Raw genomic sequence first — 72,089 nt, 5'->3', positions numbered from 1 at the left:
TCTACGTAAAAGCTGTAGTTGCTGAAATACTGGGTTTACGAAATAGCAAATTTCTCAACAATCCTGATAGTTTCCTCTCAAATAAACTGCTTCTAGGTAATGAAAAGGACAGAATAACAAAAAAAAAAAAAAAAAACTTTCCTAGCGTAATTAGAGTTGCTCAAACTAATGGTCCAAGGAATTCCCAAATACTCAGATGCCCTCTTAATTGCAGCTGAGCAGCTATAACGGTAAAAAGCAGTTCCAGCTAACTAAAGGCTGGAGGGTAGACAAGCTGTAAGATTCATTCTTGCTGGAAAACCTGCCAAGGCCAAGCACTGAGCACATGACAGCTGCATTCAGCACCATCTCCCCATTCTGCAATGAAGTTGACAAATTAAATGACATTTAAAACAAGAAATCTTGCTTGAATATTTGTGTAAAAATATGCCACAATTTACTTCTGGAAGGGAATATCCTGTTAAGACTGAGGAAATGGCTATATCAAGGGACAAAAGCCCAAATATTTTAAAAGCAAAGGGCTGTCTTCTCTGTACATGTCCCTATTCTCATTAAATATGAAGGATGAAGACCAGTTCTTCCCAGAGTACAAACGCATTCCTGACTTTAAGTAGATGGCTTCAGTAGGACACCTTCTACATTAGGCATATGTTTAAGCACCTCAGTAAGCCCAAGGCTGATTTTTCAAACAATTTGATCACACAAGCAAACAGCAATAAAAGGGATTGGGGAAATAAATGTTCAAAGAAAGCCCTCATTAGTTTCTGGTTCTAAAACCCAGATTGTATCTCAATATGGGGTGTGAAAGAGGACTAGTTTTTCAAAAAGGCTTAGAAGCCAGCTCCTTATTGCAACACTGAAACCATTACCACAGGCAGTTCTGAAAAGGTGGCCACATGGACGCCAAACTGGTTTGAAAACACGCCACATCCATGCACACTTCTTCACTATTACTTTTAGGTGACCAGTTATTCTTTCCATAATATTCACACGTTCTTATGTCTAAACTATATTCACAAATATGGTCGGTGACCATTTTTCAGCTGGTAAATAAGTGCTAAAAATTGCACCTGTCAAGGTAGACAGGTCAAACTACTGTAGATTGGTACTCGGTAAATTTGACATGAAACACCTATTTCAGCTTACCCTGAGGCTTTCATGCCCAGTGGGGCGGTGGGGAGGGCTGTGGTTTGGGTGGAAGAAACAGCCTGACATCATGGATCAAGTCCAATGGAGGGCCACCCCAATGGTCAGGGGGACACAGCACACGAATTTGAGGGGAGAGCTGGGGCTGCTCAGCCTGGGAAGGGAAGGCTCAAAGGGGACGTACTCGTTGTTCCATGAGAGTGGTCAGACACTGGAACCAGTGCCCAGAAAGCTCATGGGATCTCTAGCCTTGGAGATACTCAAAACTCATCTGGACATGGCCATGAGCAACCTAGCCTTAACTTTGAATTTGGCCCTCATTGAGGAGGGGGGGTGATATCAGACAATCTCCAAAAGTCCCTTTCAGCCTATATAACTCTATGATTGCATGATACAAGGATTTAAATGCACATAAATTTTTGGCAGACTTTTTGTCAAGGCATTTTCTGGTGACATATGTATATGGATGTTCTCATTTGCATATATAGAAATTCCTGGATCCTAAGCAGTATGCAGGTTCTAAAATTTCTTTTTTTCTTTTTTAACTGTGTTCTCTATCACCAAAATGAGAAATAATAGCAGGCAAACCATTTGCTTTTATTGATACTGAGATACAGAATGGTATTTTCTTTCAGAATATCTTTTCCTCCAAAACCACTAAGTCTGAATATATGTTCATACATGACTATACCTCTAAAATTATGGAAGAGAAAAATATAAGCAAGCATTATGCTGGTCGATTCAAGAATGTAATTAAAAATAAATCTTTTTGTTTCCACAGCCGGATTATAATAAACCCGTAACTCAGTTTCATGTATCTTGACCTAAGGATGCATTAACTTGTTCAGAACAGTGGTAATTTTCTAAGTATCACAGGTTCAATATAACTCATTTCTCTTTTTCTCTAAACACATATCGTGGTTTGGGCTGGACTGACCACTCTCTCACTTCTCTCCCTTCAGACAGCACACATGAAGAAAACCCACTAAATGTTTTGGATTTACCCAACACATTTGGAGATTTTTTTCTGTTTCCTATGAACTCTTTGTCCAAACTGAGAAGTATTTCTCAGTGGCTCAGACAGTAAACTCTGTAAAGAGATTTTTGAAAGCCTAATAAAGTAAGAATACAGCAGTCCTGTCTCTGACAGACGGTCCGGTGATGCTAAGATCCTGCCTTCAACAGCAGCCAGAAGCAGGCATCTAAAGTGGAGTGTAACCAGGAGGTATATAAGCTACTTATCCTGAATGCTCCTCCAGCCTCCACCAATTTGCAGCTCAGGGACTTTTTGAGCCTGAGGTGCTTTCTGTGTAGTCAGTAACCTCCATAGGTTGGTGAGTGCTAAAGGCCAGCTCAGACCATCATTCTTATGTATGAAGTCAGGACTGTTGATTTCCGATATGCACCGGTTTAGAGTAAATTTCCTTATTTTCTATTTTACTGCCCAGTTCCTCAGCCATGCAATATCTTCCTGCAGTTCTGCACAATCAGCTTTCATCTTTACTACTCTGAAGAATTTAGTATCATCAGTACAAGTTTGTCAATAGTCTATATTCACCCAATTTTACAGAGAATTTTTCATAAATGAATCCTAACTTCGTGGGTTGAATTGCACAGGTCTCAGGACAAACCATTCTGGAGCTTTATTAGTAACTTCTCTCCCCTGGGAGAACTGACGATTTTTACCCTGTTACCTATCTTTTAAAAAACTACTTAGCTTTATGAGGGTCTTCCCTCTTATCCTTGGCTGCCTAGTTACCTAAAGGGATCTTTTTAGGAGGAACTCAACAACAGGAGGTGCTGATCTCTTCTCCCTGGTATCCAGTGACAGGATGCGTGGAAATGGTTCAAAGCTGCATCAATGGAGATTCAGACTTGGACAGTAGGAAGCATTTCCTTATCAAGAAGGTGTTCAAACACTGCAACAGGCTTCCTAGAGAGGTGGTCGGTGCCCCATGCCTGTCGGTGTTTAAGAGGCATTTGGACAATGCCCTTAATAACATGCTTTAACTTTTGGTCAGCCTTGAAATGGTCTGGCAGTTGGACTAGATGATCATTGTAGGTCCCTTCCAACTCAACTATTCTATTCTAAGTTCTATTCTATTCTATTCTAAACTTTGTCAAAAGACTTGAAAACTTATGTGGGTGGTATCACCCAGGTCTGCTGCAGCTACATGAAAAGAAGACCAACAGGAGGCACACCTTCCCATTACAGAAGACATAGTGACTCTTCCTCCAAACATCATACTCATCCTTCTTTCCACAGATTCTGCTCCATTACTGCTTCAACAGTTCTTCTCAGTACAGATGTCTGTTTCTCATCAGATTTTCTGTAGTCCCCTTAAAAATCAGCATCCTATTTACTTCCTTACAAACCACAGAAAACAAGGAGTCCTGCAAGAGAAGCTTTACATCACAGCTCAGCTGCTTTATCCCTGTGTTTCTCTGGGATGCTGAGGTGAACACCATCTCATCCCAGTGACTTGCTGATGTTCATTTTGTCTCTTTGTTCCAAAATGATGACCAATACTGATCTAAATTCCACTTGCATTGAAGTCAGTGTGGCTTATAATACTGATGCCAAAAAGACTAGCATTAGATCAATATTTTTTCTGTACAGAATTATGCATATTTTCCTTATTTTGTTCTAATCCATTTTGTCAAAATCAGTCACACACTTTTGGTGACTCAAAAGTTCAAAGTTGAGCTAGCTGCAAAGCATATTACAGTCACAGAATCATAGAATCATAGAATGGTTTAGGTTGGAAAGGACCTTGAAGATCATTGAGTTCCAACCCCCCTGCCATCACTACACCATGTTGCCCAAGGCCACGTCCAGCCTGGCCTTAAACACCTCCAGGGATGGGGCCTCAACAACCTCTCTGGGCAACCTGTTCCAGTGCCTTACCGCCCTCAAAGTGAAAAACTTCTTCCTAATGTTCAATCTGAACCTGCCCTCTTCCAGTTTAAAGCCATTCCCCCTCGTCCTATCGCTACATGCCCTAGTAAAAAGTCCTTCCCCAGCTCTCCTGTAGGGCCCCTTTAGGTACTGGAAGGCTGCAATAAGATCTCCCCGGAGCCTTCCCTTCTCCAGGCTGAACAGGCCCAACTCTTTCAGCCTCTCCTCATAGGAGAGGCGCTCCAGCCCTCGGATCATCCTTGTAGCCCTCCTCTGGACATGCTCTAGCAGGTCGATGTCCTTCTTATGTTGGGGACTCCAGAGCTGGATGCAGTACTCCAGGTGGGGTTTCACGAGAGTGGAGTAGAGGGGCAGAATCACCTCCTTTGACCTGCTGGCTACATTTCTTTTGATGCAGCCCAGGATACAGTTGGCCTTCTGGGCTGCAATTGCACATTGCTGGCTCGTGCTGAGCTTCTCGTCAATCAGCACACCCAGGTCCTTCTCCTCAGGGCTGCGAGGCAGCCCTAAAGCTGTTTAAATGTCTCACTCCTATTTGTAAGACAGAGAAGAATTATGAATATGATGTCTTTAGATGAGCTACATAATTTCCATAGGCAAAAATATTTTCTAAATTAAAGTATCCTTTCCAGCAGACCTGTTGCTATCCACACACTCTATACTTAAACAGTGATGAAGTCCCAGCTGCATAGTTCTGCCCGTGTCTTAAGGCACCCAATTATCTGCAGCCCTATGTACATTTAGGATTGTTCAGTCAATGCAATATAATCGAATGCCCCAACACAGCAGAAATGCTGGTGCGGGTGAACACCAATGAATTAAAGTTCACACAGTACTGTCATTCTCTCTAAGTTTTTAGCACAAAAGCACATGAAAGAAAAAAAATTTGAAAAAATAGAACATTTCATCCATTGGTGCAATCCTCTCACAGCACATTTCAGCTGGCACGCAGTAACTTAGAGTGTCATGGTAACATGTTCATGGATTCACTTTCTTTAGCAAGAGCTCAGCTGCAGACCATGGAACACTTACCAATTAGACCAGTATAATCCTGATCTATATTTTTCCACGGTGGGAAAAAGAAATGGGTTTGCCGTTTCAAAAAGGAAAGGTTTTGTGCAGCAATATGAAAGTTTAAGTAGATCCATTATACATCCCTATGGATTTAGAGAGGATGCACTTCCTTGCCTCTGGAATAATTATTGGACTCAAAAAATGTCTCTCCCTCTAATCTGTCTTTCTGGCAACAAGGCCAGCCCTTTATCATTGCCCTAATGTTGTCAATTACTTTCAGTTAATGCCAGATCCTTCTCATTAATGTCAAGAAAACATAAGCTCCTCTTTTTTCCTGAATTCCCCTTACAGAGGCAGGTTTTGCCTGTAGTGGAATGTATGCCCAAATGCAGTCTGTGGGAATTGCTGTGTGAGGCTGTAACCGCACTGGCTGCCTGATGCTGCTTAACACCTGAGTGGATGAAGAAAAGAAGTTTCATCACTGTTTGCCCTTTTTTCCTAGCTCAGGGTAGGGATTGGGAATCGTGAACTTTTTTTTTTTCCGTTGTAAACTAAGAGGCATTGTAATCCTATCAGCATTCTTATTTTTGCACTGGGAAGTGCCTTCATTGAGCACTACCTCAGTCAATACCCCAGCATCCAGCCAGCGCAGCACATGTGCCTGCACAGGGACCCGCCACCGCCTCCCCCGAGCCACAGCGGTCCCTGCAGAGCCCCCCTGGCAGCCCATCACGTCACCCAAACCCGCTCCCTCGCCTCACACCGCCTCCGACATCTCTCCCAGCTGCAAATCCTTCCCACCGCTCACCAGCAAGCCTCGCGCCGGATTTGTCAGAAGCTTTTCTGCATAAATCTGTGACAGAGGAGCCCCTGATGTCGGGAGGGTGGGCACAGCATATTTACTGCTTTTGCAGGGCAAAGGGGAAACTCAGATTATTAAAGCTGGGTTCTCACCGTTGATCGGGAGGAGGAAAAAATAGGGCTAAGAAAGACGGCTTTACAAAGCGTTTAAGCTGCCCACCCACGGCATGTGTATTCAGGTCAGCATACTATTTCCTTATGAGTCACGTTCAGCTGTGCCTTAGCTCCGTATTTTAGTCAGAGTGATCTTAGCTGAAGCCTGTGCTGTGAGGAGGCTGGTGGTGTCCAAATTTGTTCTCGTATCCTGGAATTTGCTCCTTTGAGTGTTGTGACTCAGTACAATCCTACAGAATTAAACTGTTTCTGTGTACCATTCCCACTGAGCTAATGAAATAGTTAAAATCCCCATCCGTGGTACAGAATAGCAACACAATTGTTATATAATTAATAATACAATATCGAGGTGGGCGACACAGCTCAGATTCAGCTACACCAGCATTAACTCGCTGAGCATTTTGCTGAGGGAAAAAGCCAAGGCTTCTTTCCCTAATGCAGTTTTCTTGCCTGCTTCAAGTTCCTTCTTATGCTTATCTCAGCTAGCAGCATAACTGTCATTTTTGACTATTTACAAATGTGGGACAGCTGCCTGACTGGGGAAATAGTCACAGAGCCGCTCACAGGAGAGACCGCTCTACCCACAGAGGAGTGACTGCTTGCCCACACTTGCTCCAACGCCACCAGCATCTCTCAACCTCCGATGGGTCACTGAGGGCCATGGCTTGGGTGACACCTGTGACCCCCCCAGTCTCCCTCAGCAGGGTAACTAACACCTATGTTCTTGTGCCTCCAACAGAAACAGAGGCTCCAACTCCAAAACCACCCAGTGAAATCCCCGTGTTGTCATCTCCCTCTCTAACCTCGCTTGTCCTGGTCCCATGAGCACTACGGAGCACGCTTTGCTGAAAATTAGCTGAGTTTTCTGGGTATTTAAGGCTTGTCCGGCCCTTTGAAAACCCATGCCTAAGGGCTGTGGTATTCCCGGTGTTGCAGCAGCACGTTGCATTAACGCTTGCTTGTCACAGTTAAGTGGCGTCTTTTTGTCTTACAGTTCATAAGTACAGTCTGCAATGCGTGTCAGGGTGATGGGTGCCACAGCTCCAGGGGATCAGGAAGCTCCAAATTTTCTTCCCCAATAAGTGGTGGAGGGGAAGAGCCAGGAACAGCAGAGCAGAAGGGAAGACCAAGCAGTTTACAAGACAAAAGGTTTTTTTTTGCTTGTGACCAGAGAGCTTACACCAGCCACTGCAGGACCGAGTCCCTTAACCAGCCTTCACGGCACACACGGAGAGGAGCAGCAGAACAACTCCCCCCACCCAACAACCTGTTCACCAGAGGCAGAACACTTCACTGACTGTATTAAATGGGTAGGCTCATCACTTGGGATTACAATTAACACTGGAAGGAGATCCAAGGAGTTGTAAAAGTTTAAAGGGATGCCTGTCATGTAATATTCTCTTCAACTTAAATTATATCAAAAATCTGGAGCGTATGCTTAATAAGTAAGAGCAGAATTAATCCCCTAGCTGTCAGCACAACTGCTCTGAAATGGTGACTTACATCTAATTACATTTCTTTTTAAAGCCTGGTTGCAATCAGTTAGCTTCTGCCCTGGCTCACACGGAGAGGAACCACAGCTGTGATGTGAGATTACATATACACCACTACAGGGGTATTTACATTAACTAATTCAGCTACCTAAAACAGGCAGCTGGTCTCCTCATATTGTCCATGGAGACATGTAAGCCTCCCCAGAGGGTAATTCAGACTTCAATTTGGGCATGCTGGGTTGCCCACCGAAAGAGCCTCTCCTCAGTAGGGAGTCTGACCCCCATCACTTGTGTTGAAATAGTTAAAGCTGGATGGAGTTAATACCTCCAAACTCACGGACAGTAGTGCAAAAGGAGATCACGCACCACACACCCACCAGCCCTTTGTGCCTGAGAACGGGCATAGAGAAGTTTCTCTCTTTAATGCAATCCCATTCCCAACAGCGCGGTTCAGGTCCATTTCCTTTTGATCCTCGCTCCCAGCATCCCAGCTACCACCACGAACTGGCCAGCAATGAAAGCTGGGTAAGAGACTTCACAGGCTTGGCTTGGGGGTTTTCAGGGAACCTCTAATACCTCCTGATAAGGGAGGTTATGCTAGGAGGAGCTACAAGAGAGTATAAGCTGATGCCTTTGTAAAGTATTTTTCATAATGTTATGTTTCCTAAGACATTATAAGACTGAAGCAATCTAACCATCTAAGAAAAGCCTCTCTGATTTTTCTTGCCTTTTTCTTCTAGATGAAAGGAATTTATTTTTCTTCTTGTGCATTTCCATACGGAGGCCTGTGGGATATAAGTGCATGAGTTTTATTAGCTCTGTTTCCTCAAATGCAGGTCAGTAGCAAAAGACCATATCCCCTCAAGCTATTTGCTTGAGTTAATATTGCAATAAAGTAAGAGAATTTTAACCCAGGAAATACTTCATACATCAAGGTAGTCTAACGTTTCAGGCTTACAATTCCAGACTAGTTAGTACCAATCCTCAAAATGGAACCGAGGGAAAAAAGAACAGTGTCAGACCAAAAAAAAAGCAGTTATTTAGTCACAATCACTCTTTGAAATAAGGTGTATCAGCTCAGCTTTGTGTTCATTCCTAGTGTGGTAAAACCACATCTCGTGGCTGACCTTGCCCCCTCTGTTCCTCCCCCCCAGGTCGCACCAGACTACACTAGATACAATGCCCACATGGGGGTGCCGCTCAAGTGATTCACACTGAAAAATCTGTCTCATGATTTTTGTCAAATATGGTTTTTATTAAACCCCCTCTAGACGCAGCTGATTGGTACTTTTAATAACGTATTCCAGTTTTCTCCCATCAATCATTGACCGAATTACTCTTTTTTTTTTTCCATTATTATTACAGGATCAGCTCCACCATGCAGCACTAATTAAGGAGGAGGATTGATTGAAAAGGCGGCATTTCATTGAACAATCAAGGTTCCCACTTTTTGCCAGGTTAAGGCAGGCTTCTGCCATTATTTTTACATAACCCAGCCCTTAGAGATAGAAGCAACATCCTGCAGAGAACAGAAACGACTTGCTTAGGAATACATCTATAAACCTGACAAGAATCAGCACCCAGAGACTGCTCCAGCTCCTGTCCGCAGTCTTTAAAGTTTTCAGCTGAACTCTAGTGAAAATGAGTTTCTGCAGTGCTGGATCCTAACCAGAGAGAAGAGCGGGTACTGCGGGTTTTCAGTCAGGAATCTTCAACAAAAAGCAACAACAAAACTCCGCCCCTTGCTTCTATTTGGTAAAAGAGCTTATAGCAACTGTCTGTGTAAGGAGGGTAAGAAATGTGTTATTTTTCCTGGCACTGGGAGTGTAAATGAAAGCTTCCAGTGGGCATTTTTGCTAATAGGAACTGATTTCACGTTAGAAGTGGTTTCTGTGCCATCCTGGGAACGCTAGCTGGGGGGGAGTCACCCACTGCAGCCGTCCCCACACCTAACCCAAAGGTGCAAAAGGATAAGCTAAGGGGCTCAGACTAGGCACGGATGGATACCCAGCGCCTTCCCTCTCCCTCAAAAGGGAGAAAGCTGAAGCCGAAAGCTGGACATCCGGCCAGAAATCACACAGCAGCAGTATCTTTGTAGCAGATTGAAGTAACCCTGGAAGAGATGAGCCCGCTCCTTGGTGTGTGCCATTCTGCTTATACAATATGGGTTAGAAATGGGTCCAAGATACAAAATATTGATATTAATTTGGCCTGCACGGTGGGTCAGGACCTAGATGTACTACTAGCTTGAGAAGATGAAGTTAGACAAAATAAATCCCGGGGCAGGATTTGTGCTCCCTTCAAGGCATCTGGACTTGGAGCCGGCTGGGAGGAGGGCCGTGGGGTGAAGGAGTGATTTCCCTATGAAATGGCTCCCACCAAATATAGAGGTGGCCAGAGGAGCTGCACCAGCTACGGGAGCATCCAGCAGGCTCTTCTCAAGTGGAGGTAGACTGAAGGAGGAAGAAAAAATATGGGAAATACGGTGAGTTCATAAGGACATCTTGCATTATTTCATAAAGACCAGAGAGCTGAAGGGTAGCACTTAGACCCATAATTCCTATCAACTGCACTCAGTCCTAACAGCACTCTGAAAAACCCCTCACAGGTCTCCTCCCTTGAGTCAGTGGGTCTTCACAACGAAAGGGAAAAGTCTGGATAGTTCTAGTAGCTTTATTCTGGGGTTTAGCTCAGGCACAACTGCCCTGCGGTTTATTGTTTGTTCAACAGCACAGCAGGAAATTCTCTCTCTCTCAGACAGAAAGCAGGTAGCTGGGACCAAGGAGAGGACCAGAGATATTCTAAAAACGTAGGAAAAGGGTAAATAGAAGGACCAGCAAGTTTGGGCTGAAACTAGCAGTTAAAAGGAGCAGGTATGCTGTCCACTGTGTGTGTCCACTGCTAAAAACAACAGAAGCCAAATTTTGAACAGGATTTGCATAATACTGCCACAGTACTTACCTATTAATAGAAGCAATTTGTATCTGGATTGATGGGAAAATACCACAGCACAGATGATTTCACTGATCTTGAGAAATTAATTTCATAAGGGTCAAGGAAGAGCAGTTTTTCAAGCCTCTCCTCATTTCTCCACTTCCTAAAAGCAGGTCCCCTCCATTGACCCTACCTCCTGTACAAGTTTTCTTCCCATCTCAAATCAAACCAAACCATACCTGGCCCTTGCTGGCTCATGCCACAAGGGGAGAGCAGAGGGATGGAGGCATAAGTGTTCGCACATCCCTTAGGATGAGCTCCAAGTCTGTCTGTAGGTGGTAAGGAGGACAAGAAAGCTTTATTCACTTTTCCACATTTGGAAGAATTTAAAAACCTGCTGAGACCACAATTTGCCATCAGTTGGCGTTTCTGCGACCATCTTCAGTGCACTGTGGTTCAGGCCTCCAGTGATTTACAGATTGCGTGCCATTTCTCTCCAAACCTCAACATGTTTCCCTCGAGGCAGGTAGCGCTCCCCAGGGCTGTTTCTTTCTCTTTCTCAAGGAATCCCAGCACATTAGCTCCACCTCTCTGCAAGGCTCCTGAAGAAAGTTCTTTTGTATAAAACATTGGCCCCGATAAAGACAAATTCACCAGATAAATGAGCTGGATATTATTTTATTGTAATTTAAACAATCATTTTTGAAGTGTGTAAGATTCTATAGAACCTGTAATCAGAGCCAAAAGATGTCACTGAATAATACATGACATGCTATAAATTAAGGAAAGAATGATTGTACGTAATAAAAAGAATAAGAAATTTCTTCTTGCAGGAAGGATAGGAACCACATTATTACTGAGCAGAGAGCGATAAAAATCACCACCTTATGAATAAAGCAATGGAAAAAGGAAATGCCAGAGAGAGTGGAAACGGCCAAGGAAAGCTTGGCTAGGACTTAGTAAGCAAGGCCAGGGGCTTATAACTCTTCCACACAGAGCAGTGCAGTGATGCTCACAAATAATTTATTCAGCAACCAATGCATAAACTACTGATGAATAATTTTGGGTTTTCAAAGGGTTTTTGCTTACTACAACTTCTTGGCTGATAAAAAAAAAAAACTGACATAGCGATGAGCCCAGCCCTGAATAGAAAGTGGAATGTTAGCTAGCAAGAGAGCAACCTCCCCTGTGCTAGTGTTATTAACCCTGCGGAAGGGATCCCGGCACGGTGTGCAAGCCACTTAGCGAGAGCAGGGTGACTCATCGGCCCAGACACTGTGCCCCTGGACACCATTGATCTACCAGCAAAGTTATCTAATTCTGAGTCTGCTAATAGAGGTAAAAGTGCATTCGTTCCGTGGAAGTTCAGGCCTCCGCTATCTCCTGTATTGAACAGCCATATAATAAAAGAAATCGCCTGTGTTCAGCCACTCAAGGTACGCTAATCCCTCAAGATATGATAGTCAGTCATCTAGGTATGATAATACCAGGCATTCTAAGAAGGTGAATGTGGCAGCCCAGTAGCAACAACACTCAGAAGCTTCTAACTTGTAAAGGCAGTCAAATCAGCACCCATCCCTAATAAGCTCACACCCCCAAAGAAAGCATGACAGACTTTCACTTGTACCTCCTAAACCAGATTTAGTGATGGTTGAACAAGAGCTAACGGGCAGAAACATGAACATAGGAAGTTCCATCTCAACATGAGGAGGAACTTCTTTGCTTTGAGGGTGGCAGAGCACAGAACAGGCTGCCCAGAGAGGTTGTGGAGTCTCCGACACTGGAGACATTCAAAACCCGCCTGGACACTGTCCTGTGCAACCTGCTGTAGGTGACCCTGCTCTGGCAGGGGGGTTGGACTGGATGATCTCCAGAGGCCCGTTCCAACCCTGACCATTCTGTGATTCTGTGATCACACAGTTGCACCACTTTTCACCCCGCTTAGAAGAAAAGGATGGAAAACTTATAGATACGCCATACTGAGGACAGAGCGGCAACATTATTGTGCCTCCTGTCCCCCAGTGTGAGCCTCCTCTGCCTTGCAGAATGAAAAACAAGCTCATGCCCATACTCAAGACAGAAATGCTGCCACAAAGGTGTGTGGCAGGGTCAGATTTGGCAGCACAGAGGGGTGCTTTCTGCAAACCCAAGTGACTACTCAGAGCACGAGTCAGTGGAGAATCAGACGTTCATCTCCTGGGCGTGAAAACGTCCACTTGAAATCAGGCAAAATTAAGCTCCTGCTAAATGAATAAACCACGGTGTTTCTAGAACAGATGCAAAGATAAAGATGTGCCTTCAGCTTCAGAATGAGCAAACTGCAAAAATCACTCTCACATCGATTGAATTATCCTCTTACATCTATGCACAGTTATGACCCTCCTATCCCATAATATGCCAGCCCTTCCCAAGGATTTCAGCATAGGTGCAACACTTTCAATTGCTTGCTTTCTTTGCAGCTGGCAGGAGAAAAAAACCTTATTAGTTTGCAGCTCAGGATGGGAGTAGGAGGCAAACGGGCTGCAGTGCTCACTGAAGAAAAGCTAAGTCAGCAGCCTGAGCCTGGCACCAAGCTGGGCTATTCTCCCTGGGTGGACAAGCAAGTTCTCCAAATCCTAGAATATACATTGCAATAAGCAAAATAAGGGATGGTGGTTTTTTTCAGTGTTGTGCCTTCAGAAGAGGGAGAAATGCCCTGTTAATCAGGAAAGAAATGATGCTACCACAGCTATTTAGCAGGCAGGATTGATTTCTAAACGAAATAAAATGCAGTCCTAACATCATGTCTTGAGTCATTTTATGTACAATACACACATGTCCAGACCTTTCTTCATTATAAAATATTAGTTCTTTCAACTTCTATGGCTACCTTCCCTGATGGCCGCATACGTGTTTTCCCTTCCTCGTTATCTGTTTATGAAGTGACGCGTCCAGCAGGCTATCGGCAGAGCACTCTGCTCTTTTCCTCCCCACTAACGCTGGGGTGCTCTTCCAGTAAACAGAAAAATTGGCATTTACACCCGCACCTTGCTTCATACAATCATCACATCTCTAGTTTCTGATCTGCTTTCCCTTGGGACCTGTGAGTTTGGGGTTAGTTTTCCGGCTGCTCTCACTTCCTCAGGTGTAAACCTTGAAGCGGCCATTGCAAAACCCTCCCAGTTTCCACTGGTGTAAGGGGAGTAAAGGGTAGACTCCAGCGGATGAAACTTCAGACAGAGTTTATAGTTTATTATTTTTTACACAGTCATCTAGACAGGAATTTTTCTGACCTAAAATAATCGTCTTCATCAGAAAATTTGATTCTATGAAAGTGATTTCCGAGATCCAAGAAGGAATTTCTGGCAAGAAAAAAAGCTTTTCTGCCTAATTCCAAGTGCAGACTTGCAATCTTAAACCTTACAGTCACAGAAATGCATGAGCTCAGTGAAGTCCCTTGCAAATTCTGCTTCTCTCTGAGGTGACTGAAACTTTCATTTAAATGACAAGAAGAAAACCTGGAAATTGTCTTTTCTGACTAACTTTATTTACAGTTCTTTTTTTAAAAATCTTTCTGCTTTTTTCATGGTTGGCTTGCAAGTTAAAAATGTCAGAATGCCTTGATAAGTAATGAATATTAATGCAAATATTAATTTATTTAAGCTTGTTTGAAAGACTCAGTGTCATATTATGCCTAAAGAGACCCATTAACCACTTCTTGAAATCTTTTACCTTTTTAAATATCCATGATAACCCTCTCCTGGTTTTCTCCATCTCTACCTGCTAAATATTTTGGATCAAATTCTGTTGATAAAACCTAGCAAATCAAAGAAGCCACAAACCAAGTTTAATATGTGAATTATCCTTCTAAATCCTATTTTGCACTTACCTGGTCTCTTTCAGCAGAGATTTCAAAATATTTTATAAGAGTGCATTGCGTGATTGATAAATTAAGCCTAATAAAACCCCGGGAGGTATTAGAGTTAGATAAACAGAAACACAGAAAGGTTAATTGTCCAAGGTTACATAGCAAGTGATTTGCAAAACCAGGGCAAGCACCTAAGGAGTCCTAGCTACAGTTCCTGCAATTTGCTCCGTGAAATATGTCAAGCCTGATTTGCAATTGTCTTCATCTTTGTGTAATTATTTACTGCAGTGCAAGACAAGTGTACAACAGGAGTAAAATTGGTGCCAAATCAAAATAGCACAGGTATGAAAGGATGAACAAGGGAGAAGGCAATGCAGAATCCCTATATTTCTTGTCCATCATGACCAACCTGTCTCTGGTTCATTAACTCTCCTGTTTACCTACCAACTTAAATGATAAATTTAATAGTGGTCTGTTGACAAAAGGGTTGGCTGGTTATCATTTTGCTGATGGATGACTCTGCAGCAAATGAAATCATTATAGGTGTACTCTACGTGTCATATCACTTTTTCCTTCTGTTTTTTCAGCAATGACATGTAGGTAGAATCAGAATTCAGATTTTTTTAATGTGTTGTGTCATATCAAATGGCTAAAATCTGGTTCTTAAATTTAACAGAACTCTCTTAAATATAGGACTGTATCACATACATATGTATCTGAACTCTCACGTCTTGTTGTATAGGCCTAACTTGACAGTTGTATCAGGCCAGTCAACATTAAATCAAACTTAATTTGAACAAATTTTAGGAAGAGTAATATATTAAAATACTTCTCCTGAAATACAAAGTTACTAATTTATCAAAATGCTTCTCATAACATTTTCCTTCCCTGTTATCAGACAGCTAACATTTTAGAACATGCTTAATCTCAGTAGCAACTAACAAGTACCTTCAAGTACGGGACGGGTGAAGAGACAGTCACTACACCCACTGTATTTTGGATTCATCCTACGCAGAATTGGACTAGAAACTTTATGTTGGAAAGATTTTTCAGCAGATAGTTGCATATCCCACATACTGGTGGAGACAAGGATATCTGATGTTACTTTTTGTTTTCACTAACCACAAAAACTTTTCATAGAATCGTAGAATGGTTTAGGTTGGAAGGGACCTTAAAGATCACCTCACTCCAACACCCCTGCCATGGGCAGGGACACCTTCCACTAGACCAGGTTGCTCAAAATATTTTTTTTAAGTATCTTGTTTTAGGTAGTTCTATTCAGATGTAATTATTTTATTTTAACACAAAATGCTTACATTTTGAAGCAGTTCAGCTGGATTTCATTGTGAGGGTACATTTCCCTGCTGTGAGCTACAGGGTCCATGCCCCACCCTTGGTTGGGCCAGTTTTTCTGAGGAGACTCATCTTCCCTGTTGCAAAACAGCCTTCTCCTACATTTGGCTCCAGTTGGGGCAAAATGATGACAGCAACATTTTCAATAGCTTACAAAATTTAGAAAAACTGTAATTCAGAAACCATTTTATATGCCCATTTCATTGTTTCCCTATCAGAATTTAGTCTTTTTTAAATTTTGACATTTTTTTTAAATTTAACATTTTTTTCTTGGCTGGATAAAAGTCAATGATAGAAAAAAATACTCCAATTTTCATCCAGCTCTAACCTTACATCTCCCAAACATGAAATCAAAAAAAAAAAAAAAAAAAAAGCAAATTATTCCTTTTTTTAAAAAAGGAGACAGCAAGCAAAACAAAGCAGGCATTTTTTAAATCACAAAACCAGAAAAGACATTGCAAGCCACTTTAAAATTAACAGCAACACTACCTCATTCTGTGGAACGCGGTATTAAGAATATCTGTTTTAAAACATAAATGGTAAGATACCAGGCTAAGTGTTTTTATGATGATCCTTTGACTAAAGTGCTTTTCATGGTACTGTCCATCCAAAGACCTCACAGCAATTTTCCAGCTCTGACGCGCTGACTCCCATGACATTGACAAATACACTGTTGTTCTGTTTAGCAGTTATGGAAGCTGAGTCACAGAAAATAAAGTCTCTCACAGGAGGCCTTACAAGAAGCCAAAGTTTTCTAAGTATTGGTTCTGCAACTCAGCAAGCAGGCGATTTCCTCCACCCTGCAAGTGCCACACTCAAGCTCCCCAGTTGTACCCTCAGCAACATGGGTCACACATCATCTCCTTGCCACCTCTGTGGTACAGATTTTTTCTGCAGCCCCCACCGTCACTGCTTTGTCAATACCTCCAACTTAAGTATCCTTAATTTTTCTCAATAAAGTGTGCCCGGCCGCAATGCTGGAAAGCTCTGGATTGAAGATTGTATGTGCTTGACTTGAAAGTCATCTTCAGCTGTGGACCTACTCCAGGACATCTGCCTGATTGCATCCCTACACCTGGTGCCTCTTCCCAAGCTCTTGTGTTTTACTCCATATCCTTCTTTATATTCAGTTCGCTCCCAAAGCATCTCCCTCACTTCACTCCAATTCCCACACAAGTTGCCTGGAGAGGGGGCGGGAGGGTAAAGACAGGGAGGAAGAAAAGCTGCAATTAAATGGACCCAGAGATACATTCACGCTACAGTGAGAAATGGTGTCACCCTTGCTTTCCCCACCTCCCTTTCTCTCCTCCCTCGCTTCTGTTTGCCTGCTTATGATTTTTATTTCTCTCACAACGATTAGATAATATTTTCTCCGGGCAAGAAGGGGGACCATATTTGGCAGGCATGAGCAGTGCAGCGGCTCGTGGTCCCCTCCCCAGCCCCGGGCCGTGACTGCTCACCCCGTCCCCGGGCTGGGGCTGCCCCTTTGCTTCTGTACCTCAGGTGCCTTGTGTGTTTGGGAACACATGGAAAAACGCAAAATAAAGAGGAGGTGAGCCCTTCAGCCTAGCCTGGCCAAGGCAGGACTGCTATGACAGAAGCTTGAAAACCTCAAATGCTGTTTTCAATGTTTAACCTTTTAAACTGGCATCAGCATTGCACCACAATTAGTTTTTAATCTATCACTGCCTAAATCCGTGTATCTTTGTCCCAGGCATTATATTTGCTGTAGAAAATGTCTGATGACCGCCTGCTACTACAGCATTACACAACTGAAATACGTTCCAGGATGTCCCCATCTAACATCATAAAATACCAACATGTCAAGCAATTTTCATCTTGCCGTCAACTATGTGTGTACACAAGCTAGGGAGTACATACACCTCGTCTGAGGCAACACCAGTTTGCATAAATCACAATTAGGCAACAAGCACAGTGAATAATAACCAGAGTTCACAGTACAGCGCATTAATCTCAGGGAAGATGAGAGTGACCAAGGTAAGAAAAAGACACTAAGGTCACAAAACCTTTGCTTGTGCTGGCAGCAAAGGCTGCCAGACGAGGAATACAATGAACCCAAAAGGTACAAGCGACTAGACTTACAGCTGGTTCTTGTAAACAGTGTATGGACCCCATCGGAGATGTGTTTGGAGCATGTGGGGAAATGGAGAGAGGGAGAGCCTTACATTGGGTGGATCTTCCTGGGCCATGCCATGTTTTCCACAAAGGCAGCTCAAAGTGTCGAGATGAGCTGTGGAAGGCCAGGTCTTCACACCAGAAAAACATACAGTAAAACATTGTTTCTTCCCTCATTTTTGAAAAACAAAAAAAAATAAAAACAAAGCACAAACCAGGGTTCCTCCTCACGGCTTCCTAGCAGGACGGTGGGAGCTCCTCTGCTCCAGCTTCCTGCTCAGTTTAGCAAAAACATGCAGGAAAGGGAGGTGATAATCCCCTGGCGATATTTCACTTAACACATCTCTGGTAGGCAATAATTCCTGTGTGCCGCAGGAACCGGCGTAATGGAAGCAGGCTCTGTCTCAGAGAAGTGTGTTAATGTATTTGCAGCACACCAAGGCCATTATTATGAGCTTAATCCAAGTTTTGGTGAAAGCAATGTAAAGCTCTTACAAGGCCTTTGCAACATCAGCCACTTTTACTTCCGAGCTGGTGGTGGTTGGCAACCTAAACACTGAGAGACTCCACGTAAAAGGAAAGCCAGGCCTGACCCAGGGACAGGGTCCTATGCAGAAGGATTTCCATAAACACATCCTCCACCCCTTCCATTCCAGGTGGGGACAACAGCTGTGGTCTGAGTAAAGAACCAAACATACGCACGTACACACAAACCCAAAAGTAATAAATGCTCACAGTGGAGCGTTTCTAAATGAGGGCGGAATGATGAGTTTCAGTTGCTAATTCGCAACGGGAGGTTGGGAGCATAAAAACCAGGGAACTGTCCCCCATCCTCTCCTTTTTTGGGCAACTTATTCCCTCCCCAGCCTGTTATTCGCTCAGAAGTTTCCATACTCATTCACCTTGCAGGGCACAGGCTCTCTTGAGCTTCTTTGTGCAGCTAACACCAAGTTTTCTTCCAAGCTGGTTTCGCTTCACAGTCGATAACAGTCGCGCTTACTGCAGCCCACATGCTTACACATTCTTACACATTTCTAAGGGCTGCTGTGGACTAAGACGTGTTTTGTAAAGTGATAGAGAAAAGAAGAAAGAGCAGGAAAATTGGGCTAACCAAGGCTGAAAGTGTTGGAATATTGATACGAAACTGCATCTCTAAATGTTATTTTTAGCTATCATTACAGAAACAGTAATGATGGATACCACCTTCGTACCTCAACTCCTTACCGGCAGCTGCATCCCTTGTCCTTGCGGCTTTACCACTGCTGCACCAGGAGAAGATTCTCTCAAGGAGACAAGGAAAGCAGAGCAGCTCTGCATGGGACCGTGCCCAGTGATTCAGCTGCAGAGCTGCCACTCATTTTGCCGTGTTTCTGTATAGAAGCTAATTAGCCCCATTGAGAGTCAAGCTTTATTAGCCTGAGTGCATGTTTGTTAACCTTGCCTTACCATCCAGGGACACCGCTTGGCCAGCAGGACCAAAGGTTTTTGCACCAGGTGCCTACACATACACATGCCGCATGTTCTGGGTGTGTCCCTGATGCAGCGTGCCACCCCAGTTCCGCCAGTGCAGTGGCCAGCTGGGGGAAGAGGGGACATGATTCACTCTGCTCCCTGTTTCTTTCCCACTACTCTCACCTGCAGGCATGGGAGAGGGCATGCACCAGCTCAGTAGAAACAAGTTCCACCCTACAGCTCCTGCTCCCTGTAAGAGTAACCATATATACTCCTGTTACAATGGTGGTGCTACTTCAAGTTTGGGTCTAAGCATGGGCTTACACCCAGTAAACACTGTCACCACGTATTTTGCACCCACACTCCTGTTACTCCAGCTGCAGTTTAGACCCAAAGTGCCAATGTTACTCACTACAAACCGGACTTAGGATACCCGGTGACGGACCATGTTTTTTTGAGGCACTTTGCCTGGAGCCTGCCTCTCCAAAATGGATGCAGGAGACTACACGCCCGTGGCAAGGCACCAAAGGTGCTCCAGCTTGCTGAATTGCTCAGGGGCTGCAACAGAACTGTTCCGGAGCGCATGTGGAGGTGACTGGACAAGTGTGTGTGTTCGTGTAGACTAGGTTGAATGATGGCCATATGTTCCCACCTACCCTGCAAAGGGGGGAAAGAAAATAATACCCATATTCTGAAGAGAAGAAACTGAGGAAAACAATTTGGTCACGACCACTCAGAAACACTGGGCCAGAGGGGGGAATCAGGGCTGACTCAAGCCCTTGCTTTGCTCTTGTAATACATGCCCAGCCTTCCTGCTCTGCCCAGCATTTTGGTTATTACTGAGAATATGAAATAATGCTCTGCATCATCTTTAACAGAAACAGTGTTAGGCCACGGCTCAGACAACCCAGGGCATCGGGAATGAGTTCCTTCAGCCTTTGGGCTGCACCCCACGAGCTCATTTCCCCTGCTGAGGATTTCTGGAGCCCATTGCCCTTCTGTACCGGAACAGCTACACAGATCAGGACCCGGCCACAAAATCCTCTCTACAGCACCTTAAGCCCACGGGTCTGCTCGTGGTCTGCCTTCCCCAGCCATCCCTGGGTTCCAGCGAGCACATCTCTGCCGTGTCTCTGATAGGCACATGCTGTCTCTATGGCAATGAGGGACAGGAAGCGCCTGAGAAAGATGCTGCAGAAAGGACTGTGTCTGGCACCAGGAGGAGACAGCAGAATGTGCAGAAGCCCAGAGGGAAATGTTCCCTGCAGGCTGAAGAAAGTGCTGTGGCCATAGAATGACATCAGCGACCCAGAGGAGGACAGCAATACGTGTCTGTTTTCCCCAAGTCAGGCTTTTCTTCCAACTCTTGTTTTCATTACTTTTTATTTATAATGGATTAAATTTTAACTATGCGGTACTATAAAAAGTGCTTACTGCACATCAGCTGGCTCAATCTTCATCAGGCTCCTGTAAACTAGGAAAAGCAACCACCTTTCCAGCTTTCTAGTGCAGAATCGCACAGCATGTTATGTACTTGGTTGTAGTGCAGGAAGGGGTGTTACGAAATAACAAGTACTGCATAAGAGTACTTTCAGGTGCCGTCTCTATTTGTGTCAGGCTTTTCCCACTCTGGAAGAACTGCAGTTAAAAGGCATCACATTAGCATAAAAAACATATTTAACTAAAAACACACCTTCTTTTCTGTTTTATAGCTGATGATTCAGAACAGGAAAGGAAAGAAAGTAAAACCTTCTAATTCACTCTTCTCTATTGTTTGTTTCCTTTTTAACGCTTCAGACAAGAACAATGAAATGGCCTTGTCAGGTATAGCCTCTCTTTATGGCTACCTTTCAGTTCTCAGGTACTAGTGCCATCTTGCCTCATGTGCAGGAACAAGGGAAGTATGTTTAAAAATTTACATGTTTTAATTTTGTGGGGATTTGACGCGTCACTAGAGAAAGGGCAATAAAAGTCTCCAGGCTTCTGCTTCTGCTATAGACTAAACTACTGATCGTGATCAAGACAATATGACAGGTGTTATTAATCATATTGTTACAATTCATATTCACAAATTAATTTTAATCCTGCATGTACCTATTTGCTTTCAAAAAACTACCAAGAATGCAAAGGACACTTTTATATTTAAATCTCTAAAAAGAAGCTTTCTACAAAAGCCACTGCAGTTCACCTCTATAATTTCAGGGGGAAATTAAGGAACAGCACAAATTTTTACTTACACCAAACAAAGTAAGAAGCAATGTAGCACATATTTTCAAGCTGATTCACCTGCACTGTATTCCTACTGTGTGCTCTTTCACAGCCACTTATTCTCTACAAGCGGGGAGGAGCAAGGGGGAAAGTGGAAAGGATGATATACTGGGACGAGAAAGAAGTATATAATCCTGAAGTCACTAGCGAAATCAATATATAGGTAATATATTCAAGTTCCATATGTGTGTATAAACAAAAGATCAGGACTTAGATATAAATCTGCATATGGTATATGGAACTTTTTCTGGAATGACTCCCTGAGAACACATACTGCTGCCCTACTGCTGTGGTTTTCAAAACCCACATCTTTTCTAAAAGGGAAAATTTCTGCACCTAGCAGATTCTAACTTTGTGTGGGTGTGTAACTAACTTGGTTACCAAAGAAACTAGTTCATGTTCTACATCACGTAAAACTAATATTACTATTAGAATAAATAATTTGAAGGAGAGAAAAGGAAGGGGAAAAAAAAAAAAAAGGCAACATGACTGCACTGCAGATTTGTAACAACCAATTAATGGCCAGAGAGAGAAATGCCATAGCCTCTGTCACAAAATTTTCAGTCTCCCTACACCGACCAGACAAGCCTTTGCTCTCGATGCAAATATTTCAAAACCCGAGCCTACACTGCTGTGTTCACGCACCACTGCACTGCCTACATGACGCGTTTTCTGCATAAGTGAAGGAAAGTTGCAGACATCTTGTACTGTTGCCAAGACACTCTGACACTTGCTCAGAGACACTCTGCTGCTGCTGCTGCTGCTGCTGCTCAGAAATGCTTCAACTTCCTGCACTTCAGTGCCATACCAGGGCTGTCCCTGCCTGCTTACACCTTTGGTCTTGCTTTTCCATGGCATTGGATTTGCCTTTCTTCTCTGCAGCAGTATCCACCTCTACCTGGAAGGTGAAAAAAACCCAACAAAACAACAATAACAAACAAAACCTATAGAATAGAGCCTGAGCATTTTTTTTAGGGTGGAAATATTGTATGGCTTTGTATTTTATATGCTGGCTGGGTAACACTCACAAAGAATCACAGAATCGTCCATGTTGGAAGGGACCTTTAAGATCATCAAGTCCAACCTACACTCTAACACTGCCAAGTCCACCACTAAACCATGCCCCTCAGCACCACTTCTACCTGTCTTAAATACCGCCAGGGATGGCGACTCCATCACTTCCCCGGGCAGCCTGTTCCAATGCTTAACAGCACTTTTTGTGGAGAAATTTTTCTCAATACCCGTCCTAAACTTTAATGCATCCCTACACCAGCAACACCAGCTGCTTCTTAAGCTCAGCAGCTGAAGCGTCCAGTTCAGAGATTTGACTTGGTTTTCCCAAACTGACACCACTTTGTCATGGCCGCCGCCTGCCGCCCAGGCCACGCTTGGTCCCCTGCCGACCCCGGGCAGCCCTCAGCGGGCAGGGAGGCACCGCCCGCCCACCAGCACTCCTCTGCACTGTCTGCATCGGGAATAACTCCCATGCCCATGAATGCAAAGTGGGAGCCAGGCTGGAGGCGCCCATGGCTGCCCCGAGCCGCCCAGCTGGGCCCACGCCGCAGGGCCGGGACACCACAGGAGACGCCACCCGCCACCCCCCATCCTCTGCCCCCGGCCATGAAATGGCGCCTGGGCCCCGTGAGGCCTCCAGGCGCCGGCCCCTCCGCGGTGCCACCCACCGGCGGGGCAGGGCGGGCAGTCAGGCCCCTCAGGGCCGGCCCCTGCGCCAGACAACACCGCCACCGGCCCGGGCCGCAGCCCCGGCACCCGCCCGACCCCGCGAAGCCCGCGGGAGAGCTGCGCAACACCGCCGCCCCGTGGCCGCCGCCGCCCGGCCGCCCTCCGCGGCCTCCTCGGAGGGGCGGGAGCCGCTGCCGCCTTCCCTCCCCGCCACCCCTTTTTGCTATTTTATCTGCGCCCCCCCCCCGCGAAGGTAAAGGCTCTGCCCTCCCCGCTGTCTGTGGGAAGGCGGCCCCGGCCCTCGGCGGAGGCGGTGGGAGCCAGCGAGGTCCTCCGTGGGCTCTTTCCAAGAACTGGGGGCAAGGGGGAATCTACAATATCGCCATCAGTGTAAATGGAAAGCACTGTCTCCTTCAGGAGAACTAATAGACTTTTTTTTTTTTTTTTTTTTTTTTTGCCAGGTAATCCTCTGTGTTTACAGCCTGGGGCAGCTGATGCAGCGGCGGGTGGGCAGGCGGGCGGCATCCCCCGTCACCGCTGGAAGCAGCAGAGCCTCAGCCATGGCGAACGGGAAGAAATTACGAAGCTTTACCAAGAGACAGCGGAGTTTAGCAATCTCTCTCGACCCTGAACTCCACCTCACTCAAGGTTTCCCTTTCTCGTTACCTTTTTTTGTCACATCTGTGAGCTTGATTGTGCCAAAGCCTGGCCATTCTTCACATCCCGCTCCCTTTCCTCCTCCCTTGAGCTGTGGCCAGTTTCACCTCTGTCCAGGCCATTCCAAGCCACCTGGCCCTCTGGCTACAGATCAGCGACCCAGGGATTAGTGTCACTTATCTTGATTTTCTCTTTCACTCAGAGGATCTCCCGGCCCTGACAAGAAGACAGATAACAAATTTCAGAAGCTAAGGCTGAGTTCACCCACCTTACTGCAGCTCTTCCCCACTCAAGCCCTTTCCTCCCATACCTTTACCCAGACAAAATCGTGCTTCCCAGCTCTCAAGTATCAGAGTCCCCAGGCAGTCAGGCATAGCAGCGAGAAGCAAGGACAAAATCTGGTTTGCAAGAGGGTGTACAGCTGCGTAACTCATGAATCTTTCCTCTTCTTTTCCTCTTTCCTCTTCTTTCCAGTCACAGCTTCCTTCTAGCACCTACGGCAAATGACAGAGGGTCTGGCCTCCAGGGAACAGACTCATTCCATATGCAACTCTGACTCCTTCCCTGATTGATCCTGGACACCTAAAAAGGAAGGGCTTAATCCTAAAAAAAGCTAATGTGTTACCATGTAAGTCAAACGTGTGTGCACACTGAGGCCAAATTAAAGTCATATTGGCATCTCAAATTCGGTGTTTCTGAACATTTCAGCGCTTGACTCTGCAGCCTGAATACTCTTTAAATATATATCTGTATATAAATTCTGGAACAAAAGGGGGGGGGAGGGGGGGAGTGTAATTTTAAAGCAAATGGCTTCCCCTCCCGCACATGAATTTCCTGCATGCAGTGCTGTCTCAGCGGACCCATTGGCAGATCTGAACTCTTAATATACAGACTTTGACCTCAGAAGCCAAGAGGGAAACTTTCCAAGGGAGGATGAAACGCTCCCTTTACTGTGATTGGCACTACTCTTTGGCAACAGAAGACACCCAGGAATACAAAGAGAGGGGTGTATGGTGGTGGTTAAGGACACATCTCCTTGTTGATTTTGCACTCCTGCAAGTAATGTGTTCCTCAAGCCTGGGATTCACTCTCTTACCATTATATCCCACCTGCTGGTCCCAGTTCCCCTCTGCACCATTATTCCCCATCAGCTTCCTAAGATTTCTGTATTTCCATGCACCTCTTGTTCCTCGCCATTCCAGTCAGACTAATTCACCTTCCATGATATCAGAGGAAGACGCATTAAAAAAAAATACAGGAAAACAATCTCCCTGAACTTAGCAGAATTGCCAGGCACCAGAGCAGCCCCTGGCTTCCAAAAAAAGCAATTGCAAAGCCTCAAACTGAGCATGCTAAATACAGTGTGGTTTAAGAGCCATCTCTTAGGAACCATCTGCTAAGCATGTGCAAATAGTGACTTTTGAGATTATTATGATTTAGTGAATTTGGGAAGAATTTTACAGGAACAGCAAGAGGAGGCTCTACTACTGTGACATAAATATTACAGAATAACGAAATACTGTTTTTAGTCTTAGGGATAACATTCCTCTCCCATGAACCAAAACGTAAGTTTGCAGCAGCCTTGAGGAAAAAAAATACTCTTAAAGATTCCCTCAAATGTACCATAAATTTCATTGAAATATAGCACAGTCTTTTGTCGTATGATATTCCCATGCAGTCAAAATAAGTAGGTACAAAGCTAAACTCAATTAGTATTACACACAAACCAGGATATATCCTGAATTCTGATCAGAGGCAAGCTGATGATTCATACTGCCATGGTCTGCACGTTCGTATTTGCTAGGAAAGCCAGTGTACAGCTTGATAAGGGTTTTTGATCCAAAAATAGGCACATATGCGATTTTAAACGTTTGCCTTAGAAAATTAGGTTTTGACACTCTGCTTTAATTGTGTGTCATCTAAAGCTGATGGGCACTTACCCGGGTAGAACACCAGCTCCTCAATTAAAATGTAAAATAACATGTTACATTTACAGTAATGGTATAATTCTATATTCATGAGCAGAAAGCGCTGTTTGGAATGCAGCTTTCATAGAAAGCAATCCCAAAAACCCTATAAAGATCAAATGTACGTTGTACAGTAGGATAATTCCCTGCATCTGCTTTTATCTCAGGAACATCAGGAACAATTGGAAAATCAAGCCACTCCTATGAAAAACACATAAGAGAAAAAGGAAACGTGTTTTCTTACTCTGAATGCACACCTGCTTAAATATCTAATGCTTCTGAACTGAAAATATACACCTTAAGAATAACCGCGCTCTATCAAACGCTGCGTGCATTTCACCTGCTCATAAAATGTACCACCTGTGACTTACTGCAGTGGGTTTCTTCCGGAACTGTACATTCCGTGCTTTGTCATGGGAGATTTTTAGTGTTTAAAAATAAAACCAGGCAGACTGTTACCTTACCCTAAACACAGTCCTCAAAGAAATCTTCAGCTACTGTCCTGCATATTCTTTACGTGGCAACATGGGGTAAGCAAGTAACAGGACATTTTTAAGGGCAATTCAAATATGGTTGCGGTACGTTTTTAGTGATCACCTCTAACATAAGGTGTGTATGAATGGCCAATCCCCTGCTTGAAAATAATGTGGTGGTTTGTTTTGTTTGTTTGCTTTGCTACTTAGAAGTCCTAATTGGTCCTCTTCTACTATTTTCTCATGATTGTAACCAGTCCCTGACTTCATTCATGGGTACTTACAGCAATGCAGGGGAAAGACAGGTTTGTGACAGACAGAAAGAACAGCAGTAGCTCAAGGCACAGCAGAGAAACAGCACGGAGGTATATCCAAACTCGTCAAGCACATATTTGGTGCAATTGCCTGGTGTATGTTGAGAAAGCACTGGGGCGGGGCTGTGACAATGGCTATATGGGATCCATATTTTTGTGGGAAGCTGAAAATAGGCTGTCTAAAGAGCAGTTAAAACTCAGTTCCCCTTTACTTTTTATGGTATTACTTGGCTCATTTCGACATTTAATAACAATTGATAGGCATAACAAAGTGCAACGTTAAGAATGATCTTACAAATAAGGGTTATCTGGTCTGAATACTCTACAACTCCGCATTGGTATATCATATTGTATTTCCTAAGTGCTGTTAAATTGCTGATTGTGCTCATTCCACTCCCTGTGAGAGGGAGACAACTTTCTCATCCCGGTTTTAAAGATGGGGAAACTGAGGCAAGGGGAGATTAACATTGAATTGCCTGTGACATACAGCAGTGGCAGAACCTGATACCTGCAGCTTTCAGTCCTCAGTCCATCGTCTTTGTCGCATCCTGTAAATTATGAAAAACCTCTGTGATATTGTCTAAAATCTAGTCAACCCAATACACACATTCTGAAAGACTGGAGAAAAATTAAGGGTTTTTTTTAAATGTCCTTTACCGAAGGTCTCTTATTTTATAGCCAGCTACACTGTCAATATGACTCAATATGCAATCTAGATGCAGGTGGAAGAACGTGACAGAGCAGTACGAAGACAATTCTGAGTCACAGTGTGCTGTCCCAAAGCTGTGCATCTGTAATTTATATTTATATAATTGTCTTTACTAACAGCTTTAGAGACACAAAGCCTAGCCAAAGGCTATAAAGGGGGCATAAGTCAGAATGTGAAGCAGTAAGGCAGGGGAGAAATAGGCTGATCAGCCCTGTCTGTACAACTTGGCTGCTCTGACAGGGACTACCACCCAACCCATGTGTTCTGTTCTTGTAGGTGAGCTAGGGAGGAGCTGTCCTCTGGGCTCGGTAATTAGCGTCTCTGCATACGTAAATCACAGGCTATTTTTCTTATTCTTCATCAGACGTGTATGTGTAACACCTAACCTATCCTTTGGCTATACCCTAGAGTCACAGGAAATAGCGCTGGCTGACAGAAGCCTCAAGGACACCTAGTCCATTTTCCTACACCAAGGTGGGATTAGCAATACTTAGTCACACCTCACACATTTATCCAGTTTGCTTTTAAGATCCTCCAATACTGGAAAGCCTACACCGTTCCCCGGTGACCATAGTGCGCCACATTAAGATTTGGAAAGATGTTACTGTTAGAAAATTTTGCTAGTATCTGACTTAAATGGCCCTTTCTTTCATTTAAGCCTGTCTGTAAATATATATATAAAAGCATTTACATATGTGCCATATATATATGATGTACATGTGTGTGTGCAGATATGTGTATATATACGCACATATGTATGCATTTATTCCTAAATTTGAAATCAGATGCCAACCTATTTCAATAGCTCTATGTGTTTTCTTCTGCTTTCACTCGCAACTTACTTGTTTTGCCCAGTTTTGTATGAAGACGCATAAACAGGAAAAAAACAGTCACACTATTCTAGGAGTTACACTCTGCCAAAATCCCAATGTCACCAGACATATTTACTAAACTCACAGTTAATGTTTTGTTTTATACTAAAACTTGTTTGTCTCTAAAAGCAGTGCTTTACTCTTAAAGCAAAAAAGCCATACATTTTATAAACTTAACTGAGAGTTAAATTGTAAATTCCTGTTTTTCTAAAATAATTTATCCACAAATGATACCTCTTTATTCTTTTTCTCCCTTGAATCCTTGAATAATATAATTGTTTTTCTAGTATCATCAGGTTTATTCTAATATGAACTTTGTATCCTGTACACAGGATAGCACATCCACAGCTATGCTTCTTCATTGGTTCTCAGACTTTGTTCCCAAAGAATATGTTGTTTAAGTCTGTCCTCTGCTTCTTTGGAGAAATTCATGATCTTGACAAAATTTGTGCGTTTCCTATTTTTTTAGGAAGCTGCATCATCCAGTTATCTGATTCAACTGCGTTCAATTAACATCAACCAGACTGGGACACCAGGCAGATTTATTGTGCTGTCTTGTCTGCTTGTTTTGTTTCTTAAAATGTAGTATGAAAGCTGTAAATTGACTCGTCTGCTTATATTAGCTGTAACATTTCAGTACATCAGGACCATTTAGACTGCATTTCAAAATAAGATCTTAATCCATCTTTCTGCAAGGAAGGACTTTTTTTCTTCAGGCCATTATTGTTTATGGCCAAGGAAAGACCCTTCCCTAAGGCTGACAGAAGTGTCAGCAGTCACTGTTTTAAAATAAACAGGTAAGAGGCCATGATTAATAATCTGGGCAATCACAAATATCAGATGGCCTAGCCAAAAATATAGACAGAGAGTGATGGTTCAAAGGCTTCACCTTAAGAAGTAAATCTAGATCTAACATAATATGGGAGAACCCTAATAAAAGCAGAGCTGTGGTTTTGTGCAGCCTATGCCAATATGCGAGGGAACAGAACCATCCTTCCCCTCTACTGAGTTTTCATACAAGCAGAGAAAAAAAGCACGGGCTCCCTGTCACATTCCAGTTTTGTTTTTTTTTTTCAATCTGTTCATGTTAATGGTACAGTCGGGGATCTCCAATTTTTGTGTCATCACTGCCAGCAGCAGGCTAATGGAGCATCTCAGAGACAGACCACAGAACTGCAGTTCCAGCCACACAAGGCACTTCCCTCTTTTTATTACACTCTATAAAAGATAAGTCACACACGCTTTCTCTTAGCAGTCCTCATGAATCAGCAAAGAGCTGCTGAAGAGTGACCATCAGGGCACTCGGGAAAGAATCGGGTGCCAGCTGTCAAAGTATTTCTTGGTGATTTACATTCTTTTTATACATCTCTGTATCCAGTAGGAGGAACAGGCCAGCAAGGAGCATTTATTTATTTGCATTGTACAGGAAAGGCTGCAAAGAGGAGATGTTGCCATGCAGGAGCAGGAGGGAGGATTTCTTTCCTTGTAGCTGATGGAAAAAGATATTTCAGTTCCTGTGACTTCTCCCAAGATCTGCATCAGCAAGTCCAATTAGAGTATGTATGTCCTGTCACGGGTGGCAGAACGTCAGGGCACTGGGGAGTGCGATGCCAAAGTGCGTGCACAGCCATAGCTTTTCTTCATCTCTCTCTTCCATTCCGTTTGGTGAACACTAGGGGCTTACACATGCTGAAGGAAAAATTTCAACACGATTTTGTTAGTAGCCTGTTTCAGGAGGTGAGAAATCAGCCATCTTGGATTCTGGCAATGAAATCTGTGGATGCAGGTTGCCAAATGCATGGCCAGCCCTCGGCAGGGTATTGCTTCATGGTTTGTACATTGGGTTAAGAAGGCAGCCGTTGTTCAGACAGCCCCATCTTTCATGCCCCAAAGGACTTGTTCTTTGAGAGATCACACATGCTAAAAATTCTGCTTTGATCCTCTATTTCATTTCTGCTTTCTGTGGTTGCAGTTAAAAATGTCACCTTAGTTGTAGGCTTCTCAAACTCCGATCATGCCGTTCATGCTCATGATGCCCCACTCTTTGGTGCCAGCCAAGAGAAGGTGGAACTGAGGAGATGAAAAGAGAAAAGTGAACAGTTTCATTGATTAAATATAAATTATTAACTGCACTGAGACTGGCTGAGAATTTCCCATGGTTGCTTCTAGAAAGCCCTTTTCAGTATAAGCAAATTGCCATCCTTGTGGGAGAAGTGCTGCATGTATCAGTGAAAAGAGTGATACTTTTGGGTAGTCTTCCTACTGTGATGGAACCCAGGCTGGAACTCAGGAGGAGGCCTCCTTCTGCTCTGCTGTTCTGTTAACTGCAAATGGACAAAAGCTACAAGCTGTGAGGTTCCCTTACCATCAGCAATGGGAGATTAACTTTATCGTTAACCTTGTCTGTGCCCTCACCGATTTAATTGGCATTGGCCCAGGTCCCAGACCTACGGACAAGAAATACAGAGCAGAGCTCGGTCGGGTGATGCAATGAGAGCTACTGCTCTCCCCAGCCATCCTGGGCCGGCTACATGCCGTTTTGACCCCTTGGCACAACGCACTATGTCTTTGCATGCCACCAGCTAGACTTTTCGGCCAGTATAAATGAGCGGAGAACTTCAGTGAAAAGGTTTTGCATCCCTTAAGAATCTACCCATAATTATTAAACTCTCCTTGAAATTTTTCTTTTTAGTTCCCTTTAAAAAAAAAAAAAAAGAAAGGTCTTTGTTACCCATCTCCTCGCTGTGGGTAACCTCATTCTTTCCAAGCTCCAGCTGGAACCTGCATCACACATTGCTCAGTGCTCTGTTGCAAAAATCATTCCCCGTTCGCAGCACTAAATCCCTTGCACACACTCCTAAAATATCTTCTCTGGTTCCTCATGCCTAACTAAACAACGCAAAATCCTAATTCTCTGCATACCTCCCACAGCCATCCCAGCTGCTCCTGCCACCTTTCCTTTCCCCTAGGCCCTCTTCACTCATCTGAAGTTACTCATCAGGAATCCTCTCCTCCAGCACTTCCCTCAGCTTTTTCTTTCATTGGACCCCTGTTGGGGAGGTAGGAGGAAGAGGTTATTTTAAAGAAAACCTTGTCCACTTCTTCCCCTCACATTAGTTTTAAAATTGGCCATCATAACAAGATTTGAGCAGATGCATGGAGAGATGCTTGTTCCTGGATGTTCAAAGCATCCTGCTTGTGCTCACAAAAAGGTAAATCCCTGTGGCCTGGGCTGTGGGGTCCTTGACCCGCCCAAGGCCTTGCAGACCCCGGGAACGACAGCATGGCCTCATGCTAAGCCACCAGACCTGTTCAGCCCTGAGAGCTCCTGAGTGTGGGTCGAGGCGGTCTATTTGCACAGGTCTGAGTCAACAAATGTTTCACAGTGCACAGGTCTGCTCTTGAGAGCAGACCTGAACCCTGTGCAGATGCCGTCTTTATGAGTCACGTCTTCCCCATCTCCCTTTTATGCTCTGTCCCCAAAAGTATCTGCCCTGAGGCGCTTGCTTTAAAAAGGACATAATCATATTGTCCTCCCCCTCATTATCGCTCTTCCCAGCATCTGCACCTCATTGTATGATCATCTCTTTCCATCGTTCTCTTCTTAATTTAGTTTGGAAACTCTCTAGAGCAATGAGACATCATTATCTATTTTGTAAAGCGCCATTCAGGGCTGTAGCAGAGTAGCACGTCTATGTGATAGAAATCCTACCCTTCCATTTCCTCCAGAAGATAGGCAGAGCTGGTTAACGCTCAGCGCACTGCCCGGCACGTGTTACCAACAAGAGCTCCAGTTACTGGAGCTTTCCCCTACAACAGAGACCAGAGCTCAGCCATGCTTTGCTCTTCACGGAGTGCTGTGGGAGGCCTCCAGCTGCTCTGCGCCTGACAACCGTGTTACCACAGGACATGTGTTGATGGCAGCCTTCGGACTGCCAGAGCAGTGACGGTCAGTAACAAGGTGATTTCGCTGTCTGCAGAGTCAGAAGCACAGAGAAGGCTTCCCCTCTGGTTTGGTAACATCCACAAGACGCTTGCGGCGGCGTAACATTCTCACGCAGTGTGGTCACAGGACACACAGCTGAGCTGTGTTTCCAGCAGCACGTCTCAAGCTGCCTCACATCCCATCCCTGTATGTCCCTCCCCTATGGGCAACCCCACGGTCAGAGGCAGAACTTTGTGGGGTGAAAGCCCACAACTACCTTTGGAATGACATAATTTCCACCCCAGTTAACAGTGCAGTCTTGTGCTGGTTACAATAGGCAATAAAACAGAGACTGGTCTGGGAAGATAGAAGAGCATCCAGCAGAACTGCTGATACATCGGTTTCCCTCTCTGACCCCGTAGAATGGATATATTCTTCCTGGGGTCACCTGTAGCTGACCCGATGTTCATGTGCTGAGAACGGGCCTGGATGTCACATCCTCAAACTAGTTCTCCTGAGGCACCCTGGAGAACTGCGAAACAGCTACTGGATGGTTACTGAAATAATAATCCCCCTCATTTTTAATAATGATAAAATATTTTTAATGGAGACCAAAAATAAAAAAAAAAAAAAAACAGCACAGGCGATACTGTCAGCAGCAATGACAAAAGCTCGTTGCTTGTTGCTAATGACATGACGCACATCCCAATGTTTCCCCCTAATACACAGTAATGTGACTAAGCCCACGCAGTGATCTGTGTACAGCTGGAAATGGGCAGCAAGGGCAGGCCGCTGGACTGGGAGACCGGACACCGGGGCTCTGCGACCTGACCTGACACCAAACTTCACACACACTTGGGCCCAATCCTCTCCCATGTCTGCGCTTCCGCTTCTATTTCCATCTTTGAAGTTTCCTTCAAATTATACTCAAATTAATTATTTTTTTTTTCTTAAACTGATGTAGGACTGATACAAGCAGTGGGGTCCCACACGTGTGGGAGCAGAACCGAGCAGGGTCACCATTGCATTACAAATCCCAGCATCCCTGGACTGGGCACTCTAGATGCCACCTTGCTGGCCCCCACAGCCACGGCACTGCCTGGAGCATCCCCTGGGCTTGGGCACAAACCCCAGAAGAACCAGGGGGCGTGGGGACCTTACCAGCCATAACTCAAGCACTGCTCAATCAAGCCATTCACTCGCTCGCCACCCGAGAAGCGGTGAAACATGGAAAAAGAGTTTAGCATTCAGGCTGCGTGACCTAGCTGCGAGCGAGGAGACGGGAATGATGTCAAGGAGGTTTTGTGCATGAAGCGTCCGTGACAAAACATTAGCTTAGGTCAGACACTACCGAAATGTAAAAGGAAGGATGACTGTCAGTCTATCAATAACCCAAACAGAGAGCTGTTGCTGTTCCACGCCGCAACAGGTCCAACAGCTGTCAAACAGAAACTTCCTTTCCGCCGATGTGTAAAACCACCGGCCTGGGCAGTCACCGGCCTCCCAACGCCAACACCTTTGGTGCGAGAGACAGCAGCTAAGGCCGCCGACCGCAGCAGCAACCACTGCACCCGAATGTAACACCGCCAATACGAGCGTTTCTCCTCATTTATGTCATTTAATTGTAAATTAGAGAAATTATTTTTAATTTCTCGTTTAAAAACGAGGCCGACCCCCTCTCCCCAACCCCCGGGATGGCACCCCGGGGGGACGGGGCGTTACCTACGTACCGGTGGGCAGCGGGCTCAGCCACACGCTGCCCGACAGCCGCTGCCGGGGGTTTGTGCTACCGCTCCACGACACCGCACGGTCCCGGCAGCAGCGGCGGGGCCGGCCGGGTCTCCCCGCGCTGCCGGGACAACCCGGGGCGGTTCCGGGAATGATGCCGGCCGGCCGGGGACGGCGAAGCGGGCAGGGGCAGCCTCGCCGCCGGCGCCCAGTTTCCCTAATGGGCATGTGCGGCGCCTCTCGCACATGCCCACTCGGGCGGCTCTCCTCTGCTGTGCCGCGCCGTGCCGGCGGCGGCCCCGCGGGAGGCGGGGGGCGCGCCGTCGGGTACCCCGGGACGCGGTTCGCCTCCCCCCTCCCCTCCCCCGGGGGAAGCGCCCGGACGCTTCTGGCGGCGGGTCTGCAAGCCAAAGCTCTCCACGAAACACACCCACCTCCCCCTCCGCGGGGGTCAGCCGTCCCGCACCCCTGCCCGCCCCTTCGGGGGCGCGGGCAGCCTGCGCTACCCGTGCGCCCCGGGGAGCAACGACGACCCGGGCAGGGCGGGGATGTAGCGGCGCGGCGGTGCCGGCGGCGGCGGGCGGAGCCGGCCGGCAACCGGGCGGGGCGGGGCGGGGTGGGGCGGGGCGCGCCGCGGCGTCCCAAGCGCGGCCCGCGGGGCGGCCCCGGCGGGAGGCGCCGCCGCCGCGCTGCGCCCCGCCGGCCCCGGTGCGAGGCGCCGCCCGGCGTGGCCTCCGCGCCCCCCTGGGCGGAGGGCGCCGGCGGCGGGGGCGCCGCGGAGGGCTTTCCGCGTCCGCACCTCCTCGCCTCGCCTGCCGCGGCCGGGGGATTAGTCAGCAGTCTGCGGGCAGCCCCGCTCCCGCGCAAACTCCGCGGCGGGGGCGGGGAGCGGCGAGCGCGGCGCCTGCCCCTTCCCCTTCCCGCGGCGAGGGGCGGCGGGGCCGCGGCGGCGGCGGGGCTGCCGCCCCCCTTCTCCGTCCTCCTCCCCCCCCCCCCCTCCCCCCGCCATCCTCTCCCCCGCGGCGGTCCGCGCCGCCGCTCCGCGGCCGCGGCGAAGGGTGGCGGGTTGGCAAGTCGGGCAAGGAGGCGCCGGGAAACTCCTCTCGGGCACGGCGGCGTTGCAGGAGGACGAGCGCCCGAGCCGCCCCACGCACGCAGGCAGGCGGGCGCGCACACACACACACACACACACACGCACACACCCCCCCGCACACGCACACACACGCGCGGCGGCGGCGGCCCCCGGCCCCCCGCAGCCGCGGCCGGCGGGGAGGCGGCGCCCGGCGGGGGCTGCCCCATGGTCTTGCGGGGGCCGTGGGGGAGCTGCGGGGGCCCCGGCGCGGCGCTCGCCCTCCTGCGCGCCCTCCGCACTAGGATGTTGCGGCAGGTCTTGCACAGGGGGCTGGGGACGTCCTTCTCCCGGCTCGGCCACTTCGTCGCCAGCCACCCGGTGTTCTTCGCCTCGGCGCCCGTGCTCATCTCCATCCTGCTGGGCGCCAGCTTCAGCCGCTACCAGGTGGAGGAGAGCGTGGAGCACCTCCTGGCCCCCACACACAGCCTGGCCAAGATCGAGAGGAACCTGGTGGACAGTCTCTTCCCGGTGAACCGCTCCAAGCACCGGCTCTACTCCGACCTGCAGACGCCGGGGAGGTACGGCAGGGTGATCATCACCTCCTTCCGCAAGGCCAACATGCTGGACCAGCACCACACCGATCTCATCCTCAAGGTAACGGCGGCGGCTCCCCGGTCTCCCCCCCACCCCCAGCCGGGGCACCGCCACCCCGCCCGGCCCGCCGCCCCGCCATCCCGCCCCGCTCCCCGCACCTGCCCGCCGCCGCGGACCCACCCCGCGCATCCCGGCCTCTGCCCGCCCGCCCGCCGCCGGCGCTGCCACCGGCGCTGCCACCGCAGCCACCCGGTCACCTCCCTGCAACAGTTGGGATGCCGAGAGCCGGCACCGCGCTCCCTGCCAGCGCCGCGGGATCCCCTCTCTTCCTCCCCGCCCCCCCTTTTTCTGCCCCCCCCCCCGCCCCCCCCCATTTCTTATTTTTCCCCCTGTTTTGGTTTTATTTGCTTTGGGTGAGCGAGAAGGGCAGGCTGCTCGCTTAAATAATTTTTTCGGTGCTTCTGTACTCGCTCGCCTCGCTAGTCGTGCTTCCCGTGTTGAGGCGACTCGGGCTTTGATAAACTCAAACTTCAAAACCAGTTAGGTGCCAATCTGCCAAGCCGCCGGGAATGCCTCGGGGGGCTGCTGCTGTGTCTGGACTGCACTTCTGCCTGCAGAGGGGTGGCACAAAACCTCCTTCTCACCGCTCAGGAAGGCAAATGGCATTAAGTCCGCTCATTATTTTTAGCGGGTAGTATTCCCCCCACCCCCCTCCCGCCCTCCCTCCGCTCCCAACCCACCATCGCAGCAAACGCTGGTTTCAGAGATGGAAGAAAAATCCAGCTCAGCTGTAGATTGCAGGCATGGTGCGGCCGGCGCTGCCGGTTCAAGTTCGAGCGGGCAGCATCCCTCCCTGTCACTTGAGCGGCACGGAGTGTGCGAGTCACAATCTAACAGGACATCTCACCGTACTGTCTGTCATAACATGTCGGAAATCGGCATTTGTTGAAGCTGGTACTCTAGTTTACACCCCGGTAGTTTCGAACAGTCTTGGAAGGAAAAACAGGGAGGACAGGTGCAAAAACTGTGGGTTAAGAGGGTCAAGTTCCCCCAAGAAAAAGGAAAGGAACGTTTACAAATAACCAGAGGTGTGGCTAGCTCGATCCTGCGTGTTTTTGCTGTTGCCTTGTGGAAACCCCAGAGACTCAGCATCGCTTTTTTTTCCCCTCCCCGAATGTCAAACTGTCAGCCCGTACAAAAGCCAATGTTAATTCTTTTTAATCACTTCAGGGAGCGTCTCTTCTAAAATGAGAAAATAGAGGCAAATACCTATTGTAAGAGACTTTGGGGAGACCTCACTCTTTACTAAACAAGGACATAACTATTACAGTGGATTTATTTATATTTTATTTCCACTGTAGGCACATACTGAACTATAGTACAGAGCCACTCGGTATTTTATGTTTTCCTTTTTTTTGTTGTTGACATATTACCCAACGGTAATCAGCAAAACAGATTTAATGAGCATCGACTCACTAAGTACAATAAGAGGAATGTTACTGGTGAACGAGAAAACTCGAGAGACGATTTTCATTCCTTCATTTTCTTGTCCCGTGAATTGCATTCGCATCCAGTATGTGCACATTTACTCAGTCACAGGATAATAATGATAATGGATTTTTTCTCTGTACTGCTTTCTCTAGAGATCTGTAGTTTTATCAATAGCATAGTGACACACAAATAAATGGCACTCAGAATCTTTCCGCAAGCAAACTTCTGCATAAGATTTATCACATCAGTGAAAGAGCTATAACTTAGAAAGTTCTGTCAGTATTTAACACTGCCTCATTTTTAATAGACAGAATTTGCTAACGACATGATTATTTTTCATTTAATGAGATAATGAACACCATTGCCATTTGACTGTTTACTCTTACTGTTAATCTGACATTGTCAGGCATATTTGATGCGTTATTTCCAACTCTTTACTTATCTAATTAATTCCAGTATGCCTTGTGCAGAATAGATTATGTCCTTTGTCCTAATTATTTTTCTGTTTGTGGGCAGAGCCAGGCTCAGGCAGGTGCCTATCCAGCCCTGTGGACGGCCCTGTGGGTCAAAGAACAGCAAAACAGGAGGGGGGGCTCCCAGCTCCCAATATTGTTATATCCGTGGCAATACAGGGCTACATCATTTTGTGTCAACAGGGCTCGCTCACCGATGGAAGCAGAAAGGGAAAGGTGGCCATCAAGGTTTTCCTCCATGTATGCAGTTGCATGAAGGGGAGGAGGGAGCAAAGGCAGCCCCAGCCCAGAGCCAACCAACTCGGAGGGCTGCGCTTGTAAATAAGTGTCCTAGGTGAAACCACGGAGTAATCCCACCTGCATTCCTGTAAATGCTGCCGTGTAGGCAGAGTCAGGGCAGAGAACTTACACGGCAGCATTTGCTTATCTTTTCTGGAGAAGGATGACCTCCCCAAGGGAGAGAGGTTTTGCTTCAGAAGAGGCGTCAGGTTGGATGTTGGCTCCTCCCGCATGGTTGTTGCTGCATCTCCACCCACTCACAGGAGGATGGGAGACCCAGGAGGATGGTCGCCCCAAGGCAGGCGACAGCTTTTCTTGCGGCACTTCTTCTCGGTTTCCTTACCTGCCGTATCCCGCCTCATCAGCCAAGGAGGGAAGGGAATGAGCCTTGAGCTGCTATGGCTACCCTAGTCACGTGGCGAGGGAAGGAGAAGATTTCTTCTGGTTTTGGCAGAGGAAGAAGTCAGCTTCCATTATTGTTCCTTTACCAAAACGGGTTATGAAGTTTTGGGGTCTCAGCAGCTGAAAGTGAAGCATAGCCGGTACTGTCCAAAGTTAATCACTCTCAACACCCTTAATCAATTAATGAGTTAATGAATAACTTCTTTGGTGGCATCTCTAAAATACTCTGGTTAGCTTAGTGCAGTTCCTTGCCGGCACGTTATCAGCCCCAGAAATTCGCCATTAACCCCTACCGCACCATACCCCGTTGGCTGGCCGGGAGAAGGTGTAGGGAAGGGCTCAGCCGCACGACTCTCTCGGGCCCAGATCTCAAGCGGCGCTGCCGGAGCGGGAGCTGCCGTAGGGCTCCCCACTGACAGCATGTGTCCGCCAGCGCGACACTGGCCACTCACGTGGCAGCGACGGGTCTTGCTGAATATACAAGCTGCTCCACAGAAGGTCTCTCCTGCTCATTAGCAGGGGGGCGTGTGGCTGCCTGATACGATAGTTTTGACTTGGAGATGATGCCATGTACCCTTTTTTTATTGTTGTTGTATAAATCTCCATCCATAATTCTCATAACTCCCCGTAAATGCTTAAACCATTATAGGCCTGCCGTCCCAGTGTTGCGTTTCCAGCCAGCATAGTCCTTTGCAGAAGAAAGGGAGAGAGGCTTAAACATATCCCGAGTCTCTGGCCTTGAATAGACCTCAAAAAAAAAACTCAGTAGAGTCTCAAATGTGCAAGAGGTGTGTCCTGAGACCGAGATACTGTGGGAAGGCAATACTGAAATTTTACTTGCTGCTGTACCTACTCTGTAGCAGAGCACAGGGCACTGGTGTCCCATGGTGTAGGCATGCGGGGCCTTTCTGCCTCAGGATTTAAGTCTTTGGAGAGAGAGAGGTAGGATGTAAAAACAACTAACTGAAGAAAGTGTGTTTTTACCCCTGTACGTCCAAGAAGTGTTTGGAGAACCAAAAATAATTGGGCTCTTTGGTGTGGACCATCGTGCAGAAGCTCAGATGATTACGTAAAGTCTGTACAAATGATCTAAGCCCAGAATCCCACCTAAAAATAGTGTAAGAGCAGCCCCCTTCCATTGCTGGTGGTATTTCCACTCGCAGCTAGAAACTTGGTAGGTTGAAGGCATACAGGCCTAGCCAGACTTTTTGCACCCCAGAAAATATATTCTGATGTAGCCAGAATTTGAGACACCCATCCTTTTGAGCCCGTTCATTCCTCTGTACTTAGAACTATAAAATGGTTTAGGTCCCTTCCAACCCAAACCATTCTACGATTCTAAGTAGTGTACTTACAGAGGAATGAACAAATTCTGGCTAAATCAGAAATACTTAAGAGTTAACTGCGTTATGCTACAAAAGACTTTTTAAAAAAAATTAAACATTTCCTTTTTTTGCAGAAGGATATCCTCTCTTCCACTTACGTTACTGTGTTTGTAACAATAACAAAGTACTAATATTTTTTTGGCAAAAACTCTACTTAAGATGACAAGACACAAAGATGAAAAGGGAATGAAATGTAACATGCCTTACTGAAGGGGACTGCATTTGCAGTTTGCCTCTATGAAAATCTGTAGATGAGAGTTTGGTTTTTTTTTTTAAAGAAACCTCTCCTAACTAGACATTTTCAGACAGTGCTTATACATTGCCCCTCTCGTATAAACTGACCATCAGTAGATCTGGATAACTGATTAAATATCTATTTGAACATGCAAGCAAATAGTAAAATTAGGTATTTCTGTTTAAGGACACCTTTATTTAAGAACTGCATAACCTCTGATTACTGCAGAACAAAACGGTTCAACTTCAAAATTTTGTAGATGTCATACTTGTTGGGGTTTTATTTCCTCTCTCTGCTCCTTAATTATTATGTCCCTGTTCATGCGTGTGTCTGCATACTCTGTCTATGGTCTTCCCAGATTTCCTCACTTATTTCCTATCTGTGAGGAAACTCGTGGAGGAAATAACCATATTTCCAGTGGTATTTCCAATTGCGTTGCTGTACAAACATGGCACACTTAAGCCATTATTTTTAAAGCCCGTGGAAGTGGGTTCTGGTTGTTCAGCAGGGTCTGTTGTGATCCTGGCTAACACAAGGTACCCTTTATTTTAAAACTTCGGCTACTTCTGAACTCCTGGACGGGGGCAGTCAACTGCAGATGTAGCAATGGGTATAGTAGGTCTCAGCCTTCTCTAGGTAGCTCCGGCACTAGAAACACTTCTAGGGAAACAGTCAACACAACAAATAGTGAATTCCGCTATAAAAAAAAAAAAAAATTTAAAGAATGAAGTCATGTCTTTAGAGCTAGGCTGTAAGATGAGGGGAAGAGTCCTAATACAAGAAAAACAAGGGTGTGAAAGCAGCAGAAGTGCAAGCCTGTTGTCATAGCAGCACAATGCTGCAGGGCTAAAATGTATCTTATGCGAAAACAGATGAGAATTAAGATACGCAGGTAAGATCTGGGCACAGCCAGGGAAGAGGGAAGATAAATAGCGTGCTGCAGGGACAGCATGGGAGCGTGAGCAGAAACCCCCCTGAGCTCCCGGTGTCAGCAGCAGCAGCTCCCCGGCGCGGTTCCTGCAGATGAGAGGGTGTCATCTCTCCCACAGGCACCAGCCAACGGCTGGAGCAGAAGTCCTGAAGTTGCCCGTGCCTGGGAGGACAACCGCATCCCGCTGGTCCCCGCCGCCCCTGCTCCAGTAGCGCCGGCCAGGAGGGGACCCCTCTGCTATCCTTCCCACCTCGCTCCATGGGGCAATGCTCCCCTGGGACCCTGCGCCGCTGCCAGACAGGCAGCCCGTGCTGGGAACACCCAGCGCCCCGTGTTACGTCCGCTGTCCCACCTTGGAAGGTCAGGCCTCGCCTCCTGTCTAACGGAGCGCACGGGAGACAGTTTTTCTCAATAAGTGGCTGGATTTGTGCGACGGGGGATGTCATCCCTCCGGGAAGGTGCAGCAAGCGGGCAGGGCAGGCGTCGGAGGCCAGGGACCTCACTTCATGTCCACCGAGGCCAGGCCACCAGTGCCCCAGGCAGTGCTGCAGGGCTTGAGGAGAGCCTCCGGGGCTCCCTGCTGGCCATGTTTGAGCTTCCCAAAAGCTGTGTGGCTGGGCCCTGCCTTTAAGCTGGGGTTTACAGCATGAGAACCCCTTCTCCCCTGTTGGAAGGGAGAACAGGGAGCCGAGTCATTAACTAACATGATGGGTTCTGAACTTGCAGCTACTGATGTTTTCCTGCAGCGAGGAAGGGACCGTTGGTCACACTTCTACTGGAGGAGCCCTTGGCAAGAGCCTGAACCCCATCCCCAACCTCTTGAGAAGCAGTGTAAGGGTGGAGGGGTGTTCATGGAGGGGTCTGGGGCACGTGGAGAAGTCCACCGGTGGTGGAGCTGATGCAAGATCAGCCGCAGGGCGAAGTTTTCATCTTTTTTTCCTCCATCATAAAAAATCGATCTCAGAGCCGCATGCCAGGCTGCATGGAGGGGTTTCTGCTGCCCAGGCGTCCCGTCCTCCGACAGCAGTCAGCCCAAAAAACAGAGTGGGCTTCGTTCGGTGGGAGAAATTCAGGCAGAATTACCAGGGCAATTGTCAGAATTAAGATGGTATTGATTAGAAAAGCTTCTCCACTTCAAATTAGAAAAGAAAAATCATATCTAGCAATTTTCTGTAGCTACCAAGAAGGCAGATGGAAATGTAAATGCACACACATCTGCCACTTCGAGCACTAATAGTTGTCCCTCAGTTGATGACTCGTAGTTTGAACAATTTTTAGATTTTATTCAGCTGAAAATTGTTTGGAGAAAATATAGTTCACTAATTTGGACAGCTGAAAAAAATTAGTTGCTAAAATACATAGCTTGCATAATTGGTAATCTTAGCATCTCTTCAAGAAGCCTGTTTGTAGGACCGCTAGAAAAAGAGCCCAGCTACCCATAGCGATCCTCACTGCATGCTCTCCAGCTTCAACATATAATGTTTATCCGGAGCCCTTAGGATCTGTTGGCTTCCTCCATCGGCTGCCCGCACACTCTCCATCCCTCGGCCAGACCGGCTGGGTCAGGAGGCTGCTGCCCACCTGCCCCCTTCGGACCTCTGTCCTGGAGCCACAGTCTCGGGCTGACAGCAGGGCACAGCCCCGTTCAGGGGTTCCCTCGCCTTCCTGCTCTGCACCTTCTTCTGATGAAAATACGCTCTTAATAGTTTAATTCGGCCCATGTCTGCAGGGCCCACAGTGTTTTCTTTCGTGAATTAAGCTGGGAGCCGTGCGAGTCTTTTCCTTCTCATAACCCTTTTACGTTTTGACTGAGGCCATCTCTTGAAGTGAATAAAAAAGTACTCTGCGAAGATAGGAAATGCCAGAGATTACTGAGATCATAGAAGAAGTGGAGAAATTTATAGCAATCCATTAAAGGCTTTTTCTCCTCTTCATTTTCCTTGGCACAAGTTACCTGTAAAAATTACCAAAAGAGTAAATCAGCTTCACATGAAAATGAAGACTATATGTAAAATCATTGTCTTCGTCCTGCTTTCTAGTTTTTCAGTCTTGAGCCCAAAACAGTGATGACATTTTAAGCAGTAATAGATAATTAGTTCATTCTTCACTTTATTTTTGAGCCTTCTCAGGCTTTCCTCCATAAGCGTGAGATCAGACATTTCTTTTTTTTTTTTTAATGAAAGCTGTGATTTTTAATTTTTTTTTAAAAAATCACAATACTTCAGGCTCCAGGGCTCTGAGAAGAACCAGACTTGGTGAAAATGACAGTAGAAACATTGTAAGAGTTGGCAACACTGACTAGAGTGAAGCTCATTTTTAATTTGAACCATCAGATGTAGACTAAAAGACTAAATAGAGTCAAATAATAGTGCCATCAACAACAGCAACAAAAAAAGTAATAAGGCATTGCAAAGATCTTAGTCCTGTGAGTAAAACATGTCTCTCTATGTGCCAGATCATTCACAGTACAGGAGGACATCTGTATATCTGGCTCATTTTGTCTAGTTGGCCGTTCATCGGCTATACGTCAAGTAACAAAGCATAGTCAAGTCCTTACGATGAGTGATGTCCCCTATAAAACACCGCACGTCACCTCTCAGCAGCAAAACCAGACACATTTTTGCGGTATATATGATAAGCAGAAGGCAATTGTACACATCCTTAATATTAAAAATGGTGGCTGTGACTCTGATGCAACTCCCGCGGGAGTCGGGATGTCTTTCCGTGAGCTGGGAATAGGAGCGGGGCAGGACTAAAGTGTCCCGTGTCATGGCGCTGTCGTGCTCACCGCGGAGTTTCCCTGAGAGCGAAGCGGTGCTGCCAGCGAGGCAAGACCAGCGTGGGACACCGGTGGCCATCACTGGGGTCCTCGTGCCTCATCCCCTTTGCCCGTAGCTTTGCTGGGGGCAGCAGATTATATAATGTGGGCTTGAAAGATTTCTGGGATTGGACCATTTTGCAGATGAATCAGCAGTTTCCAACCCCTCCCTGCTGGGATGGGATCTGTTTGCTTCGCAGGGAGGCTGCAGACTTTCCTGTTACCTGATTAAATTGACAATGTTCTGGGAGTACCTGCTCGCTTTTGAATCCAAGAAGGGGCTTCTCAAGGAAGCGAAGGGGCTTCTCAAGGAAGCGAAGGGGCTAGAGGTTTTCCTCGCCCCTTGCTTGTGGCTCCCTGCATCTTTTGGATGGATGCAAGAAAAAAATCAAGCTTTTTTTTTGTTCTGAATTTACATCTCTAAGTACGACCCTTTTACCTTCACGTTCAGCTTTGCTGCCGCTGCTGAAAGTCGTGCCAAGCTCTGCACAGGGAAGAGCCGTCTGGCAAAGCCCGGTGCGGGGCTTGGCCATCCCAGGACAGCCAAACTGGGCCTACTGGAGGGGCTCTGGTTCCCGGCGCTTGCCTCCCTGTGCCGATGGCAGAGACAGGAGAACCGGCAGCCAAAAACAGCTTGAAGAAATCTTTGCAGCCGCGGCTCTCTGAGGCCCTGGAGCAAAAGGTTTAGCCCAGGAGAAGTGAAGGGATTTCATGTTTCGCCTTCTGGCATCCCCTCCCGGGCCCGCGGGCAAAACCCACCGGAGGGGCAGTGCGATTTGGCCACCTCTCATCTGCCAGCTGTGCCACGGGCTGAAACGCGGCTGGGTGCAGAGACGCGAGATCGGAACAGCCCTCACCTGGAGGTATTTGCAGAAAGGGATTTGTCTCCCGGTTGGAGCCATCTTTCCTCTCTGTCTAAAGTAAATAACCAAGTGAGCATGCGACTTAGGGTAAACAAAGACCAAGACCAAGGTGTTACCGGATGCAAATGGCTGAAGGCCGAAGGAAGGGAAAAGGCTGTTCTGGTACGGGACACACATAAACACCGTTTTCAGAAGGGAGAGGGGAATTGCAAGCGGTGGTCGCTGTTTAAACAACGATGAAAGGGAGAGGTGGAAGTTACTATTTCGTGCCTGAGCACTTCCAGGGACGGTGGGCCACCGTGGCGAGGGAGCTTAGGCGACGCTGCGCAGCTCTCCTGCTGCAATGCTCCGGCATCTCGGCAGTAAACTGCATTTTGGTTCCTTGCACTGTTAGCTAGCTGGAAAAGCTGTGAGCAATGAGCAAGCAGTGCATGTTTCCCTGCAAGAAAAGCCATTCATTCAGCTTTTGCTATTTCTTTAAATCTCCCTTTCTCCTAATAGGGTTGGTAAGGGTGAGAAAACAGCTGGATAAATGAGAACCTGGTGGTCAATCGTTTGTTCCAGTACTAGGTGCCAGGTTTTTTCAGAATATGGTTGCTTGCTATCAAAATCTGCTGCACTGAGGAGCGCAATATGCATTATGCATTAGCACATTGCTAATGTTGTCCCCATCACACAACAGCCTTTACCATCTCCTGTTAGGACACTGAAGTTTCCCGGGGGACCTCCTGGCGTACCACAGGCAAGCCCAATGGCAGAACGTGTGAGGCCCTTGAATTCGTAGGAACTTGTCCCCTCTTGGCCCTTAAGTTCTCTGGGGAAGTGGTCACCCGGGGGCTATGGGTGCGGGCTCTGGAGGCGGGTGGAAAAAGCTGCGTGGCCGCAGGTTGAATCCCCAGCGTGGCAGCGGAGCGGGGAGTGCATCTCTTGGGGTGGGGGGGAAGAGGGCTGCCAGGAGCAAGCAAAGGGAGAGAGGCAGCCCGCAGCCATGCTGCCGCGCGCCCCTGCCCGGCACCGGGGCGGCAGAGGTTTGGTTTCCAGGATCTGGTCCTGAAAAAGCAAAGCGCAGGTAAAGCCATGTGTTTGTCTTGAGGATGAAAGCCCAAGTTGGGCTTCCCGGAGCTGAGGCAGCGCTCGGCGTGCTTTGCTGGGATGGAGGCAATGGCAGGTTTTCCTCCTCCTTTGGGCATTTGCCTCCAGTTCGAGACCAAACGTTGTGGCCGCTGGCAAAGCTCAGAGGACATCTCGTAGCTGCTGTAAACTGCACGAGGTTGCAGCCGGCTCTGGGGGCTGCCGGGATGTGCCGGGACGCAGGGCTAGCCGCTTGCTCCCCCCTGCTTCCCGAAGCCCCACGGCTGGGAGTGGACAGCGCCCGGTCCAGCCCAGCACGGCCTCGGCGGATGCACTGGGCCACCGCTGCAGAATGGGCTCCTGGGCCTGAAATGATCGTTTGCGAGAAGAAATGAGTATTTTAAGTATGACATTTAGCTTCTAGCTTTTCGCTGAAGATGAAGCAACAGCTGTGACAGATGAGGTTATTTTATAACCTACATATTAAAAGAAAGTACTTCGGATGTAGAAGGAAGCAAATGCAGCAGCGAGGCAGGGTAGGTAAATAGCAACACACCTTGTTTGATAAAAGTTGCGTGACAGTTTAGTTTCTTCTGCATTGTGTCACTCGATGGAGCCTCTCTGAAGGAGCTGTATTGTTAATCTAATACAGGCAGGAAATCCTTTCTATTCCTCCTAGTTGTCCTCAGCTGCGCTTCTTTATATGACATCTGATTTTACAACCGTTGTCAATGAAAACCGTGCAGTAGCTGCCACTGTAAAAAATTTAAAATCAGATATCTGTCTTTGATTCGGTAAATCAGGGCACTTTCCCCAAACTGTAATGACATACACTTGAATTCATACCCCAAAACAGCTCTTGAAAAGCAGAGCTTTGCTGAAGCAAACTGGAAAGGTGGGAAGAATTCCCTATACAGGTTCATTTCTTTGGCGTGTTCCTGAAAATCATTTAATTTGTTTAATTTTAGAATAAAGTTGTGCAAAAGCCCCCCAATCTGTTGCACAGACAGTTATTTGTTCTCCCACCACGATGGTGAATTTTGCTTCTCACCATCACCAGGTATTGTGTTCTCCCAGTACCGTGAAAAGATTTGTTAGTTCAGTTCATGTCTCAAACCTATCTTTCTAATGACAATATTGAACTGTTGTTCTGTAGAAAATAAAAACTACTCAAATGTGGAAAAATACACCCCCGAGCTGCTAGAGAAACGAGAATATAGGAATTTTGTAATCCTTGCCTGTATGATGTCATATCGTCCTGAGGAACAGAGGCAGTGTAACTAAATTTATACCCATGGTAGATTATGCAATGTAATCACAAAACAATCAGATTCATAGTGTCATATAAATGCAGGGGGGTCTGCAAATAGGTCTGAAATGCCACACCAAAGTCACTATGACTATTTAACTTCAAGAGATGCAGGATTTTAGCCATGTTTATTAGACATTTTGTCCATTGCCATCAGATGAGTATAGAAGCTGTACTGCTCTCGTGTACCCTATCTTCTATATTTTTAATCAGTATTTATCTTCAGAAGGAGCCAGTTCCATTAAATATCACCTAATCCCAGACTCTTTACGGGGCATAAGAACCTCCGGCCCTCTTTGGACTGCAGTGGGAAACAGAATATGCAAATAGAACAAAAAAGGAATCATCTCCCCGTAGCCAGTTTTCATTGCCTTGCTCAAAATCTGAAGGCAGAAAATAACTATTCCTGCTTTAAGGAAAAGAAATTAGAGTAATTCTTAATTTGGTTCTTTGTCTCCCTGGAAGAGCTGTGATCTCCCTGCTTTGCAGGTGAGGGAGGGCTTCTCCTTCCCTTTTTATCAGCCCTGCTTTTGTCACCGCACCTTTGCGATGCTCCTACGACCGTTTCTCTCGGTGTAAAAGGATACCGAAGGATAAATCCATGCAGTTCCCCAGAGCAGACCTGGCGATTTGCTCCCCCCCACGGCAGCAGACGTGGCCGCCCACGCGACCGAGCTGTGCAGACTGCCACGTCCACGGCGTCCTTGGGACCAGGCAGCACGAGGGGTGCATGTCCCTCTGCTTAGTCCCTGCTCACACCTCGAGAGAACCACGGATCTCACCGAGCTGTGCACAAAGCACGTACGCAGCGGCGTGCAGGCCCCCCCTCCCCCCCAGCATTTGGGATGTCGGGTACCCCCCGTGCCAGCTAGAAAAGAGCAGAGGGAGCCCCTTCCTAAACTTTGTGGCTACCCACGGTGAAGGGAGGACATCACCACCATGGGGAAAGTCTGCTCAGACTTCTGGCAGTGGGTAACGTCGTCTTGGCCTCAACGGCATCCTTACAGAAGGTCGTGGTACTCTTTGCAGAACTAGAGCAGCACAGAAGGAGTTAAATGGGGATGGTGGTGGGCCAGGCGTACATATTTTGCAAGTAAAATGTGCAAAAAAACCCAGCTTGCACTTTGCTAAGGCCCCCAACGTTAGCAATCTTCATATTCTACTTCTGAAAAATATTGCAACCCCAGCCTATTAGGGCTCTTCCCCTACCGTCTTCTAGATTTCTGGCTTCTTCTGTGGCAACTAAAACAGATTCAGAAAAGGTTGCAAGAGTTTTCTATATTTTTTCGAGAAGAGAGGGTAATTTTCCTACCCCTCTAGTGCTCAAAAATAACTGAATGCACTTTGGGTCAGAGCTCAGGCATGGCAAATTTCAGAAGGATGCAAAACGACTGACAAAGGAGGCTTCACCCAGAACTGCTAGACCAAACGACAAGCGGTAATAACCTGCAGCCCCTAAAATTAGGGGGCCTTCCCTGATTAACAGAACCTTTCAGAGAGAGAGAGAAAATGTGTCCGTCTCTGCCAGTGCTTCCCCCTCCCAGGCTGGCTGAGGGTTTGATGGTGGAAAAAGGGAGGGGGAAAGAGGGCAGATTAATTGATGCCAGCTATCTTATCCCTGCGACGCCAACCATCTCTACACTTCGGACTCGCAGCCGTGGCCTGTCCTTCACTGGGAGTGAGTGCGAGCGCCCTGCCGGGCGGCTGGCACCCCAGGCCACCCTGCTCTTCTGCCTTCCCTACCTGAAGTTTATCTGTCGAGAGAGTAATTTGGCAACCCCGAGCACAAGTTGCGTCCCCGGACACGGCCGGGCTGTAGCACTCCCTTTTATGTTCCCCCACACCGCTCGAAAGCGGAGGTCCGGGGCTTTTGAGTTTGCTTATTTAGAGAGGCCGAACAGCAGATGCAGGCGCAGGTCACAACACACCCGAGTTATCAGCGAAGGACGGAGGGGAATAATACTGCTATTTTAATGCATGTTTTCCTTTTTTTTTTTTTCTTTTTTTGCAATGAGTGTGCTATTAATACTGCAGTCACCAGCACTTTTGTTGTCGTTGCTTAGATCAAATAGGCAAGGGACGGCGGTGAGGAGCCCCTGTTGTTCTGGCTGCTGCTGCGCGAGATGAACTGATGAATAACGTGTGTGATTTCTCTTTCCCTTGTAGTTGCACTCTGCTGTGACCAGGATCCAAGTTCAAAGACCTGGTTTCAATTACACGTTTGCCCATATATGTATCCTGAACAATGACAAGACATGCATAGTGGACGACATAGTGCATGTACTGGAGGAATTAAAGGCTGCTCGTTCTTCTAATCGAACTAATTTTGCAATCACTTATCCGATTACTCACTTAAAGGATGGCAGGGAAGTGTATAACGGGCATCAGCTTGGTGGGGTTACTGTGCACAGCAAAGACCGGGTGAAGTCTGCAGAAGCCATTCAGCTCACCTACTACTTGCAGGCAATCAACTCCTTGAATGACATGGTGGCAGAGAAGTGGGAATCCATTTTTTGTGACACTGTTGAACTTTTCCAGAAATCCAACAGGAAAGTCAAAATGTATCCTTTCACTTCTTCTTCGCTGAAGGAGGATTTCCAGAAGACGAGCAGGGTGTCAGAACGCTACCTGATCACAAGCTTGGTCCTTGTGGTCACCTTGGCCATTCTCTGCTGCTCCATGCAGGATTGTGTCCGCAGCAAACCCTGGCTTGGCCTGCTGGGATTGCTGACCGTGACCCTTGCCACCCTGACTGCAGCTGGGATCATCAATCTCACTGGTGGGAAATACAATTCCACCTTCCTGGGAATCCCCTTCGTCATGTTAGGTAACTATCTGCTATCTCCTCTCTCGTTTGTGTGTTTGTGCCTCCCTGACGCATTGCCCAGCAAGCAGAGAAGCATCACTGCATGGCTCCCGGTGCCTACTCCCTGCGGCCCTGCCCCGTGCCAAAAGCCACACGGCCTCTTTTCCTAAACTGTTTGTACCGTACCGGGACGTTAAAATCACGCCTGTGGCGTTGCGCCCTGCCGTAGGACGCGGTGCCCGCGTGGGAGCGAGGGAGAAGGATGCTCGAATGCTGTGCCTCGTGCAGAGGGGGAGCCCCGCTGCTGCTTTTCTGTGGGCGTTTGATTCTAATTTCGGTGGCCAGGGTTGGGGGGGAAACTTTGGCAGAGGTCCCCGTGCCGCAATGACAGCGTCAGCCGCCCCAGCAGACCCGAGGGGTGGGTGCGTTGGGCACTCGGGAGAGCTGTCCTGGCTTGGCAGGCGCCTGTCCGGGGGACAAGGGCGGTCGTCGGGTCTGGGTCGCGTTTCTCCTGAAGCGCCTGTGTTGGCTCAGGGAGCGTAGGGAGGGTTTCGCAGCCCTGGGGCGGAGAGCTTTGCCTCCTCCGGTCAGGGACGGACCCGTCAGGTTTAGCACCAGCTCATCCCGCAGGGGAGGGCTACGGAGGGAGCGGCATCCCCGGCTCTGGTGCCGGCAGAGGCGCCTTCATCTCCCCGGTTTTCATAGTGCCTTCACTCACTGTGGGGTGCGGGGTAGTTTCGTTTCGTTCTGTTTTCCTCGAGGGTAGGAAAGAGGAGGAGAGAGGGGCGGTCAGCTTGCTCCCGACCCGAAATCAGTGGCCCTCTCCTGTTGGCCCCAGGGCGCTGGTGGGGATGCCGCACGGTATATCCAAACAGGCGGGAGGACGACACGGGAGACAAAACGAGAGCTCTGGAGAGTTCACAGCCTCTTTGTTTGTGTTTGGTTCATAACCAGTGTGAAAAGCTTCATGCGCTGTAGGTGTTTAATACATCCTCGTTCGTGCCGTTAGTCGTTTGTGGAGAATAATGCATGCATTGATTTGATCACAGCTTCCCCAGCTGAAAATCAGTGCTCAGGAATACTTCAGGTTTCAAGTGTAAGAGTGTCTCCACTGACTCAGTCACATCGTGTAGTGATATGACACGTTTCAGCACAGCTATTTTTATATCCAGCGCTGGGTTCCTATGCCGTGCCCGTACTGTAGCTGTGGTATTGTTGCACTTTAATTAAAGACTATGCTTCAGTGCATCGCACTGCCAGTTAATGTACAGAATATATTCAGTGATAAAGAGAATTCAGCCACATTACAAATCGGCTCTCGTTTTCAGATGACATCCATGAAAATTAAACTGTATCATAATCTAGAGGAAATGCAGCACAAGAAAGCCAGAGTCAAAAGAAGGTTAGCTTTGTCACCTGAGTCTTTTGTGGGGTTTCCTTTGTGGGGTTTTATGCGTATGCAGGTATTCCAAAATTCAGTTCCTCAAACTAAGCAGTTTGTATTACATATAATATTACAGAGAAGAGGATTTCCAGATGTGGTGCAAGAGAGTAGCCATAGTAGAAAAGCAGTCTAAAGTCCAACCAGGTGAAATAAAAATACCTGGGGAAAGCGACTCAAAAATATGAAATATTAGCTCTATTTAGGGATCAAAGCATCTGCTCTCTGGGACAACCTTTCAGATCTTTAATTCACTAATACTGACTATGCCGAGACTTGAAATTCTTGAATACTTACAGATAACTATGAAAAGTTTCACACTTCTATTTTAGTGCTCCTTTAACTGCCGAGCTCTATAGCCAACTCTGCTTTTTTTTTTTTTTTCCCTTTTTTTTCCCCTGGGTTTTTTTTGGTCTTGCTTAGTTGAAGTATTCCACTCTTAAAAGGAGTAAGTTTCAAATACGCAGCTCAGCTCTCACTGTGAACAAGTCATGACAGAGCAACCAAATTCGTGTGAATCTTGCCTGCTTCCCCAGCTGCATAAAATCTCCCGAGGGACGGGGTATATCAACAGGTGAACAGAAGGCACTAAAGACATGTTGGAGTTTGTCGTGAGAACTGTTTCAAAGCAGCAGCTAGCTAGAAGGGCAGGGTTTTCTTTTTTTTTTTTTTCCTGCAGTACAACAGAAAGATTTAGCGTGCGTATCCAAATGTATTTCATGCCTATAAGTTGTTTTGCTTACAAAGGATGGTTTAACTCAAGGTAAGTGAAGGCTAGAGACACAAACCACCCTCCATTATAGGCCGCTGAACTGCTTCCACTTAATTTCAGTGACCATCAGATTAAATCGTAGATTAAGTGACCTTTAGAAAGCTAAAGGATTTCTAGCTAACAGCGTAGCCCCGTAGCTATTACTCATAATCTCATGGCTAAAAGCAAAAATTGGATAGAAAAAAATGATTACACTGGACGCATTTCAGGCAAGGCCCCTTTGCTAGTATGAATCATTAATGAAGTTTCTGCGGTTTATAGCAGCTGAGAATTCTTAACTTTTCATCAGCAAGGGAGAGCCGGGGGGGGGGAGGGGGAGGGGAGGCAGGACAGGACAGGACGACACTCTCCAGACATCATCTGCCCTCTGCCACGAGACAAGATTACGTCTTTCCTAACCTACCCTTCCCGCCCTGCGCTTTGTCTCCTCCTTGGGCCGCTTACCCCTGTGTTTCACTGCACTGCCGGTGCAGCATTTGCATCATGTCTAACCCGAATTCCCCTTCTGCAACTGAGCTGTCCTCCTTATTTATCCTCTGCATCTGGAAAACACTTTCTCTTCTTTTTCTTTGCATATTTGGGACCACTCGTACTTGCCTAGTCCTCTTCCCTTTAATCCCAGGTTTCCTCAGACTATGTTTATCAGACTTCCAGCAATCTTCTTGCTTTTGGCCGCTCCACATCTTCCGTGGAGTGCGGTGCCTAAATCCGGGCACAGGATTCAGGCTGAGGCTTTCAGCAGCAAGTAGAGTAGGAGGATGATTTCACACATCTTGCATATGGCACTCCTGTTCATACATCCCCACATGACATTCTTTTTTTTTTTTTTCTCGGCAATATGAAATGGTTGGCATTTGGTTGGTGGCACATGGTAATTCACAGATCCTTCATGTCACTTTCTACCCTGTTTGCACAATGAGTTATTCCAACCAACACGTAGAAGGTTACCCTTGTCCTTGCTGAATTGTAGCTTGTTTATCTCACACCATTTCTCCTCTTCATTAAATTCATCTTGAGACCATTACTGCTTTTCCAAGGTGCATTAACTGAAGTTGGTTAGCAATGTTTTGCAATTATCTCGTTTTTTCTTATTTTCAAGAATTGCTTTCTGAATAGTTTAAATAGTTTGTCCAGTCACAATCCCATTTTAGTAATTCAGACAATATGTATCCAAAATACTCAGTTCAGTGTGTTCTGTAATACCCGATTTCATTCCTCCTGTTTTCTGTCACATCCCTTCAGCATCAGCCATTTCCTAGAACAAACAAGCTATAGTGGAGGGTACCAGTCTCTGTAGGTGTTGAATCCTTAGCTTTTGCATGGATAGGACAATTTTACACTATTAAATTACCGTGGCTCACCAAGTTGCACTCTTAAGCTCAGACTGTGAAGTGTAGACAGGAACATCTTTTGCCTACCCCACCTGTTAAATATGACATACAGGAGGTTTAAACACTTCACGCTTTGGGTTTAATCACCTTCACGGTAGTTTATTCTGATTTATTTTACCGTTTAATTAAGGCAGGTTACTGTAGCCCAGCTCACGAAAGGTAACTCATTAAGCCATAACAACTCAGTCATTGATGACTGTACATAGCCTGAGTATGTCCCTACCATGACGATTTTTATGTTGTGGCAGGTTTCTTTTTAGCCCTCACTGGCTGCTAACTGAATGGCGAAAACTGAAGCCAGGAGAGATGTTGCCAGAGACCTCCTTCCCCAGCAGGTACCGAAATAGCGGGGGGGTCCCCTTTGGTCACCAGAGGTCCAGCTGTTGAGGCAGGAGGCAGTGCCGGGGGCTGTCCCGAGCCCCCGCGGAGGGGCTGTGCTGGGGGGGAGCGGGCGGAGGAGGGCGGGCTGGCTACGGCCGCTCTCTTCTCTAGGGATACCCTGTCAAGTCAAGCCGGCAACTTTTCTTCTTCAGCTCTGGATTTATACAGGTACTAATGTGAAAGTGAAGCCTGAAACCTGTGAAACTTGGCAGGCTCCCACCGTTTGTCTGGGCGTATTTTGAATTAGCATATGCCTCCGTGGTTTTTTAAAACTATCGTCATCTGCATTTATCAGTGTGCAAAAATGTAATTGAAGGACAGAATTACTCACATGCCTAGTTCATGTGGAAGGCTTTGCTGAACTAAGGTTATTCATTTTTGAGCCTAAGAACCAAAGAATAAGTTATTCAATTTGATTGAATTGAAAATATCTGATTTATAGTGTCAGCTGAAAAGCAGAATTCACATCCTTATTTCCTATTGCCCGCTCCGTTAAAAACTACAGATGTTTGGTCTGGCACAGATGCTAACGTATTCATCAGAAGTTTCCCTTACGCATTAAGTGCTGTTTAATAACTGCCAATCCTTTAAAAATAACCAGTTTCCTCAAAAAAACCCACAGTGTTACCAAACAAACCATTGGACAACACGCAGCACTGGCTGAACAAGTTTCTGGCGTGACGTTCTTTACCTCCCAGAGGTGGAGCGCAGCATTTAACTTAGGGACTCAAAGGAAAATTGCAGTGTTGCCCTTTGCACTGAAGAGAAAACTAGCAATCTGTTTCCTATTCCTCCAGAAACTCCTACGGCTTATTTGGGGAGAGGCGGCTCTCTTTAGCTGCCAAGTTCGTGAAAAGCATCGGCTCTGTGCAATCGCGGTGGAATGCCAGGCGCTGCCAGATACGGGCAGGGACGCAGGGACGGCTCCATGGGCTTATATTTAGCCTCCGATGCTGGCAGGGGAAAACCAGTTAGCAGTTACGGGAGCGGATGGTGCTTGCAGCGTGCTGTAAACAGAAACGATAGCCAGACTGGTGTGAAACTCAGTAAATCGGGGACGAATGCAAATAGCCTCTTCTTACCACCTCCCTCCATCCTCCCATCATGTCCCACCCCGTCGGTACGCCCCTTCTGAGGAGAGAGGAAGGGAAACCAGTCGACAGAGCAGGTCCAGAGAGGGACAACTGGGAAAGAGCAGGCGGAAGTGTCGGGCAGGACCCACGCAGGGTCCTCCTGAGGTTCCATCACGGGTGGGGGGAAAGTCAGGGGGAGAAGGAGACTGCACAGGGCTGCATCTGGTGGGGGGGACACTGGAGCAGGAAGGGTGCAGAACACTTTGGGAGGTACCTGGAGGTACCAGGGCTCATAGGAGCACCTCACAGATGCAGAAGAGTGCCGATCGTTTCTCAGGAACACACATTTTTTGGAAGCACACGTTCCACTGGCTTCCACCGTGCTGGTGGAGGAGTGGAGATATATGTACAGGGGCTTTATGGATACAAAAAGTTGGAGCAGCGAAGATGGGATCTGAGGTCAGAGACAGCTGGGGAAGAAGGTTGGAAGGAAAACATTAGGAAATAGAAGAAGAGGGGAGGTCAGTGTGTTTGATGATGGGAGTGAAAAGCACAGGAGGGCAAGTGAGAGGATTGCGGAAGGTTGGGTACCATGAAGGCAACGGGTAGCTAAACCAAGCAGGGCAGCTAAAAACCAGCGTGAAAACCCTGAGGGGACAAGGGTGCTTGGGCCAGCACGTGCAGCTTGCTGGAGATGCACCTCGGTGCCAATAAGGCACCTGTCTCCTTCTTCAGTTTTCTGGAAGAACGTGCTGTTAGGGAATTGCAACCTATGCCAAATTTGTAGGCCCTAAAAGCATTCATTATCCTCTCTATCAAGCACCCAAGTGTTTGCTATACTCAGTAAAACTCAAGTGTCAACATTGGTTACATATAGAGAGTTTCAAAGAGAGAGAACCAGCCCATGCACAGGTCTCCCCGGTGCCCTTCGGTCCACACATGAAGGTAACACATACACACACACACACACATATGAACGTTTGACTTTGTATAGCACTTTTCCACTGATTTTCCTGTTGTCAGTTAATAAAAATGTGAAGCTTACCAAGTTTCTTGGTTTTATTCCATGAGCTAAGCTTTCTCGCTCTCCCTGTCCAGCTGCCCCTCTGCCGTCTCTCTGTGCCGGGAAGAAGTGTGTCCTGCCTCAGCTCGCTGCCCCTTTCTCCCATCTCATCCATCTTGTTTGCAGTCTCCAGCAGCATCCTCCAGCAGGTCTTGCCCGTCTCCCTGCTCCAGGCCACGGCATCCTCTTCCTGATGCCTGCACAGCTCTCAGCATCTTTTGGTCCCCCTGAGCTTCCTTCATCTTTTCTCCTGCTTTCCCCACTCCTGCCAGCATGTCCTCTTTGCCTGTTTGGGGGCTTTTTAAATTTCTCTTTTTCTCCCATCCTGCCCTCTCCTCAGCCACAGCTGGGTCCATTGCTCTTACCCTTTTCCCCATGTTCTTGGATAACTTCCTTGGCTCCCAAGCAGGTCCCCACCACACCCTGCAGTCGTATCTCAGCTGCTTCAGATTTCCCAGTGATTTCTGCCATTCATCCTTTGCTGTTTTTTCACGCTGCCAAAGGACTCGGGAGTGACCTTTTTGTCACTTCATCTGCTCAGCTTTCCCAGTTCAACCCTGCGCAGCTCAAGTATATTCCTAAAACATTCTGTGTTTTGTTCCTTTCGTTACCCTTCTAAGAAATAAATAAAATTATCTGGTTTTATCTACCCTGAGCATAATCCCAGGCATGTCATTTTCCTAGTCCTTCCTTTTTCCTCTCCTTTTTCTCTCCTCAGTCTCTTCCTGAGCTCTCTAAGCAGCCATGCATCTCCTGCAGTCCCTCAGGCATCACCTGGCATTTCTGTTCCTCGAAGGGAAGAGCAGAAGTAGGCCCCCAGGCCACCCCTCCTCTCTCAATGTACCAAGGAGTCCTCTCACCAAAGTCAGTGTTTTCCACCCAAAGGCGACCACTTCCTCCACCTGCTGGTCTCCCTCTCTCCAGTTCTTCTGAAGGACCTGGTGCCCCAAGCCCCTTGAGGAACCCAAACACCAAGAAGCCACTAATGCATGGGAAGAAAAGAGGCTTAAAATATGAACGGTGGCAGAGTATTTTAGGCACTTGTACCGGCCCTTTCCCGCGTGGTGCAAAAGCAGCTTGCAACCGGCCACATGTGATGTCCAACACGCATCCACATTCTCCCCTCACCACCACGAACCCCAGTGAAATCCTTGCACACATACATGCTTCTTGGCTTCAGAACAGTGTCGATGACTCAGTAAATATAATGCTTTTTGGAAAAGAGGAGCTATATCTGTAGGAAGTCAAAGTCAGTCCAGAGAATGGTTTAATACTGAAACCCCGTGCTGTACAACCATAGAGCAAGATCAGGCATTGCCTCTTGACTGGTGGTGCTCCAATATACACTTATTTCGTAAGTGTGTTAAAGGTGATGCAGTGCATTTAATGAGCGTTCATTTATGCAAAGTGTAGCAGAAAGATGTTATACTTTTACTGTCTGCGTTCTTTTAACTACCGAGAAGTCAGTGCGTGCCGTGGTTTAATGGAGGGGCTTGTCAGGGAAGTCCCAAACAGTCAAAGCTACTGAGAGTTTGGCTCTGAGAAATTTTTCTTCAAGTAGCGAAGTCCCTCAAGACAAACTTCCACATACATGAAAATATATTGGAAGTTCACAGGTCAGAGAAAAGAAACCTTTTACTATCTCTATATATACATGTAGGAAATATATATATATACACATTTGTGTTATACTTTGCGTACTGGACTTGGGTGGTCAATGAAGAGCTGGGAAAGGTCAGCAGGAACTGATGTGACTTTTCATTTTAGGTCTTTCTGTGAGAGAGATGGTGAACATTTTGGGCTTCAAGTAATGACATTCCCCAAATAGGGAATAGCCGAGAGGAGCTCGGAGGGAGGGGGTGTGCCCTTTTCAGGTCATGAGACCTCTGTGTTCTGGCAGAGGACACTGGCAGAGATGGATTAAGTTAAACTGGAAAAAGTTAAGTCTGGATGCTTGGTGGAAAGCCCAAGCTGAGTTCCAAACTTGCAATGATTTTTTTTTTTTTTTTTGTCAGTAAAAATAATAGTTCATATGTGCTTTAACTGAAGTTTTGCAACTTTTTGAATTTTGTGTTTCACATATGGTTTATCTCTATATTATGAGTAAGAGTAATGACAAACATTGCTTAAACGGGAGAATTTAAGGGTATGCTTGAGATGTTTTGGTTGCAGCTTTCTCACCAGAAAAGGGGAACTTGAAATGTGGTAAACTAATCCATATTCCACTGGCCCATATTCCACTAGGAAAACACTCCCAGAAGCAATTGATATTTTGGCTTGTGGGCTTAGAAATTTAAAACAGATTTAAAACACGCTTTTGCCCCAGATGTACTCACTGTAGCTTACTCTGTCTTCAGGACCTGTCACGTATGGTATGTCACTTGGCCGTTCTGTAACATGGTAAACACTGACCTTGCACGGGTGATTGCAGGTGGCTTTCATCTACCTTTAAGTAATTTTTTTCGCACGGCGTGCATAAAACCTATCTAAAACTCGCTTTGTGGGGAAAATCAGTTTCCAATTTTGTCTGCTGACATGCATCCAAGCATGCCATGTGCGCGACGAGCCCAGTAGTACTTAACATATAACTCTGCCTCTTACGACCTCCTTGGCTGGTGAGGCTCGAGGTACCCACATCACGGGGGAAATTCACCTTGCCGGCCGCATCTGTCATTCCTTTACTATCCTCCATCGGAGTCTCCTGTGGCTCCCCTGACGCAGAGGGTGGTCCTGGCTCCCCTCGCACATCCCAGGGTCTAGCAGCGGTGGTGGGCAGCCGCGGCCCCAAGCCCTCCTCCTCCTGTCATCCTCCGCACCGCCAAACTAAACCTTTCTCCCTGTCTCTTCCAATAACAGCTTAGGCAGGGCACTGTGCTTCCTGGGGAATTTTCTGGCGTTTCCGAGTTAAAAGAGTTACTGGGAGGAGCGGGGCACTCCCGGGCAGGGAGACCCTTTGAAGGCCAGCAGGAGTTAGATGCTCCCCTGCCGTTTGCCCCAGAACCGCGAGCTTCCGCCTCCGGAGGAGGTTTGGCTCAAGTGCTTTCGGTTCGGATCTGCAGAAGGTCTGGGTAGTCGGGAGATGAGCGCGCCGTGCAGACATAAATATTCCAGCAGCTAAAACCAGATCTCGCTAACGCTCGGCTCCTTCTGTTGTGCTGAACGAAGTATGGCTTTTAACTTTTGCCAGGTCTTTCACGAAAACAGAGGGAAGCAAGCCACACGTTTAAACAGAGTTGACGGCCTGCTATTTAAATGCCAAAACAAGCCTTTACCAATTCTTAAGTGGAATTAAATATTCACTTCATATGTAAAAGTAGATTTTGAACCATAACTTACTTTGCTTATCTGTCTTTCTCAAAATAAAAGAGAAGTTTTCTCTCAAATGTATTTCTGTTTTAAAAATGTGCTTATCTGACATTCCTGCTATCACTGTAACAACAAAACCTCAAATATCGCATTGGTTCAATGCTGAAAAAGGATGATCCAAGCAAAAACCATCATTTTCCCAAAGCCTAAATTAGTAATTTTTATTCTGTTGAAATCAATGGCACTATTCAAGATTAACCATGTACTTGTTGAATTACCCATAGAATCGAAGAATTGAGAGGCCATTGATTTGAATTGAATTTGGTATGGTTTTAAAAAAATAATTTGAAAATGCAATATTAAGTGAGAAGTTGGCTTTTTTGTAATGAATAGCTTTAAAATACACATGCTCCAAAAATAAAAAGTGGCGAACCGTGTTACTGCCATTCCTGATTAGGGGTTGTAGTGAAGACTAGGACTATGAATACTGAGGTGTTGTTTAATTCTACTTATTTAAGACTTCTTTGCTTTGTTTCTTTTCCCCCCTATATAGGTAGAAAAATGACAGAAATGTCTACATATGTCTTGTATATGTGTTTCTTCAGAGCTAGGGATTTATATGTGGAATGATTTTCATTTCAATACTAATATGTAGATCATGCTCTTAAAATTAGCTTGTGATTTGTACTGTTTTCTGAAATACCAGCTTATTGTTGCTTGTTTGCCGCGATAAAAGATAGTACTGGCAAGTTTATAATTGGGATGGATCACGTACCCCAATCATCGCTGACTGTGTCCGGACCATTTGGGGTGAGACCGAGAGCGTGAGGGTGATTTGGGTTTGTCTGCGTGTTCTTTGTGCAACTTTTTAGTGTAACTCAGAAGGAGCTACGCCTGACCCAAACCAGGCCGTGTCACAGGAGAACACAGGGCTAATCCTACGCTGCGTTTCCAAACATTTACGTTTAGAAACATCGAAGAGGTAGGGTAGTACGGCAGAGGTCCACTGCCAGCAGACTGGGATCAGAACGACTGTGGTGCGGCAGATCCAAGTGAGTCTTGTGAGCAACTTGGCCCCCTTTTAAACTATGCTTGGCGGCGCTACACCGGACCTAAATGAGGCACAAACCTTGTGCTGGGTTTCCAGACGCATCCCCGTTTTCCCGCCTGTGCGTGGAGCAATTTGAGCGCCGGCTTAGCGGCCCGGAGAGCCTTTCTGCAGGATCTACGACTAAAAATAACATCGTGGTCTCATACCATGAAGCGCTGAGCACCAGTTGAAGATTTCTCCTCTGCGTGCACCAGCCAATGCGGTGTGTGGTACGGGGACACTTTCTCATCTGCGGTGCGCCTCTGTGGGCACAACCGCCCACAGCTGTGAAACACAGCAGATCCCGGGAGCATATTATTAAACATTTTGGTTTCTCTTATTTTGTTGCCAAGTAGACGCAGCACAAAACACAACTCTCTCTCCGGAGACCGAGGCGGATTTTTATCTGGTGTGAATGCGCCAAGACGCTCGTAGTTTTGATCCCAGTCGTAAGTTGAGGAATACGTGGGCACGCCTGGAGCGCTCTGAGGGGGATGGCCGCTGCTGTTGGAAGCGTGGTTGGAGAGGTCAGCCTGACAATTGAGGGCGAATGGCTAATACTCAAACCTAAAGCAACCCCAGAGACTGATCTGCTGGTATCATGCCTAGATGCCTAGCAGACTGACACATCTAATTTCAGTATGTTTCTCTTTGGGGAAGATCCTAAGCCAGATGTTAACATCTGCAGACGTAGTACACCTTATTAATATATGTGTAAAATTTAGTAGTCTTTAAAGCAACAACTGTCAATACTGAACCCAACAGCATTGTCGTCATATTTTTGAGGTATGTTTTCATACCTGTAATCCAGTTCCAATACGGACATGTAGGGTCTGTGTGCCAGGAGGTAAAGAAGGCATTTCAATACGTAACAGCCTACGCTTATACCAATATACCCCACCCTGAATCTCTCTTCACGTGTTCCTCTTAATCCAGCTACCATGGCTGCACATATCCCTCACGCTTACTTGCCCTTAGGACCCGTGCTTGGAGATATGAGATGAAGTCGGGCTGTGCCTGGGTGGCTGGGACTTCACTCACTTTGCAAATGAGGACGCTCTTAAGACTACTCAACTGTCCACAGCCCTCGGTGCCCTTGCCACAGTTCTCCCGGAGCGAACACTGCTGCCTGGGAACACAGCTGATCAGATGGATACCTTATAGGATGTTAGCACTCTATAGATTTTGGTCTACACTGCGAACTGGGCCCCCAAAAATACCCAGGCAAGCGTAGGAAAAGCAAGTAGGGTTTGCAGGGCGTTTTCTTTGCTCGGCAGAAAACGTTTGGGACAGGCAGGTCTGCAGGCGGTGGGATGCCGGAGGATAGCGCACCCTCTGACATCCACACAGCAGAGCTGTAGCATTGCGGCGCCGTTCAGGGACCACAGAGGTAGACATCAGTTAGAGTAACCCACAGTTTGTTAGCTAATTAACAGCTAACAGCGTGCTAATGATGATTTAACTGTTTGTCTCGACCCGTGCCACTGAGTTGTGATAAACTCGGTGCGAACTGTCGTGTAAGTTAGGCTTTGGTGCTAATTCTGCCTGCATGCAGAAGGATCTCGGTTAGCTGCAGGGTTTTATTATCTTAGCGAGAAAGGAGTAGGAAAGCAGATGTTCACTTCAACTGGATGCGAATTCCCTTGCTCTGCCTGCGTGTTCGGTAGCACTTTGAAGCGGCTCTATGTTCCGAGTGAAAATTGTGCCTGCCGGGAGAAGCCGCATGAGGCAGGTCGCGTGTTTGGGCAACAACTGGTTGATTGCAACTCGTGTGACAAAAGGGGTCCGGATTAGCAGTTTCGCTTGGCTTTTCAGAAGATGGGAGCTGATGAGCTCACTGATCTAGCTGGAAAAAATAAGTCAGCAGGGGGGAAATTACCTCAGCCTCTTTGTTGACATTACTGTGGAAAGCAATCCCAGAGTTGAGCAGTGTACGTTGTTATTTTTAATACTGTCAGCTAGGAAAATTCATTGCACCTTCATTATATCATATGTTATTACAGGTATCGTTTTGGAAAGGGCAATTCCTGCGGTATGATTCCGACCTCCCATGTACTAATTTTGCGCAAGTGCAGTTCTTGAGACCTTGCCTGCATTGGCAGCAAGCTGGGGTATGAATTTATAGCATCCCAGCTATTTCATGTTAATTCACCCGGTGTTTGTCTCTGCGGATGATATTTCACTCCACTTTGAATGTGAATCGGGCTGTCCTTCACAGATTTCCACAAAGCAAGCTGGTACAACATAGCTAGCCCTCTGTAAATTCACACGCTTTTCACAGCACGCTAAATTCCTCTTGCAGACAAGTGCTCCTTTTCAGTGGGATGATTTCAGGCTTAAATCAACCTAAGTAAGACGGCGTTCATCCCGCTGAACCGATAGTGTTACAAGGATGCAGCCATTACAACACAAGCAGAAACCTTAAATCAAAATCCAGACTTAACCTCAGGAACTCCGTCAGAGCATGCGTCCACTTCAGGTTCTTGCCTGCCCAGTTTCCAAGGCTCCCATACATCCTGCCATGACTCATTCCCAATTTCAGCCCGTCTTTTGTGCCATCAGGGTCAGGAAAAGATTTCAGATTAAAAAGTAACCCTCAAAAAAAAAAGAAGAAAAAAAAAAAGAGGTTGCCGATGTTTCTAATCCTGACCGTTCCTTTAATCCTATTTAGACTATAAACAGGTGAATTAGTTCCAACGAGGGAGCGGCAAACTTTGGTAGGGGTGGGGAGGCAGTGCCCGAGAAGGGGGAAACACCCTTTACCCCAACTTTGCTGCTAGAGGAGTCTGCCCCCTTAGGAAGACAGTTTGGTGCTTTATTAGTCTTAATTCTGGCAGTCAATGGGCAACATACGCCCTGGTGCGGCATTCAGCCTCACCGAGGTGGAGATCAATCATTATTAGTGTTTTGTGTGCCGCTGCATTAAAATGGGATGAATAAAATTAACTACCCCTGAAACGTGACCTTCCGCACAGAAGGCTGGAATTTCACAATCTGTAAGTGAGACTTTATTCAGAGAAATTGTACTCAGGTGTCAAACACACGTGCACACAACCTTCAAGATAGTCAGAACAAAAAAAAAAAAAAAAGAGCCACAGTGTACGGTTATTCTCTACTTTCATAGATGGGTAAAAGTGCAAGAAGAGAAACCAAAACCTTGTTCTCAATGATCGCAATGATCTGACTGAAGAAGTCTATGTGAATACCCAAACCTCATTTTATCACGATAAGATCAAAACCTCACGTGATTTTAGTGTAAAATTGAACATATCCTTTAATCTTTAAACAATAAAAGCAGGCAGCAGCCTTTGTTTTAGGGAGGCAATTAAGCCAAGCGAATAGAGAGCTGGTCTGTGACTCCCATGACCGGGAGGTGACTTCGCTGCCCTCCCACAGGCTCTGGGGCTGCTTTAAATCCCTTCACCCCTCTCTGCTTCAGTCCTGCCATTTGCCAGGCAGGAGCGGATCCAACTTTAAGCCGAGGCTGCGGATGCCCATTCGTAAAGGCCTCTTGCTTGAACGCCCCCTTAGCAGGGGAAAGGATGCATTTCTTTTGTGAGATTTTAAAAAGAGCAGTTACGGTGCCTGCACATACATAGCGTTTAAAATGAAGTAAATAATTTGATCATTTTAAGCAACAGAATATTTTGCCTTAGTTTTTACAACTTCCTACAAGTGCTTCTTTTCTCTCAGTGCATGTGCTGCATTGATTTTGCAGAGTACGTGTAATTGCAAGACTTGATCCCGGAGGAGGCAAAGGAAACTTTTTATAGCATTTTCAGGCCACTCATAAAAGCTCTGTATTTAAGCTAGGCATGATTTATTGGTTTTATTGCTGGTATTGTTATTAGTTTCTAAAATTAAAGATAGCCCACCTCAGCCCATAAGAAATTTAAGTTCCTCAGAAATAACAATCACTATCATCTTCTTCATTTTCTTTGGCTACAAAAGCCAGAATTTCTGTCCTCAGTCATCCAAGACGTGTGGTAGGAGTACAATGTCCTACAATGCAAAGTAGTAGAAAAAGAGAATAAGGAAAAAAATATTTTGGTCCCCAGTTTCTCCAATACCTTTCTCCTATTTCCCTAAGATTTTCCTTTGCCCATTCAGAACCTCTTTTGCTTAACAAAATCCCATCTTTCTGTGTTCTCCTTCCTCTTAGCTCATGGTGGTACAGCCTGACCGTAGGGCATGACCAGTGAATCATAATAGCAAATGTCAACAGGAAAAGCTCTTCAGTAGCCCATTAGCTGTTTGAGTTCATATTTATTATTTATTGAATGACTGTGAATAATGAACAAATTGCTCTAAATCATTACAGATTTGTGGCTAAATCTCTAGTAAAAAGAGAAAATAAGTTAAAGCAATTACAGAATTTATTTGCAAGGAAAAAATTGCCTTCTTCTCGTTAATATTATATAGGGTAGACATAGCGCGAGCAAGAGGAATAGAGGTAATCAGTGCAAATTGGTTAGGGATGCAAAAAATGGAAACTCTGAAATGGCAGAAAAGTGAAAGAAATTCTCACAAAAATGCTTCCATGGAGCTATCTGCCCTAATCTCTGTGGGTTAGAGCATCAGTGAGTTGGACAACATTGGAGATTGTCACCCCAAGTTGTGCTTGCAGTCAGTATTTAGAGGAGTAAATTAGGTTAGGTAAATCCCATTCTAGCTAAATAAGGCTAATCTTTGGACTGCCATGCCTAATTTGTGCACAAGTTTGGGCTTAATCTTTTTCTCAAAGGATACCAGATAAGGTCAGTAGTGCCACTGATGCAAATAGTGTGCAAGTTTATCATTTAGGTTTATCTTCCTAAAGGCAAATGAGAATTTTGTAGCTATTATACAAATGGACAGAGGAATCACAAATTGCACAATTGAAGGAAGATACCAGTTCCTAGCACACAGATTGTGTTGCAAACAACAAAAGGAACCTATCCCAAAATAGAAGAGTATCTAAATGTTTTTCTGTTGGCTTTGTGGAGCACATGCGGTAACGCCTCTTCGTGCGTTTACTTGAGCAGCTCTCTAAATCAGATTCCATTTTAGGGTAGCCTCGAAGATTATGTAAGAGCAAATTGTGGGTTTATGTTTCCTACTTAAAGAAAATATGTGGTATCAGGAGTCGTGTTATCAGCCATTATCCAAAATCTGATACCTGTTAAGGAGTCATGCTCAGCATCATATTTAATTAGCTCTAAATTCTTTTTTTCGTCATAAAGTCAAAGGCTTTCCAAATTAATGCGGCTATTTGAATATTTTTAGGCAAGAGCCTATTAACGCTGAAATGTTTTTTTACAAAAACATGCTATAGCTGAAGCTCACGATGGAAGTAATTTGTAATATTCAATGACCTCATTTTATTCTGTTTTGCTTACTTGAAGCTAATGCATATGATGCTATGTGAAATTCTCAGACGAGCCTGTCTGCAGGACTTATGGGAGCCATAAATGGATTAAACCTCTCACTCCCCGCTTTGGCAAGTGATCAGTTACATTTAAATAAAGGTCAGTCTGTCTTTACAAAGAACACACTGAAAGCAAGCTTAATAGCTTTCCCTACTGAGCCTAGAACATAACTATTCGAAGCATAATTAGCAACGGGGTGCCAGTCACTGATTGTGCTTTTTGCTTGATTTTACGTCTGGGGAGTTCCAGTATTCCCCATTAGCTTTAAGAGGGGGCACGGTGCTAGTTATCAAATTGACAGTCTTGACCTGGCCTCTGAAAGCGGCTGTAAAACACTGTTTGGGAAAATTAAGATGAATGCCAAATGCCATACCAAAACCAGGACCGTAATATTGCTACAAATTGGACATTCGTGGTCCCTGCCGTGACTCCAAATAACAACGTAGGTAAGATATCTGCTATACGTGAGAGCGCAGACTTTGTTACTCTAAATACCACGTGGCCGTGATAAGGAGGTACACTGGCTGTCCTATTATCTCTTCTTATGAGCTCTGTGTTTTGAATTCTTTATAAAATGCGCCGTACTTATTCTTTTCAGCATTAACAGAGTAACCAGCTCTGCCATCTGTTAGCATATAGATAGGAAACTCCTTGCGGGAAGGATAGAGTGAATGAGCTACAGCTGCCCCTACAGTAAAATGTACTGACCACAAAAGGGTTGTTTTGTCACGTTCATTGACTGTTTAGCCGACGTGAGGCATTTAAGAATAAGCATGATCGTAGAATGGTTTGGGTTGGAAAGGACCTTAAAGATCATCTCGTTCCAGCCCCCTAACACGTTTTCTGGTTCTTCCGAATACCTCATTTGTTTGGGGGTCTCCTGACCCATATTCATAGCCCCTGTGGCAACAGCGGTAATCATCTACAGGTGGAGAGAACAGAGCCGATACAGCAGCTGTGGTACTCTGCAGCCAGCCTGACATTCTAACAAAGATCTGTGAATTACCTTGACCTGCCTGACCGGAGCATCAGCGTCAAAAATCCACTGATTGCACTTCAGTGTCATCAGGCACTAATTCAGCACTGATCATTTTCTCTAGTGTTATCAGGGAATGGGTAAGAGCAAAACACTGCGGTCTGACTTTTGGGAATTTCTAGAGATAATGCAAGAGCAGACTGGAGAGGTAGACAGGGGACAGCAAAAACAGCATAAGAATAAGGAGGTGGAGTAATCAAAAGGCAGCAAAGAGGGTGGGATAAGATGGAAAGGATCTATTAAGTAAAGATGAACATGATACAAATTACTGTGAGAAGGTATTCAAGTCTTACGTTTTAGGTGTGATACAAAAACTGTATTTTTATGTTCCTTTCTGTGTGAAACACCAATCTGCTTTTATCTCAGCCACTCTCACCTGATAGCTGGTCAAGGGCTGCGTTCCCAGCTCAGGTCCACTATGAGAGAGCAGAGGTCTATGTCCTCCAAATGCACCTTGGTTATCAACCACAAAACAGAAACCATAAGAGGAAGATGAGCAACCAAGGATTAAGATAAAACCATGCGCTTTTCCCAATTTACCTGCACTTGGGGGTTAAACACAGGATTTGAGGCCTGCAGATCTTTATCTCCTTTAATGAATGCTATATCCATATTAAGAGTTAATTAAATATGTTACAAAATGCAGGAACTGCCAAGAACAATAGAACTGCATTTGCTTTTACAAGCCCTTAGACATATTAAAGTAAGAAGACCAATGCGTTAAGCAGTTCCATATCAGTTCTACCGTTCCGCATCTCTGAAATTTATTTGTGCTTTTTTTTGTTTGTTCCCTTTCTAGGATTTCTTTTTCCTGATGGAAAATTTGTATAGGAAGTGAAGAAATCAGTGACTGATTTGCTTGACAATGTTCAGCTCATATGAAGGTTTCGTTTTTTTACAGATGTTCTACAAAGCAGCCAACCAATGCTCTGCTTCCAGCGTAGGCACTTCAAGGTCGTATTTCTTTGTTTTCACCACAGGTCAGATCCCGTCACCAGGAAAAACTAATTTCAAAGCATCTTCCATCACAGGCACTCCAAAATAATGAAACGAAACAGCCAACCAGAAAAAAAAATCCTTTTTCTTTAACCCATCAACCCTGCGCCAGCGATGCAGAACTCTCCTCAAGCTCTGGCAATAAGGTTTGCTAGTCAGGTAGCGAATGCGCTCCTGTGGCTTAGACCACCGTAATAATTTCTCTCTTCTGCAGGACGTTTACTTCAAGCATTGACAACGGCAAGCTGTGTCTCCGTTGGGTCTTTTAGCATGTCCACGTTACATTTTTCCGCGTGTTGATTCGAGTACTTTAAACACTCACTTTGTTCTCTGTTGTAGGTCATGGGTTATATGGGGCTTTTGAAATGTTGTCCTCCTGGAGAAAAACTAGAGAAGACCAACACGTTAAAGAGAGGACTGCAGCCGTATTTGCAGACTCCATGCTCTCGTTTTCTCTCACCACTGCCATGTACCTGGTCACTTTTGGAATAGGTGCCAGTCCCTTCACTAACATTGAAGCAGCCAGGATTTTCTGCTGCAATTCCTGTATTGCAATTTTCTTCAACTACCTCTATGTACTCTCCTTTTATGGTTCCAGCCTGGTGTTTACTGGCTACATAGAAAACAACTACCAGCATAGTATCTTCTGCAGAAAGGTACCAAAGCCAGAGGTATTGCAAGAGAAGCCTGCATGGTATAGGTTTCTTCTGACAGCCAAATTCAGCGAGGACACGGCGGATTCAGAGGAAACGAACACTTACGAGAGTCATCTTTTGGTGTGGTTCCTTAAACGCTATTATTGTGACTGGATAACAAACACTTACGTCAAGCCTTTTGTAGTTCTCTTTTACCTTGTTTATATTTCCTTTGCCTTAATGGGCTACCTGCAGGTCAGTGAAGGGTCGGACCTGAGCAACATCGTAGCGACCGCAACACGGACCATTGAGTATACGACTGCCCAGCAGAAGTATTTCAGTAACTACAGCCCAGTGATTGGGTTCTACATCTACGAGTCGATCGAGTACTGGAACACCAGTGTCCAGGAGGACGTGCTGGAGTATACCAAGGGCTTTGTGAGGATATCTTGGTTTGAAAGCTACTTAAATTACCTTAGGAAACTCAACATATCTACCGGATTGCCCAAGAAAAACTTCACTGATATGTTGAGGAACTCCTTCCTGAAGGCCCCCCAGTTTGCCCATTTTTCAGAGGATATCATCTTTTCCAAGAAATACAACAACGAAGTCGATGTCGTGGCCTCCAGGATGTTCTTGGTGGCCAAGACAATGGAAACCAAGAGGGAAGAACTTTATGACCTCCTGGAGACCCTGAGGAAGCTCTCTCTCACCTCCAAGGTGAAATTCATCGTTTTCAATCCATCGTTTGTGTACATGGATCGTTACGCCTCTTCAGTGGGAGCCCCCTTACAAAACTCCTGCATTAGTGCTTTATTTCTGCTCTTCTTCTCTGCATTCCTGGTGGCAGACTCTCTGATCAATGTCTGGCTCACTCTAACTGTTGCCTCGGTCGAGTTTGGAGTTATAGGTTTTATGACCTTGTGGAAAGTGGAACTAGATTGTATTTCTGTGTTGTGCTTAATTTACGGAATTAATTATACAATTGACAACTGTGCTCCACTGTTATCAACCTTTGTCCTGGGCAAAGAGTTCACAAGAACTAAGTGGGTGAAAAATGCCCTGGAAGTGCATGGGGTAGCTATTTTGCAGAGCTACCTCTGCTATATTGTTGGTCTGATTCCTCTTGCAGCTGTGCCTTCAAATCTGACCCGTACACTGTTCAGGTGCTTGTTTTTAATAGCATTAGTCACCTTCTTTCACTGCTTTGCCATTTTACCTGTGATACTGACTTTCCTGCCACCGTCCAAGAAGAAGAGGAAAGAGAAGAAGAATCCTGAAAACCGTGAGGAAATAGAGTGTGTTGAAATGGTGGATATGGATAGCACCCGAGTGGTTGACCAAATTACAACAGTCTAACTTGTTTGTTTGTTGCTTTTTTACACTAGGTCTTACTGAGGGGAAAAAAAAAAAAAAAAAAGAAACCAGTACTAACTAAACATCTGGGGAGAGGAAGGGGTTTGGCTGTTTTCCCTCCCTGCTCTAATCTAAACCCAGGAATATTCAGAAATGATGGGAGAAATTAAAAATAAATTTAAAAAAAAAAAGAGCTGGGGGGTTGTACCTTGCTCAGCTCCTATCACAGCTATTATGAGAGAATTTGCACGCACATGCAAAGAGGGGTTGAATTTTAGACACGTGAAGTAAGATCTAATGAGAGAAGTTGGGTTCCTAAGCAGCCGTCTGCATGGCCTGTACTGCAGATGCTGCAATTATTGTGGCTAAGCCCAATCAGATCGAAAGGTCAACTGTCAAGGCTGAAGTAGCACTAAATGTTCGCTGGATGTAAAGGCTTTACAGACTTTCTGCACAGCAATAACTCAAGTCAGCGAGTCAGCTCTTATAGGTCTTAGCCATCACATTTAATTTTTCTTTTCTCCCCTAATCTAAACATTTATGCAAGACTGTATAACAGATAGCAAACTGTACTGGGAAAGAAGGCAGTACACAGCAACCAAACACTTTCCAAACACTTTTATGTTATAAATCACTTTTTTTTTTCTAAAAATGTCATTATTTTAGAATGTAAATCATCCCTTGATACATTTTTAATCATGGTTTTATAGCTGTTTCTTTTCTTATAAAAACAAAAAAGAACAAAAAAAAAAGAACAAAAAAATCCCAGTGACTCTGTCACTCTAGAAAGTATATAATTCTATTTTATATATGTCTCGCTACTAGTTAAACACGTAATCTGCTTTACCAACTGTAACTTTGTTAGCACTCTACTAACACGTGCGAGTGGATCTAGCAGCAGACAGAAGACGGTGTACTGAATATTTCAGCACCAAAATCCATGACGCAAACCTCAAATACTAAACTGTCGTCAAGAAAGTGAATGTTAGGGCTCTTTTAGCGAGAGCCTATTTCAGGCCATTCACTGGTAATGCACACTAAGAGGATTAGTGGGTAGTTTTACGTAATGTATAACTTAATCCCTCGGTCTTCCTAGAGTACCTGTAAAGCAATAGACCTTGCAGCTACGGGCTCTTCCAAGAGACAGTAGACCGTGAGAGTGGTGTGGAACAAACCGAAGGTTGGGACTGCGGTTTAGCAGCAGCAAGTTTAACAACGTCCCCGAAGAGCCCGTGTCTGAGGGGCCTACTGAAAACATCACATCTGAGGGAAGAAGAAAACCCTTAAAAAGATTACATTACTGAGTCTTTTTGGAGCTGTGAGTTCTAAATCAATAATTCTGTCAGCATCTGTGATGTGGAGTAATACGGATAAAGCAGCATCTCTTTCCTCCTCCACCCCCTCCACCCTTAAGAGCGACAGGCTCGTTACTGTAAGGTTTTATCATGCGGTTGAACCCCACCGGGGATTCGCAAGCCAATTCTGTAGGTTTTGCTGAGAGTATTCCGACTATACATTGCCTGTGAAAGCCCAAGGGGCAGGGAGCGGGCTGGTGTGTCGGGCGGCCTCGTGAATACGTGAACTGTTGCTCTGTGGTGCAAGGTGAATGTGTTGCCACCGGACTGCTTTTTACAGCTCATCCGGAAAGTAAGGGCGCTTGAAAAGTTTTCAGTGGTTGGCACGGTGCCTCAGTCACACTATCCGGAGGTTGAAGGGATATTGCAGGAGCCGTGGGGAATCGGACCCCCGGGGAGCGCTGTGGCTCGGGAGGCTGCCTGTGGTACCCATGCGGTGATGGGTCGCAAACCCAGGGTAATGCTTCATTGCATGAAACTTCTCTTTAGCATCCAATCCCAGTGACCACACGCACACACACACCCCCAACCCCCCCAAAACGCCCTGTGCAAAACCTGCAAATGCCACCGAGTGAATGTTAATTTTCAAGCCAAGAGATACTTCTGAAGCTTCCTCCCTAGCAGAAAATAAGATAAGCAGATATTTTGCCCCGAAGCAAAATGTTACATACTGAACAGCAAAACAAATCAGCGGTGCAGCTAGCAACGTTTACTTTCCCCTGGATAAGTCCTTTCTCTGACCAGAAGGAAAGGAAGCTGTGTCCAGGAATGCACAGGCTCTTTGCTTGGACAAAAAACATTTGCTGCAGGAGCAGCTGGGAAGCTGTAACAACAACTTCAGCCTTGGCAGAAATCAGGCAGACACCTTGAAGACAGCCAAATGAATGTGAGGTGAGGGGAAAGATCTGTTTCCCCTGTTTTCTTTAGACTCAGGCTCGGGGCTACGTTTTCCAGCCAAAAAACATTCCTTAAATATACTGTCACTGTAGATTTTCTGTTGACGGTCACTATGTCATTTAAATAACAATCACCTTATCTCCTGGCTGTTCCAGCAGGCAGCTGCAATGGCTTTTAAACTTCTGAGGGCATTAGCAAATTAGTCGAAACTTACAGAGGAATTGCAAACCGGTTTTGGCAGCAGCAGCCTACTGGCTTGTGGGACACCTGGAAATGGGAGATGTGTGAAAGAGG

General features: G+C 46.2%; 1 protein-coding gene across 1 annotated transcript; it reads left to right on the top strand.

Moving 5' to 3' along the window:
- Positions 1 to 35,181: 35,181 nt before the first annotated feature.
- On the top strand, positions 35,182 to 70,149 carry PTCHD1 (patched domain containing 1). The gene is made up of 3 exons (XM_082482835.1): positions 35,182 to 35,592; positions 48,956 to 49,616; positions 67,892 to 70,149. Exons 1-3 carry the CDS (start codon positions 35,242 to 35,244, stop codon positions 69,544 to 69,546), a joined length of 2,667 nt encoding a protein of 888 aa, XP_082338961.1. The 5' UTR covers positions 35,182 to 35,241; the 3' UTR covers positions 69,547 to 70,149.
- The last annotated feature ends 1,940 nt before the right edge of the window (positions 70,150 to 72,089 follow it).

This window comes from Vanellus vanellus (genome assembly GCF_965231255.1).
Source record: "Vanellus vanellus genome assembly, chromosome: 1".
NCBI lineage: Eukaryota > Metazoa > Chordata > Aves > Charadriiformes > Charadriidae > Vanellus > Vanellus vanellus.
Note: the sequence above shows the minus strand (reverse complement) of the source record. Positions and strands in the feature narration are given on the sequence as shown.

Coding starts and splice junctions, on each gene's coding strand:
- PTCHD1 (XM_082482835.1), top strand. CDS start 35,242: ATGTTGCGGCAGGTCTTGCACAGGGGGCTGGGGACGTCCTTCTCCCGG. Junction 35,593..48,955: donor ACACCGATCTCATCCTCAAG/GTAACGGCGGCG, acceptor TTTCCCTTGTAG/TTGCACTCTGCTGTGACCAG. Junction 49,617..67,891: donor AATCCCCTTCGTCATGTTAG/GTAACTATCTGC, acceptor TCTCTGTTGTAG/GTCATGGGTTATATGGGGCT.